We start from the raw sequence: 68995 nt of genomic DNA, 5'->3' as shown, positions 1-68995 counted from the left end.
AATTGTAACCATAGCTGTACGCAACCAAGCAAACATTATGTTCTGATATGTTTGGATAAATTAATACAAATGAAGTTTAGGTATCCATCTATATAATTCAATATCCATTAATGCGAATAAAAGAAACTACTGTTTTTTATTTGAATCGGTACTTTAAGAAGTGAATAGAAGAAAAGGAGAAAAGAAATGAACATTATATATAGGGAATTTAACCCAACCCCTTAGTTTTCGTCTCACATTTCCTTTGGTTGCGGGTATTTGGAGTCGAGTTCGAGCCTAATTACGTATTACTAGATTCATACCGACCCCTAAGTGTTATTGACAATATTAAATAAAGAAATTTAAAGACTGTGTCACATAGAATTCGAACCCAAACCTTTAATCTTATCTTTTTCTTTTTTCTTTTTCTTATCTTTTTCTCATTTTCTTGCTCATTAGTGGGTTTGAGTTTGGAGGATGGATGGTAGTTTGGTTTGGAGAATTGAGGTTTCAATTAGTCAATTGTCTATCCATTATATCTTGGTGGACCCTGATTGTATGAAAAATATACGGGTAAAAGAAATATATCCAAAGGAGGGCATCTCCAATTGTTTAGACTATTACCAACCATTGACAATCTTATCCGCCGGCAGGTGGCAATTCAGGCTCCGAACCTTTGTGTGATCTGCAAGGAGAAGGAAGAGTCCATTGAGCATCTCTTTTTCTCCTGCTCAAAATCTGAAGAAGTCTGGAAGGAGTTGATCCTTTGGATGGGTAAGCAAGTCGTTTTTCATCTTAAGGCGAAGACTCACTTTAATGCCTTTGTTAACCTTGGGAATAAGGAAGATGTCAAGTTCTTAACCGCTGTTTGGAGCTGCGCTGTTTGGTGCATTTGGAAGAAGAGAAACGATTGCATTTTCAATCAAGGTTCTTGGACTAAGGAGAGAATGGTTGCCGAAATCAAGACTAGAATTTGGGGTTGGAGTTTGGCTCTCAATTTGAATCTACCCAACTCAGACTTTTGCAGATGGTTTGCATTTGTTAACCTTCATGGCTAGCCTTGGTCTGTGGCTGTTTTGGCATCCTCGGTTGCTGTTTATCTCGTTCTTGTTGTTTCCTGCGGGTTGGCCCGTGTTCGGTACTTCTTGTACCTTTCCTCTTAATAAATTTACTCTTTCCTTATCAAAAAAAAAAAATTTTAAACTAAGATAAAGAAAATTTCAATTTCATTTATACCAATTAATAATAATAATAATAATAATAATAATAATAATAATAATAATAAATAAATAAATAAATAAATAAAAGTGATATGAATATTGTTACTTTATATATAAGGCAACACTGTTTATTGCACTAAAATTGCACAGCAGAATAGAGCGGGCTTAGAGTGCATATCTGTCTTAAAATAGCGCTCAACGTCAATTTGAAATCTTTATTGAAGAAGATGGTCTAACTAAGGCTCACACAAATAATTACTTTTAATATTATTATATAAGTGTGTACAATCATTACTTAAAGTTTACATTTTGATAGTATAGCATCAATAAACAACATAAATTACATATAAGAGAATTTATTATACTGTAAGAATTTGCATTTGACCATGTAATTAAGAAAGGTTGAAGAATTGCTAAAAAACTACTTCATCCGTCCCTAAAATAACTTCATCTTTGAAGACGGTACGAGTTTTAAGGAAAAGTGGTAAAGTGTATTATAGTGGAAAAGGTGAAAAAATGTTAGTAATTAACATTGAAAGTGTTAAAAAAGTGAAAAGTAAGAATAAATAAAATATTATTAGTGGTGAGATAGTTGTCCAAAAATGGAAAGAAAGAAAGATTAATTTATTTAGAGACGTCCCAAAAAGAAAAAAGATGAACTTGTTTCAGGGACGGAGGGAGTATAATAAAAATAAAAGACAACCGAACTTTAAAAGACTCGAAACATTTGTTGCAACTTGCAAGGTAAACTCTAGAAGATGTTAAGATTTTGCTTAAAAAACAAATTCTTGAATATTGGGATAAAACAAAAAACAACGAGTCTATTTCAAATCAAATTTATAAGAATGATGACATAATAGTAGATTTGAAAATAAGTGAGCATCCTACTTCCGAAACTATTTTATTTTGAAAAAGAACTATTAATTCCTTTTCAACAACATACTTTATACATACATAAAGATAAAAAGGTAAGCATAAGCTCTTAAAAGTCTTGTACTGTAAAAGATAAAGAATGATTCTGTTTAAACTGTTTCACAATAAGCCATTGAAATATTTAGCTTAAAGGAAATTGCTTAAAACTTTGAATATATCGATGACCTTGTGAAGATATGGTCGTATGTGACATAGGAAATTTAATTTAATTTAATTTTTATATTTTTTTTAATTTAAAAGGTCTAAATGGAGCGATCGACTATGAGAAAATGAACGTGGTCTTCGTTTTATAGGTCATTAATTTTGACATATAGATAAAATTATTATATTTTTTATATAATTTGTTAAAAATATATTTTAAAAAAATACTAGAATTTGTATTTTTTAGGGATAATTGCATGTAACTAAATACACCAACTTTGGCCAAAATCCATTTTTGACGTGTTCCTAAAAAAGATCAATAAAATACACGAACTTTATTAGTTGTTCAATTTTGACTCCGATTTTATTTTTCTCAAGTTTAAAATTGACATGATGATTACGTGGCTCACCGAAAATGACATGGCGTTTACGTGTCATCCATGTGACGTCTACATAATGTCTATATATATGTCTACATGGCTCATCGAAATTAAAATTGAATAACTATTAAAGTTCGTGTATTTTATTAAAAAAATTTAAATATGCGGTAAAAATGAATTTTTGCTAAAATTGATGCAATTACGTGCAATTAACTCCTTTTTTTTATTCGCTATGAGTAAATATCAATTTTACTATATTTCAACGCACGTACCATGTCATGACAACAAAATCTTAACAATTTCAAGGAATTATCATCAATTGCTTTATAGATCTCTAGGGGTCTATATAGCTGCAAACTATTTTAATGTTGTATAAAAACCTGACGGTCTAAGCAATTTCAGAAACTTCTCACCGATTTAAATCGTTGTAATTTTACTAATTTCTCGTATTTTGAATTTTTATAATAATAATTTAAAATCGCTGAAGATATTATAATTAAAAGTAATAATAAAATAGTTATATAGTTTTATGATTGAGTGTGTAGAATAAACTCATCGAACAATTAATAACTCATCAAAATATATGATCGGATTAGAATAGATATTAAGGGTTAATTACCCTTAAATCATCAACTTTAATTAAATTTTGATTTTGCATATAAATTTAAAAGATAGGGTGATAATTACTAAACTTTCATCACAATTTAGTTTTGCATACAAACTTTAAAAGATAGTTTGGTAACTATTGAGCTTTGATCAAATTTTAATTTTGCATACAAACTTTAAAAGGTAGCGTGGTAAGTACTGAATTTTCATCAAATTTTAATTTTACGTACAAACTTTAAAATTTAACGTAATAATTACTCAACTATTGATTTAAGTGAATTGCTATCAATTGAGATTTCGATCAAATTTAATGCTGACATGACTAGCTGAATAAGTGATGCAGCATAATCGGGGAGGGGGGGGATTAAACGACGTATGTGATGTCACATCGTAACTACTTTTCGAAATTATGTAAAATCAAATTATTCGCCTCGCCATGTTAGTAGTAAAATTGATCGGAATCTCGATTGGTAATAAAATCAGATTAAATCAATGGTTCAGTAATCACCACACTACATACTTTTCAAAGTTTGTATGCAGAATCAAAATTTGATGAAAGTTTAGTATCTTACAGGTTATTAACTCAAATTATAGTATTTGCACCCTTTCAATGCACGGAGGAAAGTTTTTATGTTCTATATTTATCTAAAAATAATACCAACTCAATTATCATAATTGTAAATATAATAAAAAATTAATTGTAACTAAAAATATATGGGCTGAATGTTGAAAAAATAAAAAAATTAGAAGAATTCTCAATAATACAAATCGACATTATGAAAAAAAAATAGATTTATTAAAAGAAGATGAGAAAAGATAGTGAACTTTTTAAAACTTCAATATTTAAATAAATAAAATTTTTATATATTAACTCAAATATTTACATAAAATATATCAAATTAAACCTCTTGTCGTAATTTTAGTAAGAAATAAAATAAAAAAATAAGATGATAAAGAAAAAAGAAATAAAAAGAAAAAATATAATCTATAAATAAACCTTCAATTTTAAAATCATTTTGAAATTAAATATTGACTTTTTTAATATAGTATAGATATTAATTATGGGGGAAAATTTTAATTAATTAAACATTAAAAAAAATTGAAGTGAGCGAGATGGTCACTGATAGTTTTAGAATTTTGTTTAACTAAATTTATAACTGCAAAGAATTTTGTGGAATGAATTAATTGAAATTGAATATTGGACACAAAAAGTGATGCACCAGTGAAAAACACACACATATACATAGCATATATATAGTCTATAATGAGATTGGGGTGAGGCTGACGTCCGCTTCCCCCAATTGGTTACCTTTCGCCTCTTTTGTCCTCTCCTCAACCCTCTCACCCATTTCTTCAGCCGCACAGAAACTCAAAGCCATCTCCCCATTGCCCTCCATCAACACCACAATCACTCCCAAAACCACCCCTACCCTACTCCTGACCCCCCCCCCCCGCCTACCCCACCCTAGGATCCAGCCTTCGTTTATCTCATTATTTTCTCTTCGATCAGTCTCCGAATTCATCAATCTCACAGCTTTTCACAGCCAAACCATTCTCTTATTCGTTTATTGTGTTTTTTTGCGATGCTTAATTTGTAGACGAGAGTAATTGCGAGGAATGGATGAGAGGAAATCGAAGAGACCGAACGGTTTCAGCAGCCGGAGCTGCGGAGTCAGCAGCAGCGGAAGTAGCAGCGGCGCGTACGACACCGTATGGGAGTGCGTGATCCCGTACGTGCAGGACCCGCGCGACCGGGACGCGGTGTCGCTGGTGTGCAAGCGGTGGTACGAGATCGACGCCATCACGCGCAAGCACGTGACCATGGCGCTCTGCTACACCGCCACGCCGCAGCGGCTGTCGCGCCGGTTCCCCCATCTGGAGTCGCTGAAGCTCAAGGGCAAGCCACGCGCCGCCATGTTCAACCTGATTCAAGAGGACTGGGGCGGATTCGTCACGCCCTGGGTGGAGGAAATTATCAGGTCTTTCGGGAGGATGAAGGTGCTGCACTTCCGGCGGATGATTGTCAAGGATTCAGATCTCGAGCTTCTCGCGACGTCGCTCGGCAAGGTTCTGGAAGTTTTGAGACTGGATAAGTGCTCGGGTTTCTCTACCGATGGGCTTTTGCGTATAGGCAAATTCTGCAGGTAGTAAAACGTGAACACTGCTTTCTGTTAATTATTGTTTTTATGTGATGTGATTTATGAATTGATTTCAGTTTTATGCTTTCATCTGTATTTGGTAATTTCTGTTATTGATATGAATATATGATGACATATTCCGTTTTTTTTCACTTGAATTTTTTGTATACGCTGATCTCTTGGAAGAGTTTTATTCGAGTCATTAATTTTTTGAATTTCTGTTATTTATCATTGTTGTGGTGATGATTGTCAGTATTGCTGGATCTGAATGGTTGAACTCTAAGTAGGTGGCGTATACATGTGGTTTCCCGATGCATAAGTTTGACTTTTCATTTTCAATGAGATTTGGCGACGATTTGGAGTTCGTATGTCCGAATCAGCTCGCTATATTCATTTTCTTTTATCCTGTTTTTTCACCAAATAATAGTTGTTCATTGGTCCAATTGTAAGCTTGCTGATTAGGATGACACAGGCATTGTTTCGATTTTATTTTATTTCAAATTTTCATCATTAGTCGTTACTTCCACTCTACCACTTATATACTCTGCGCACCTCATGCATACCAATGTTTGTGGAATCGAAATACTGAATGACTCGGCAAGGAATTATTTTCTGCAAAATGTTGTAGCTTAATTATGAGATATGACCCAGCAAATAGGACAGTCATAGGAGGCCTTAAAAGTCTTTTTAACTAATCTGATCGAAACATTTCATAGTGAACCGGGAACAGTTTTGTATGGTTAAAAGTTTTTTAACTATTGGTGCTCAGAAAGGTGTTAGGTCAATGAAAACAATAAAGTGGTTACACCATTTTTTTGTATGGTTCTGTAGAAAGGAGCTTAAGAAACTTCAAGTTCTTGTCTGTCTTGACAATTTGTTTGTAAGTCTCGTTTCAAGGGTTTTGGAAGTATAAAAGAACTTCCACCATGTTTTTTAGTGGGCTCCAACATATAAAGAAAGGAAAAAGTAAACAAATATTATAGATATATCAAAATGACTTTCCAATAGGTTCATTAGTTAATATCACCTGAAGAATTCCGAGCACAAGTTGGATAAAGTAAATGGTACTGCTGTAACATCATTTTCTTTTATGCATTGTGGATTGCAAGTGCTAACTCTAGTTTGAGAATATGAAACTCTGTTTGCTAATTCTACACTTTTTTTCTTCTCTGTAGGAATTTGAGAAACTTGCTTTTGGAAGAGAGCTCAATAATTGAGAATGATGGAGAATGGCTGAATGAGCTTGCAATGAACAATACAGTTCTTGAAAGTTTGAATTTCTACATGACTGATCTCATGAAAGTCAGATCTAGAGACCTTGAACTGATAGCAAGAAGATGCCCGTCTTTGGCCTCAATGAAAATTAGTGATTGCGATGTCTCAGACCTTATAGGTTTTTTCCGAGCAGCAGCTTCATTGGAAGAGTTCTGTGGGGGATCGTTTAGTGAGCCCCCTGGACAGGTTGGTGAAGGTGTTTTTAATGAGCAATTGGAAAGGTATGCCAAAGTTGTATTCCCTAGTAGGCTGTGCCGCTTGGGTCTTACTTACCTCGGCAAAGCAGAATTGCCCATTGTATATCCTGTCGCTTCCAGACTTAAAAAATTGGATCTCCTTTATGCTCTGCTGGATACTGAAGGTCATTATCAGTTACTGCAGAGATGCCCTAACCTGGAAATTCTTGAGGTAAATTTTAATGCTTTTGTTTTTCATTTGAGATATCCTTATTGCTAATAAAATGTGCTAGACATGTCTGTTTGAAGTAGTGCCCCATTAGATTATATGCAATTTTTGTTGAAAATGCAGTGCCTATCAGTATTGTCCATGTAATAACTGTCCTTACTGCACTCTTTAGTGGCTTCTAGGTACGTATTATCAGTGGAAACTAGATTAACATTTACCTTTCTCGTCAGTAAACTTTCTGATCACTTGTGCATCTTCGTTCTGGTAAGTAGGTTCTTTACTGATTGAGAAGAAGCTCACGTTGAGCTTTTGCTACCTCATGAGTATAGGATTATTGAGAAAAAAATAAAAATAGAAATGATTGATACGCAGATTGCAATCATGCAGGACTAAGTTCATCATTTTCAACACACAAGTTATGAGTCTATGTCTTGTATGGGCAGGAGTCTTTCATGAGAAAGAAAATAAGTAGGCAAAGAAATCCATGGCTTTTTTTTTGTCTTGCATTGCAAGGTAACTTTCCAGCTCCACTCAGAAGGACAGCTTATGATGGAGGTTCAGGGTTTGCCTTCTTGATTTATTATTCTGGGTGCCCTTTTCTTGCCATTGCTATCCATGGATCTTTTTGTTGCTTCGTTTCACTGCGCACTGTTGTTTGCAATGGATTAATTTTGAATATTCATGGAAGACAGCTTATGACATTTCTCTGTGAATTTCTTCATTTTGTTACTTTTTACTGAACTCAGATTGTGGTCTTTCGACTTTCATGCACCTTTTGTCTGAACTTGGATTGTAGTTGTTTAAGCCTTTTGCTTTTGTAGAGCAAGTGCATGACTTGTGAAGATGGATTCACTGATAAAATCTGTGCTTTCTGTTTCAGCATAACATTTCTGTTTTTCTCAATTCTCCCCGAGTCGGGGACTAGAATATTTTTTTTAGTAAATACAATGTTTTGAAATAGCAATATTGTTATTGTTTTTTCCTAATGCATGTGAAATTGATTTTAATGAGAAATATGGAACAGACAAGAAACGTGATTGGAGATAGAGGATTGGAAATTCTGGGCGAATTCTGCAAGAAAATGAAAAGACTGAGGATAGAGCGTGGAGCTGATGAACAGGAAATGGAAGATGTGGAAGGTGTGGTCTCCCAGAGAGGACTGATGGCTCTGGCACAAGGATGTCTGGAATTGGAATACTTAGCTGTGTACGCATCCGATATCACAAACGCGTCGCTGGAGTGCATGGGAACATACTCGAAAAACCTATGTGACTTTCGGTTGGTCTTACTGGACAGAGAGGAAAGAATTACAGATCTCCCTCTTGACAACGGAGTTCGGTCCCTATTAATGGGGTGCCACAAACTGAGGAGGTTTGCGCTGTATCTACGGCCTGGTGGGCTGAGCGACGTGGGACTGAGCTACATAGGGCAATACAGCAGCAACGTGAGATGGATGCTTCTGGGGTACGTAGGAGAGTCGGATGAAGGGCTGTTGGAGTTCTCAAAGGGGTGCCCGAGCCTGCAGAAGCTGGAAATGAGAGGGTGTTGCTTCAGCGAGCGTGCACTGGCAATGGCGGCCCTGCAGTTGGCGGCCCTGAGGTACTTGTGGGTGCAGGGGTATCGAGCATCTGCAAATGGTCGAGATCTGCTGGCAATGGTGAGGCCGAACTGGAACATAGAGCTGATACCATCGAGACAAGAGCATCCAGCACACATACTCGCCTATTGGTCCCTTGCCGGCCCCAGAACAGATTTTCCATCAACTGTGAGGCCCTTGGCACCTTGAATCTTGTTGCTTGCATATTCACTTCTTTTTTTCTTTTTTCAGTTACCTTGTCCATACATGTCTTGTCTTCTTCTTCTTCTTCCACTTTTCTGAACTTATCTAGAGACTTTTAACTAATAAATTTTGCCTTGTAGAAGCGACTTCAATAATCTTACTTCTGTAGCGCTAAAACAGGATGATGCTGTTGTTGTTCACTTGTTTAAATTGTAAATACCTAATTGTTTGATTTCTTCTACATTCTAATTGCGTTACGTGCTTCGGCATCTTTGTTTTATCCTTGGTAGTATAGACTACCAAGTATAGCGTTACATTTAATTCATAAGAGCATCACCAACGCTGGGTGCGAAGGCCGGATCGAACCTGGCCTATCGCACCCAGCGGCGTTGCTGCACCCGGGTGCGAAGGGAGTGGGGCGATGGAACGCACCAGGCTGCTGTGGGAGCGAAGGAGGGGGCGTGTTTACACGCGCCCCTTTTCAAACCAAAAAAAAAAAGGAAAATTGAAAAAAAAAATTAAATCGGCAATAGCCGTTTTTTTCTATCCGTTTTTTTTGTATCCGTTGGCTTTTTTTCTTTTTTCTTTTTTTTTTTAATTCTTATAGCACCTATATATCAACAAATACCTCAAATATTCATCATTCTCCTCATTTTCTTCTTCATCTTCTACTTATATTATGTTTGTTTTAATTTAAGTAATTTAGGATTTTAATTTCTTGTATTGCAACTTTAATTCAATCAATGTAGGATTTGAATTTGAATTCAATGAAATTTTAATTTATCAATTATTGTAAATTTAAAATGAAAACTAGAATAAAACTATATCAAAAATAAAATAAAATTCATTGCACCCAAGTGAGTGCAATACCATTGCTGGAGTGGGTGCAATAGAAGTGGGACCAAGGGTTGTTGATGCTCTAAGTAGGAGTATATGATATATACTCCCTCAGTCCCGCTTATAACGTTTCAATTTTTTTTTTTGGAGACATCTCATTTATAATGCGTACCAATTCAAAAAAGAAAATAAATTATTTTATATATTTTTTCTCATTTATTTTTTGCCAATATTTACTTTATCTTCATTTTTTAAATTTACGGGTGCTATTTTTTTGGGGACATATATAAGAGGACGGAGGGACTACTATTTACATTTTTCTTCTTTTCTTTTAATTATCTTATCTGTTAGGCGTCTGGAACCTGCAGGGCATCTTATTTTTCACAATGCGGTTCGAATATTTCGATCTTGAAGAAAATGCGACTGAAATCTCGAAGTTTGGTGGGAGTTTTCTTGAAAGTTATCTGTGATCGGAAATTTTAGATTGGGATTTGGGAAATGTGTAACGTGGATTAATTTTTGTAACGCTTTGAACTTAGAAACGCACAGGGCCGTTTCTGATCAAAAATGGGCCCAGGGCGAAACGATAAAAATGGGCCCTATTTAGGTAACACTATAAAAAATACAAAGATAACATTTTTTTAAGTCAAATAATAACATTTCAATAGAAAAAAGGTATTTGTAATTACAAAAATGACTTCTTCTCGCCTTTTGATGACTTGCAAAGTCATCTATAATATCATTTGTTTCAAGACTTTCTAAGATATCTTTCTCAATACATAAAATTGCTAAACCATTTAAAATTTCTAAGAATATTTTCATGCTCCCTCTAAAATTTCTAAGAATATTTTCATGCTCGCTCAAGTTATCTCTATTCTCACAAATATCATCAACTTCAACCGACACACTTGAATTCACATTTTTTTCAGCATTATTCACATGCGAATTTTCAGCTTTATCACTATCATTTTTACTCTTAGCAAAAAATTTATCAATATCACCTTTTTGCGATTTAGTGAGTTCTTCTAATCTTTTTCTTTTTTTTTTCTTTTCTCACTTCCAGAAATGTGTTTAATGTGTTTCTTAGGAATCATGCTTAATACTCAATCGGTCAAACCACAACAATTATATAAAATAAAACTTTGATATAGGCTATAGCTCAAATCATCAAACAAAATCAATGATAAGACAATAATAAAAGAACAATGGCACCTGGATAAATTAATGGTAAATGGTTGAGATATCAAATATCAGATTGACGATTATTGCACTTTGAATTATCCCAATTCCCAAACTATTTGAGATCAAAATCTGAAAAATAATTAATATAATGTTAGATTATATATGCTAACAGATAGTTGGAAATTGGAATTGGATAAGCAAGTTACAAGCATTAACCGATAGTTGGATAAATAATAAAACAAATACATGCATTTACAAAACAATAAACAATAAAACAAAAGAAAGGTTAAAAAGAGACTAACCGAAAGTTGGAATTTTGGACCAACGAATTTCAGCAGATCAGAATTCAGATTCTCAGAAGCCTCTAAGATTTTCTTGTATTTCCTGACTTCTGAGTTCTTCGATTCTTCAAAAGAATCTTACAATTTTGGACCAACGAATTTCAGAATTTAGGTAACTGAGTCTGAGATTGCAAAGCGAAAGCGATTACTTTGGGCAAGGAATTGAAGATTGAAATCTGAAGAACAAGATAAAATTGTAGGATAATACAATCTATAATTTCTCCTATTTATCTTCATGATTCTAACGGTTCAAAAATTATTGGGAAAAGATTTTTGAGAGAACGGCTGGATTCTGGAGAAGAAGATGAAGAATCGCTATGACTGCGGGAGAGATGAAGCGTTGCAGCGGCAGAATTAAAGACGCAATTACGCTAATTTTGCTTTAATTAAAAGATACTTGGGCCACTAGGTAATTTATTTTCGCATATCACATTAAAAGATAGTACTTGGGAATATAATTTTTTGGGCTACAAAATTTATATGGAATGTAAATTTTTAGGGCCTTAAATTTTTTTTTGGCAGATAACAAAAAAAGGGCCTATAATAATATAGTATATATAATAGGATATAAAAAATTTTGGGCCCCCGAAAATCATGGGCCCTGGGCGGTCGCCCATGCTCGCCCGCCCTCAAAGACGGCCCTGGAAACGCATAAGATGAGTGTAAATAAAGAAAAGGATCAATAATACACCGCCAATAACATTTACAAAGACTAATACACCACCATTTTTTTATTTTATATTTTTAAAAAATAAAAATCTAAAAAATTATCACTACATCGTTATCCTATGATAATGTTATTATGATTTAAAGTAAATTGAAGAAAAAATGGGATGTTCGATTTTTTTTCTTTCAATGTTACCTAAACAAATTTATCTACCACACAAAACATATAAAAAAAATTGAAAAATAATAAAAATGTATTTTGTTCATCCTTTAATGCACCTGATTAGAAAAACCTAACATGCTTCGGTATAATGCTTATTTTATAATGTTAAAACTACATCTGGATCATTATGATTGATTCTATATTTCTATGTAACACGTTTCGCGATTCAGGTAAACACAATTTCACTATATTATTTGAAGTTCAGCAATTTCTTTAAAAATTTAAATTTTGGCATTGGATTTTGTAATTTTCCTAAAGAAAACTGCATCCTTCGAATTTCTACTGCTTTATTATTTATTACTAATATTTTACAAAATCGTATGTTGTTTGCTTTATTATTAGAATTAGGGCTTCGCATATGTATATGCTGGTTAATGATAAATGTATAAAATTAAAGGTCTCACGTTCGAATCTATGATGATGTTTAAGAATTCATGCATTCTCAATTTTTTTTCAAAAAAATAGAGTTCCAAGAAATGACATGTTGCGTAATCACTGTGAATACTGATCCGAATTTGGGCTGGGCCCGGCCTGTTTAAGCAGTAAACCCATTAATAAAAAAAGGTAGAGAATTATAAGCATGTTGTTTAGAAGCAAACCTAAATGGACTAGCTTGTTTGGACTGTGAAGGGGGTGGCCGGTAGCCCATTTGTTTTTCTTTTTCGAATATTTTTTTAAGGAGATTCTTTTTCGAAAATTTAAATCTAAAGTTTATAATAGTTGGAAAGTTTCCCCTTTTTGTTGGAAATCAAAGAGACTTTTTGTTACAATTATAAATGCTAATAATATATATTCATATCAAACCATAAAAAAAATATACCCATTAATAATGTATCCAGCTTGATATTGAGAATGTTTGGTCGAACATATAAGCTTCTTAAAATAAACTACTATAAGCTATTTAAACTTTTGACAAATATTTGATAAAATGATTTCTTAAAAAACCTATAAGCTGTTTAAGTTTTTGATAAATGTATATATTAAAATAAATTCATGAACAAAATCATAAAATTAATTAAGCTCCAACAACTTATAAGTTCTCTAAAAAAAAGTCATCAACTTCAATTTAATTATTTTTTCATAATCTTATAAACAACAAATATTTGCAAAAATATGTATATTATGATTTGTTATTTTCATCATATACCCCTTCCAATTTCATTACTCTCTAACTCACAATTCTCTTTTTACCTTATAAGTTCAATTATCTAAATAGGCAAATATTTTGATAGTTTAAAAGTTCTTAAACTATTACATCTTGTAAATTCTAGAAATATCTTATAAGTTTTCTAGAACAAGCTTAGCCAAACGCTCGAAAAATTGACTTTCCTTTAAAAAAAACAAAAATCAACAACAACAATAATAATAATAATAATAATAATAATAATAATAATAATTTATTATAATTATATGGTCCGTATTTATTTTTAATAAACTGCCCACTATTTCATTTTAATCCTCGCAATTAGCTAGTGTGAGTGATCACGTAAAAAGGGGACTTGATCAAAATAATGATCTTAATCGATTGAGTCATAGTGGGAATATATATTGTTTAGTGAGGATGAGTTTTTCTAGTATTTCTGGCGGGAATAATATATCTTCACACTACGTATCTTAAATATACTAATCGAAATTAAAGTAGATTTCCATATATATATAAAAAGAAAAAGAAAAAAATAAAAGGATAAAATAAAAAACGAAAAAGAAAAAGGAAAACGGCAAGAGTAGTACATAAGCTCATAGTCATAGATTGCCAAAAAGGCAAAAAACAAGATACTAATGCCAATTGTTTCCTTCAAAGCTAGATGGTACTTATTCTTATCTAATTATATGTTTGATTAGGACTATTTTAATTTAGATTATTCTAAGTACATGCATAGTAAGATTTTACCAATTATTGTTCACTGTTCACTGTTCAGAATTAATTATAATTTACGGCCCGAGCAATTGTATAGCTATAGTCATAATCATGTTGAAATTACACATTAATAGATTATCAAACGCCACGAAATCAGAATTAATATATTCTATGCTAAAGAACATGTTTAACTGTAGGTAGCTTATATAGGGCTAAGTAAAACCGAACCGAACCAAACCAAACCAAATTGGACGGTTTGGTTCGATTTTTATAGATAAAACGGTGCGGTTCGATTTAAAAATTTTCAAACCGCCAATTTTTTATTTGGGTTCGGTTTGAAAAAAACGGTTTGATTTTTAAACCGAACCCGCCCGAATTAATAATTATTATAATATAGTATATTTTAAAATAATTAATTATTAAATTATTAAACATTAGGGCTTTATTTTAGATTCAAATTCAATATTTAGCATTTTAGAGCCAGGGTTTCTGTTTCTCCCTTTTTATTTAACATTATTGAAGCTAATCCCCCTTTTTATTTAGAGTAAAATTGTTCCATTTTGTGGAAAATAGTTTAGTTTAAAAAATAAAAAAATGAAACGGTTTAAGCTAAAGTTGAGACTATAAATTGAATTCGTGGAAATTCAGGTTATAAACTATACTAATTAACCCTATTATTTATATATAATTGTTTTCAACAATTGTTAATTTGCATGGGAAATGTACGTACTCACGGCTAGGGTTGTAATCGAATCGAATCGAAGCGAATATCACCATATTCGATTCGTATTCGTGAAATGATACTAATATTCGATTCGTGATTCGATTCGATTTCGAATACCAAATTCGATTCGTTATTCGATTCGTTGCTATTTTCGAATTATTCGATTCGATTCGAGTATTCGATTCGTCTTATGAAAGCACCTTAATTTTTTTTTTTGAATATTCGATTCGAATATTCGATTCGAGTATTCGACTTGTATTCTATACTATTCGATTCGAAAATATTCGATTCGAAATTTTGAAGGAAAAAAAAATGTTCAATAATATAGGTATATATTCAACATATTTACCAAATAAACACATAACAATAAAGGGACAATAATAAATACATAAGCTTTGGAACATTTTTTCCTTTTCTTCTTATCAAAAACATTATTCTCCTCCTGCTTGTCCCATCTTTAGCATCTTCTCCATCAATACTATCATCTTTATCTTTCTCTCCATCATCTCCTTCTATTGTATTATCATCTTTATCATCATTTATATCCAAAACTTCTTTCTCCACCTCATTTTCTTCCACCATAATCTCATCATCTTGAGGTGTATTTTCTACGCGGTTCAGGTGCAGGCGGCGCGGTGCAAGCGCAGATCTGCGGCCGGGGTGGGGCGACGAGGTTCAGGTGCAGGCGGGAGCTGTGCGGCGCTGATTTGAGGAATGAGGTTGAGGACTGAAGTGAGGAGGCGCTGAATTAAGTTTTAGTGAATTAGGTTTAGGTTTTGGAGTACTTTTTAGTATATTCAATATGAGTTGTGCGGCGCTGATTTTAGTGAATGAGCTGTGTATAATTACCAACCTGGCTTCAAGATAATTACTCGATAATTGACTTCACCTGTGTATAATATATATATATATATATATATATATATATATATATATAAATCAACTATTTGATTTTAAATTGACTTTTAAAAAATATATAAATATATATTTATATATATATATATCGAATCGAATATCTACGAATATCGAATCGAATATCAATATTTCATTTAAGTATTTGAATAATAATCGAATCGAATCGAATATTTGTTATCGAATACGAATCGAATAATTTCGAATACGAATCAGGCAATTTCGAATCGAATCTCGAATCGAGCAAAATTATTCGATTCATTTACAACCCTACTCACGGCCCTCCAGGTTTTTTTTTTAAAAAGTGTCCTCAACCATTAAATTACATATACCAATGGACATTTACATTTGCAACTTTAGTATTTTTTTTTTGAAACTTGTAAATTTATCTTCGGAAAATTTTAAGAAAGTCTTAAAACCCTTTGATTATAATGATCAAACTACTGTATGCATCTACGGGTCCTTGTTGTTCTTAAAAAAAAATATTAAACCTAAAAATTATCATGAACAAACACATGATATGACTTCACTCATGGAGGCAAACAATGAAATAAAGCAAGTACACTAAAACAATATTACTTTTTTTTTAATGGGCAAAAACAACATTACTCCGTTTTGAACTGTTGTTTATTGGTATTTTTGTTGTAGTGAAACTAAAAGATATAGGGATGCATAAACAACCATATATTTAAGGTTATGAGCTCGATGTGGTCCATTTAATATTGAATTGATTCACTGATGATGATCAATTTGGTGTCTTAGATTATATAAATTAAAAGAAAAAATGTTAAAACCCAATAGTTGGGCGAAAAGTATTATCTTAGTATGTATTTCACTAAAGTTTTTTTATGCATAAATAAAATAAAATAAAAGGTATAGTAGAGCTCAAAAGTTCGAAGAAGTGCTTCCTTATGTAAGAAGAAGAAAAGTTGTCTCCTATAAAAATACCAGAAAGTTGATAGTTTTGTCATGCTTGAGAGAAAAATATTCACAAGTAGTTAATGTTTAGGTAGATTTAAGGTGCGTGACAAGCTTGGGAGAAATCACCTTCTTTAATTATTTTTTATGTACATGCAATTAAATACTATGTGAAATATCAATATGAAGTTAAAGAGTCATTAATAAAGGATGGTGAAAAACATCGAGTTTTCATAACTAACTAGTTGTGAGATGTTCCCTCCGTATTTTTATTAAGTGTTCTATTTTAATATTTTTCTTGTTCTCTAATAAATATCACATTATTTTAAAATTTAAAAGTATAATAATGACATTCTTCGTATTTTAGGTTATGAATACTTAATAAAAAACGAAAAAAAGTATTAGTGATCTTGTCATGAGATTTGAGATTCATGTATTCCCGTTGTGAACAACATGAGTAATAGTTACTGTGAAAAGCCGCCACTTTTTCCCACTTTTGCCTTTCGCTTTCTATTTTCTTTTTTATTTCCATCACTTTCTTTTGTTTCGGAAATTTTTATATAAACAAGTAAATATATACAAGAAATTGCCATGATGAGCAGGATTTATATGTGATCATTGATATTTTGGAAGGATTTTGTGTTGAATGCAACATTAGTAATTTAGCACATGAATATATGATATATAAATTGGGTAATACTCCCTCTGCCCCCTCAAATGAGAACCTATTTGAGAACTACAAGAATTTTAAGAAATTAATAGAAGAGGATCTTACTTTTACTGTAAGTAATTTGTGTGAGGTCCACTTACCAAAAAAAAAAGTATTCATTTGGAGGACATACTAAAAAGGAAATACAAGTACTTATTTAGGAGACGAAAAAGTATATTTGTCACATAGTATGAAATAAAGTTTGATAAGTTGATAGCTTAAGATGTCTAATTTTATAATCTAAGATATCAGTATCATGTTTGATAGAATGTATTAAAATCAAATGTATAAAATTTTAAAACTAAAATGTCATTTTAATTTTGAAAAATAATTTAACCAAGGCAATCGAAGTTAATTTAGTACCCTAATAGTATAAATTAATACTCCTTCTGTCCTGGTCGACTTGACCTATTTCTATTTGGCACGATCATCCAAGAGAGTAAGATTGTAGTGCCAAGTTGCGTGAATCTTTGTAATGTTTCAAAAAGAAAACATGCCATGCAAGACAAGTGGATCTGCGCCTGCCTTTATACAGTTAGATACAAAATTATCTATTTTTGAAACAGGAATTAAAGTGACTACAAGCCAAGTAAAATAGGACGGATATTGAAGTATATATATATAATCATACAAATTTAAGAGATATATATCTTTTATAAAATATCTTGTATTTAAAGAAAATGAAATATTAAAATATTATAAATACATCAAACACCCTTTATCACTTGTAGCAATACGAGTACATATTAGTAAACTATGAAATAATAGATCATGGTGATTATAAAAGCGTCCACTACTACAATTTTGGGTACATGTATTTACATTATAAGAAAATTTTATGCACTCTTTTACCACGTCATGTTTCATCATTAATTAATTACAAAAGAATCGCATATCAAATATGAGTAACTTCGAACTATACATGTTATTTTTTAATTAATTATTCCTGTCCCTCTCTGAAAAACTAAGTTCTACTCCACAGTCCACACAAACCCTTCTTCCCCATCTTCCTTTGGGTACAATAATTTATTTATAGTTATATATATATTTTTCTCTCATTTTAATGTCCCTCCTTTAGCTGGAGTGTCGTCTTCCTTATTTGTGAAAGTAGTTTTCTATCATCTTTTTTCGTGAAAGTTTTTTTCCCCTTTATTGTGTCGGTCATTTTTATTCAATACTATACAACAAGAAACCAATTATATATCCTAGGAAAGTCTAGCAAGTACAATAATTGGTTTAAAGTATAGTTTAGTTTGTAATTGGTTTTATGATTTGATATGATATGATATGATATGTATTTATATTTCAAAAAAAAAAAAAAAAAAAAAAACAACAAAACAAGGGCATTGCTCAGATTTAAATCGTACTAATATTTAGCATAACTATCATTAATTAAAAATGAAAATTCGCACTATGATATCTCATTTCTTACAAAAAGATTTTATTTAGCAGGCTCGTGGTACAAAACTTTTATGGAGTATTAAAGGCCATGCACGTCTTATATCAATCATTGTAAAATCAAGTATCCTATTTTTAGAGTTAATTTCCGAAAACTAGCTAGGTAAAATTAAACTTTTCATTGAATGAGTGGGTTCCAAGGAATTTGTCTTATTTGTTGGCCAATCTGAATTCCTTATTTCGTATATTATTTTAAATACTACTAATGTATGTATGTAACTAAAATATGTTTTTCATATTATTTGTTCTTATAAAATTTGACGTACCTTTCATAATCTTATTTTATATACTTTAAATATATATATATATATACACACACAAATAGAATATTTTATTTTATAAAATAAGTATTTAAAGTTCTAAACTAAAATAGTTATATAGTGAAATCTACAAATATAACTATATAAGAGAGAAAATCTCCGATCATTCATAGAGTATATTTTTTGATATATACACATATATTATTTAAATCCATTTTAAAATCGTAATTTATTATGTGGGGCGCAATTTCACGTAAAATGATAAGTAATCATATTTAGTAAAGCTAGACGCCCCTTCGTGGACAAATGGTGAGAAAAATAATTATTATTCAGGAGCAATTAAAATTTAAAATCATTTCAACGCTTACTAATACTTAGCTTCGGAATGAAAATAAAATAAACAATGATATCTGTGGAGACTTTAATAAGAAGCTGCACACCATGTGGAATATGCCACCATTGACCAATAAATGTGAAAAGAGATTGCAATATCCCTACAAAAATTACAAGATTTCCAATCAACAAAAAGCAATGTGAAAAACAAAAGAAAAAAAAATACTGTAAAACCATTTTTTTTTTTAGGATGATTAAAGCAAAAGATGCTCCATTTCAGTGGAATTCACACTCAGACTAGACAATTTGTGATGTGATCAATCTTAAAGCAATATTGGCCAAATTGAATGCTTTAATTTTTATTCTAACTATTAATTTTAGATGCAATATACATGTGGGATTCACTGCTGCCCAATCAAACTTATAATTCATTATACACCCCTTAAACCGTACATTTAAATCGATGAACTTCATTAAAAACTATGTTATGATGGGTGCATGATATGATATGATATGATATGGCGATAAACACAATTAAATAGAGAGAGAGCGATAGAATTTGAGTAGACAAGCACAATTCATACAGCACAGCACAGCACAGCACAAGACAACATTTGTTGTTGTTGATGATGATGGACATACATACACAGTCATTTTCAGACAGCTACACATTAGTATATCAACGTCGAGGCAAGAAGCGCCACACGAGAGCCGCCGCCGCCGCCTCGTTCTTGTGGCTCCAATCCATCACTATCCTCGGAGTGCTCTCCATAGCCGAAGCTGCAGCAGCTGCATTTGTGGAAACAATATTACGAGCAAATTTATCCAACAGAGGCTCCTGGCCGTGGCCGTCGTTGATAACGGGGTGGTGCACGGTGGTGATGTCGTGGATGCTGGGGCGCCTCTTGTCCTTGGCCCCCGAGAGCTGGCGCAGGTAGTACTTCTGCGCGTGGCTCGCCACCTGCGTCGGCGTTTTCGACACCACGAAGTTCCTCGATATGTTCCTCCAGTCCCCTTTGCCGTGCTTCTCCAGCCCCAGCAGGAACCGCCTGCATTATCATCATCATCATCATCATAGAATTAATCAAATTAATTAGTAGGTCTAGGTCTAGGTCTAGGTCTAGCTCAGCTCACCTGTGTTCTTCCTCAGTCCATGGCACCCCTTTCTTGCGTTCTTGATCGCAGCAATTATTCTTGGGCCTCTTCCTAAATACATCAAAATCGCAATCGGCATGATCTGCCAATGTAAATGAAGAAGCCAAGTAGCCAGGAATGGGGACCAAACCTGCCTCTATATCACTAACATCTGCAACTAACTCTCTGTACTGATTTATTACATCATAAACAGATTTCCCAGGAATCATCTCTGCAACCTTAAACCATCTGTTGGGAGTCTTCTCGTCGAAGATCGCCAGCGCGCTCTCGAACCGCTTGTTCTCTTCTTTAGTCCACGCCTTGCTCTGCCACCGCCACGCCTCCATTCTTCAACCAAAACCCAATCAACTTTTGATCAGTTTTGTGAGTTCTTGATTATGGAGTTGAGGGAGAGGGAGAGGAGATGAATTGATTATGAAGGTGTGGAAAAAGTGGTGTGATCAGTTTTGTTGAGAATGATCATGGCCGTGAATGAATCCAAAAGAGTGTAGGATTAGAAAGAGAAAAGGAGACATGAAAACATGTGTGTGGGATGCTTTAATTAATAAGTTGGGGTTGTGTTAATTAATCAGTGTAGATTAGGAGGGCATATATACAAATGGTTGGTTTGTTATATAATGGGGGTTTGATTGAAGTTTGGTGTGGCTGCTGTCAAGTTTTTCCACTTTTTGTGTCAGCAAACACACACACACACACACACCAAGTTTTAAAGAAGATTTTGCAATATTGTCATGCTACTTTTTAACCATTTTTATATTAATATATGCATATTATATTTATTGTTTGGATATGGTTTAACAAAAAAAAAATGCTTCATATTCATTTTCGTAATTGTATAGCAAGATGACACCCTATTTTCTCTCAGCCGCTACTTTTACAAGTGATACTATCGTCTCTAATTTAAAATTCCATCTTGGATTGTGCTAGATCCTAGTTTTGTTGCGATCGTAGTTTATTATTATTATTATTATTATTCACACATAATAGACAAACTGTCATAGGTTAAGAAAATATTTGTGGATTTTAAATTCATCCATTTTTCTTCCATTTTCTACAAAAGAGAATTTCATCTTTTTCTCTTTCCTCCTCACTTTCAAGGAAACCAAAAATAGAGGAATAATATTAATTATTTTTTGAGTGAAAAAAAGAAATAACAAATGATAAATTATCTTTTGTAGAAAATAAGAGAAAAGAAAATAGACAATTAAAGATTTTTTTTTTATTTTTTTTGTTATCACTCTATTTTTCCTAATAAATTTATCAATAAAATAAAACGCTTGGTGTTAATTTTGAATCTCTCTCTCTCTCTTTGATAAATTACATACTTATACAAGTAAATAAAAATATTTAAAGATTGCACCACTGTGGATTTGAATCCACGAACTCGGGCTTTGGATATTAACCACTTATCGCTAGGTCAACACATGCACACATAATTTTGAATCTCACTTTTCAGTGCATATTGCATAAGATGAGGTTTATGACGATGAAATACAATTTAATTGATAAGACGTTTGGTGTTTGATCCACTTTATTTTTTAAGAAAAAGACTAGCTTTATAATATGTGATAAATTTATTCCATTCTGCCATGATGATCATTTTTTAATCATGAATTGAATTTGGTATGCCTAAGAATATTGCTCACTCGTGCATAACTATATATTCTACCTTAACCAGAAATATCACTGTTGGCATTGCATCAACTGATGGACTCGTTGTCGTTGATGGAGATCTGAATGAAGATACGAATATTAGATATTATATTTTATTTTAAATTTGATATTTTTATCTGTACTTGATATTATTTTTATATTAGGATAATATATTTTGTGAATGAATAATGGTTTCAGAAGGTAGGGAGAGAAAGAATTAATGGTTTGTTTTTCAGTGTCTTGGTTTTTTCAATATTTCAAATTTTCAGACTCAAAGCATCACGGAGCAAAAAAAAAAATTCCACCTAAGTTAAAATACTATTTAAATATGTACGTATTTACACATTATATTCCAGCAATTAGCAATAGTCGACGATTGCAAATTTAAGTTGGTTTGCATTTCTTAAAAAATTGAAAGATTGGGTAAATAATTATTCCCTCCGTCTCACTTCAATAGTCCCATTTTCCTTTTCGAGACGTTCCACTCCAATAGTCCCATTTTTATTTTTGGTATTGATTTTACAATATAAACAATGTGGTCCTACACACCTTTAGTCACTTTTACACTAAAAAATTAAACAAGTTTCTTAATCTCTGTGTCCAAATGAAATGAGATTATTGGACCGGGACGGAGGGAGTACTAAATATTTTAAGATTGTAATATTTTCATTGAAAAGTACAAATGTTAGGACACAAATTGGTGTTTATATTATATGTATTACTTACTTCTATGATTAAAAGAAATGCTATGATTCATCATTCATGAGAACACGATTTGCTCTTTTCATTATTCATATGAATAATATTATGTGAGAATTGACGTTTTTGTTCGATTGCGGAATTTTAGGGTATCTAGTCACCAAGACAAAATGAATGATCTTATTTTGGAAACAATTGGAATAGTCTTATTCTGGAAGTAAATTTCTTAAGAAACAAAAATAATTTTAAAAAAAAAGTAGTGGAGTTTTTGCTCAAACTCAACTAATTTGCTCATCAGTTATCCTGTTTGTGGTATGTGTAGTAAATCACCAATTTTTTTTTTTTTTTTGAAACACATACCATATTACATTTAAGAAATGATGTATATAGAATTGAAAAATATCAATGATGATTAATTTCATTTAACAGAATAGTAATAATGCATGTAGCTGATTTTACAGAAAAGATAAAGTTTCTGCAATAATTAGTCTTCTTGGATTTTTAGTGTAATCAGAGAGGGAGGGAAAAAGAAAAATATCTGAGACAAGTTCTATTGCTCAACAGAAAATGATTTGACTGGCAATATTGAAAACATATTAAAAATAAAATAAGCATTTTCTTCAATTTGGACCTTTGTTTTTATCTTGTTAGAAACTTGGCACATTTTCAAGTGGAAAGAAGCCACATAAAGCAAAGAAAAATGGTGACTTATTTATTTTTTTTAAATGGTGGTGGGCTCTTGTGTGCTTTGGTACATAAAAAAGTTATCAAATCTCAATGATGTACAATTCTTTTTGAAAAGGCAGAATCATGTGTCACTATGTTTAAGTAACAGTTAGGAAGCTTATTTTGAAAAGGTTATTATAAATTTAAATATCATTAATTATTACTCATATAGAAAAATTCTCAGTCGAACACAGTGAAATCGAACATTGCATGTACATCATAAATATCCATTGAAAACACCAATTAAGAGATTAGCTCTCACCATAATCAGAATATCATAAATATCTTCTGGTGTTCATTGTGCTCTCCAAACAAATGAGGACTTCTGGATTTTAATAAAAACATTATGGTGTAAAACTGAATTATTCAAAATATATTGAGCTGATTAAAAAGTTTAATAGAAGTTACTTGTTTAATTAACTAACATTTGTACCATACTTAGCTCATGTAGGCCACTCAATGCCCAACAAAATCTGTCCAATTCTTTATCAAACTCATAAAAGAAGCCCATTTTATTATCTCTTATATTCCCTAAAGCCCAATCATCTAAATAAATTAATCAAGAGCCCACAAGGAACAATAGCTCAAGTTTAATTGAATGTGTTATAATACATGAAATGATGAAAAACACAGCTTGGGACGATTATTTTTTTCGGGTAAATTTTCTCTCTTCTTCTTTCAACTAGTGTACCTCCCGCGCTATGCGCGGTGAATATGATTTTAGACTTGCGCAAAATGTGCATATATATGTTTTATAATATTAATATAAACTAATGAAATTAAATATTGATATCAAATTTATTTTTTGCAAAGTGATCTAATATTTTAATATAACCAATGTAATTTAAATAAAAAAATAACATATATATATATATATATATATATATTATCTAAGATGAAACCACAAAAAAAAATAAGACATGTTTTGTGTAAATAATAAAGAAAACAAATTAAAATTACACAATCCAGTTATTTTTCAAATATATATATATACACACACACACACACAATTTAAAAAATTAAAATATTATAATTTAAAAAAATGAATTTTAAGAAGCACAAAACTTAAATAACATCCAAAAAATGGATAGAAATAAATTTTTCTTTCAAATAAATTTAAAAAATCAGTTTCTTTTTTAATATTTTCGGTAGTTGGTGTTACTGTATTAGACAATTAGAGTAGTGGTATTTTTTTTCAAAATTTTCATTTATATCTTTGAAATTGATATTTATTCAGATTGAATTAGTTCAGTAAAAATTCATTTACTATTAATTAGTTCAATTTGTTTTGAGAGGTAGTAATTGACAACACTTTAAAAGTTCAATTATTTAATATTATTGTTTAAAAGAGTCAATTATATTAATATTGGCAATATTAAATTTGTTGAGTTTGTTTAAAGATATACTCCCTCCGTCACACTAGACTTGACACACTTGCCTTTTTTGTTTGTCCCACTAGAATTGGCACTTTCCTAAAATAGCATGTGGTCCCTACTTTCTCTACTCACATAAAATAAGTGGACCCTACCAACTTTACACTCTCCTCCCTTTATTCTTAATCTCGGTGCCCAACTCAAAAGTGCCAAGTCTAGTGGGACGGAGGGAGTACTAATCAATTTTGTTATTAAAAAAATGTAACTGGCGACCCTAAAAATACAAGTTGATTAATTAACAAACTTATATTTTAATTAAATAAAAATAATAAGTTATGCTTATATCATTTGAAAAGCAAAAGATAAATAGTAATGCCGTTTTATTGGGAAATGGAATCAGCGGTTAAAATTGGTTTTAATTTTTGTCACTCAATTCCAATTATATCCTTGCAATTAAAATTATTTACATTTACTTTGCTCTTTATATATATAAAGATTATTTTTTCGAACTTTCTTTCTCCTGACTATTAATTGTATCATACATGTTTATCTCTCTTCTCTTTTAAATTTTTATCTATACTTCTACCAATCTTCTCTCTTTTTTTAGATACTTTTCTAAAAATTGTCAAATTAGATTTATAAAAATATCCAAAGATAAATGTAAACTAGGAGAACGATTGTTTTAGTCTAATTAGGGTGTTTGGTTGCCGAGATTAAATTAGCCTGAGATTGAGTTGACCCGAGATTAATTTTATCACAGGGGATAAGCCAAAACTCATAAGTCAAGACTATTCTTATGTGACATTGTTCCAAAACTGAATCACATGCCGTACTATCAACCCAACCGAACAAGATATTATAAAATTAATCTAATCCAATTCTATCTGATCTTTCACACCGAACGACCCTAACTAGTTATGTTTGGGCTTCTCAAATTTAAAGGACTCAAAAGTGAAAATAAAATAAAGCCAACAAATTTTTTACTCAAAGTCCAGCAACTATAATTTTGAAGATTTCCCAAATCTTGAATTCAAAGTTACTCTTTAAACTCCCCCCTTAATTAAAGTTATTCTTTAACAAGTTGATTCAAATAAAGTTATGGTAAATAATTTTGAATAACGTATTCTGCACATTATAGAAAAAGAAAAGAAAAGGTGTTGTTGATACATGTCCCCTTTTCTTTTGGGTTGTAAAGATGTCCAATTGAGGTCAATATTTTTAGGTCAATATTGTTTCCAGCTAGTATACGAATTAACCAAAAAGAAAAATATACGAATTAACCAAAAATGTCCAATTGAGGTCAATATTTTTAGCTAGCATTCGAGGGGGTTCAATATGCAGGTCATCCTTAAATTTGTACGGTGGTTTAATTTCGTATTTTTTTTTATTACTATGACTTACTCAAAACTAATTGGTTGTGATTATTGCTATAAATTTATCATAATTAAACAAAGCTTTATTTTGTAAAAATTTATTTGCATATTATATTATTTATATCCTTATTATATGAAAGTGGTTGTTGCACCAATGGATATCGTCAAAAAATGTTTAGAAGATAATACCAAGAACACAATAGGAGCATAAATGTTATAAAACGAACACCAGAGATATATATTTTTTTTCTTTTATAATTTATAAAGTATAACTTGTGAATGCCTCGGGGCCAAATAATCCACTATTGGGATGTAAATTACAAAAATATATTACCATGAATCCTAATATCACAAAGATATGAAAAATCGATTGAGAAAAATAATATGAAAAATCACATTCTCACAAATATCTTAAAACTAAACTAAACTAAACCAATTAAGGGTAGCAATGCACGAATAATAGTAGTAAGGTCTCTATGTTTTATTTACTTACCATTCTGATTGCTAACTGACTAAAATAACACTGTTTAATCACGGTATTTTTTGCTATAAATTAATGATCAATATTCACTAGAAACAAACAATAGCGTGGCATAATATATTATAATTATGAGAAATTCACCAAAATTATTAGGATTTTAATTTAACTATTTCATAGTTATATAATGAGTAGTTGACTAATATTTTTTCCTCCACAAAAATTTTCTCTTTAAATATGAAATAGTTAAATTATGAGACCACAGCCGTTTCCTATTTACTCCTAAAATTTAACTTTAGAATTTTAAACAAAATTCTGTCTCCGTGATGTATAGGAATTAGGAAACGGCTGTGGTGACTCAAAAATTTGATTTTGAGTCGAAAAAATTCGTGTACAAAGGTGCTGCCAACTTTCTCTCTCATTCTCTCTCTCTCAGTCTCTTGCCGCGCAGCCGCGCTAGGGGAGTACGTGTGATCATTGGTGGGTTTGGACTCTCTTTTGGTGCTTCACTTCACATCCTTTCAACTCTCTCTCTCTCTCTCTCTCTCACACACACACACATCAGTCATTACCGTTTCAAATATATTCAGAATTTGGGCCCATACTTTTTCGTCTTCTCTTGGACTGCAATCCTTCCTTCCTCTCGAAGTTTTGACTCTTCAGTTACATAAGTAATAGTCTGTTGTGGGGTCTATTCAGTGCGCCCGCCCGAACATTTTTCCGATCAAGTTTTTGCCTGTCTAGGTATGAAAAATTATTGATTCTGGGTTTGTTTCTTTTTCATCGACATTCTTGATATTCGGTGATATTGTGTTTGATGAGAGTGGGGGTTTAATGGGTTTGTTGTTTGTGTTTTGGGTGAATGCTTCTTTATGGCATGCCTTGTTTTCGAACTAAATGCTGCTGTCATGTTCTGTAAATGTGTTCTTCATCACTTCTTTGGCTGTTTGATGAATTGGGTGTGGCCCATTTAGTTATTTAAAATGTCACTATTTGGATTCATCTACACGAGTTTCATGAGTGATTGCTGGCTTTAGTGGAATATGTAAAATGATACATTTTGGAATCTTGGTTGACAATGTTTATGCTTTCTGTTCACCTGCTTGGCTGTGACTGAAATTGTATAATTTTTGGTGATTTACACTCATTATTGCAACTCTTGTGTTATATAGTAAAGAAGGAAAATAAAGGTCTATTGTGGGTATTTGCAGGTTTCAGTTTCATCCGAGGGAGGAGGAAGAGTGGGTTTGGCGCTAGCTTGATTCTTATTCTGTTTTATCTCTACCGCGTAAGCTACTCCTTTCAGGGACAGGATTTCATCCAAAGGTCTTCTGCCCTCGGGTGAACAAGTCTCCAAGAGAGCTCTTCCTGCGCCTGTTGAAATCCGCGGTACCTAACGGAATAGGTAACAAAGCCACTTTTTCAATTATTCAACCATTTAATTTTACTGAGTTCATCAAGACTCAGGTAAGGTTTACTGATTTGATGCACTGGAATTTTTTGGTTTCAGAGAGAGATAGAGAGAAAGAACGAGGATATCAATATGATTATGGATGAAGGAAACCAAAAACTTATGGCAGATCCTCTCTCATTCGCCAGGAGGTAATTGATCTATCCTGCTGTATTCTCAGCGTACAACCTTTGATGCAGAAGCTACAAGAGAGAAGAATGTTTTATTGTTATAAAGGCATTTTATGCACATTTATGCATGTATACACTAACATATCTATGTGCGTACATACGTTGGCGAGACATGAGTTTAGTACTCACCGAATCACAATTGTAGCAGTTTGGTGACATAGTCTGCCTCATTGGAAAAGTTTCTTTACTAGTTTAAGTGCTAACAAAGAGTCAAAAGAAACTCAAATTTAAGTTTAAGATACTTCTGCCTTCCGTTTATATAGTTCTTTATTTTGTTTGCAGTTATCAGTTGGAAGCACTAGAGATGGCTCTCAAAGATAATACAATTGTTTTCTTTGAGACGGGCACTGGGAAGACCCTAATTGCAATAATGCTTCTTCGCAGCTATTCTCACCTTCTGAGAAAGCCGGCACCTTATATTGCTGTGTTTTTGGTCCCTACTGTTGTCCTAGTTACTCAAGTATGTAGTGTTTTAGTTTGGATTCTTGTTTTAATTAGATATGCTGATATTCTAGTTATTTGCTTTTCTTTAGAGGTTGGTTATATCTTAAGGTGGTAGCATTGGTAGCTTTTTTCATTGTTTAAGGAGTTGGGAGTTGGGTTTGTACCATTGCAAACAAGTTTAGGTGTCAAAAAAACATAAACCCAACTTCCAAATTGAGGAACCAGGTTCATCACATTGAACGAGAGAGAGAGAGTGCAACAATTTCTCTTTCTTGCCTTTTCACTTCTTGCTTTTTCTTTTTTTTTTCCTAGAATAACGAAAAATAGACAATAATAAAAAATTTAATATACATATCAAATTAAAGAGTTTAGGAGTTTCTCTCTCCTCTTGTAAAATACATTTCTCTCTTCTCTTTCCACCTTTTAAAGGTAGCCCCCCGGGGGTCAAATTCCTTTTGTAAAGAGTTTAAAGGTAGACACCCAGGGGTTTATTGATGTTACTATTTAGAGCAGAAATTCAGTTAAGTTACTATTTAGAGCGGAAATTCAGTTAAGTTACTATTTAGAGCGGAAATTCAGTTAAATTGGTAGGACCCACAATGAAGTTGCTTTTGTAGGTTTATTGTTGCAGAGATAGATTTATAAAAGTTGGTAGGTTCAAACTTTTGATGTGGCGTTGATGTGGAGCTGTTAAAGTTACTTTTGTGGGTTTATTGTTGCTACCACCCTTAGGTTGCTTAAGTTGTTCAGAGATACATTTTATTTTTATTTTATTTTTCACACTTTCTTGCGTCCATGGTTTCATTTTGTATATCACAAAGGGCCCTTAATATTATCAGGCATCTGTATGGCCTTCCCGTTATCAACTTGTATTATTACATGGTGCTGTCTTGATCTTGAAGTTAGTCATTTCTATGATTATCAGCAATCTGAAGTTGTGGCCCTACATACGGACCTTAAAGTGGGAAAGTATTATGGGGAGATGGGTGTTGACTTCTGGGACGAGGCAACATGGAAGCGGGAGGTGAATAAATATGAGGTTTGTTTTATGTATTATATTACCATGTATTATAAATCTTACTTGTAGTTGGTTATTTAGTTACACTTTCCATGTTGGTTAATATCGTCTTATGGATTTTAGAAGTTTTAACACATGGTGATACTTCTTAGTTACAGAGTTTTACGGAGATTTTATAGTTATTCTTTGGCTGTTAGCCAGAGAATACAAAGGTTACTGGATAACAACATCTTATGACAGAGTGAAATGATGTTTCATAAGATCCACACCAAGTTTTTGAGGTTTGAATTGAATTAGATAGCCGAGCTTTTTGCACTACAGAGTGCATATATGTAGTCCTAATTGATAAAACATAAGTTCTGTTGTTCTAATGTATGATTTGTCAATTAAGTTTTTGCAAATGTCTCTACAACAGTAAAATGAATATTAGAGTTTTTGAAATTCCTCTAGTTAAATTGCATGCTTAAAACTGAAGATATGACATCACATTACTTGCAAAAATGTGAATTTTGAAGAGAAGTTAAACTAGTGTGTTACTTTATTTACTTATGAAAGAATTATCTTCTTGTGACCTAAAATAATACATATCATTTTCCAGGTGCTTGTAATGACGCCACAAATCTTGCTTGATGCATTGAGGCACACATTTTTGAGGTTGGACCAAATTAAGGTTCTAATATTCGATGAATGCCATAATGCGAGAGGCAAGCATCAATATGCTTGCATTATGACGGTACAATGAAAATAACTTTTTTTCTATTCTATATAAATATGCGTATATACTCAATAAAGTCGTATGCTTTATTTTAAGAGTTATGTGGCCATCTCTAGATCATGTATATCCTGAACTACTGAGGAAAAAAGAATGCACATCTAACCAATACTGGTTTCTATCATTAGAATAAGTACTTGTAATTATAAAAAAATATGCTTTAGATTGTTACCAGCCTCTCTTTGGTATATATAAGGTGCATTTTTTATATTTAAATGTATATTAATGTTAGAGAATACACAAATTTGCAGGAGTTCTATCACAGGGAGTTAGCCTCAAAGAGTAGGCAGCTTCCTAGAGTATTTGGGATGACTGCTTCCCCTATAAAGGCTAAAGGTTAGTCCAATGGAACAATATACGATAGTTTTAGTGGAGTTGGCTGTTATTTTAATAACTCTGTGTCCCTCCCTTTTCTTTTTGCGTACAGCATCATCTTCAGCAGAAGCCTACTGGAAACAGATAAATGAGCTCGAAAACCTCATGCATTCAAAGGTTGTAAGATGATATCTTGGATTTATATGCTAAAAATGAATGTAGACGGTATGTAAGTAATGTTGAACCATCTGTTTACCACATAATTAATGCTGGCAGATCTGGTAGCCAATAAAGTTTGTCACAGTTTCAGTAATGAGATTGATTGCCCAGTATTTACCATTTATGCTATCAGTATATTTGCACAGAGAGTTGAAATATACTTTATGGCAAATGGGGGTGGGATGGTTGCCTTTGTGTTACGATAGGACTGGCTAAGTTACTAACTGTGTTTTAGTTTGTGTTCTCTTATTTCTAACTAATAATTTGATAAAATCTTCATTTGGCATGTTATGCTTATACCATGGTAACTGATTGTCATGTTCTTATGTGAAGGTTTTCACATGTGAATCGGATGCTATTTTAGCTCGGTATATTCCATTTTCAACTCCAAAATTGAAGGAGTACAGTGAAAAGGATAATCCCATGATTCTCGAAACCCTGGAAGAAGATTTGCAGAAATTGGCAGATAAGGTACTTGTAGCTGAAATCTCCTGTTGTAAGTAAATATTGTGATTTTGATGTGCTCAATTGGATGTTAACCTAATTATAGACTCTCATTCGTTCTAGTATGTGTGCTTTTACGATGGATGTGGTATCTTCGCTCTATATTCTAACTTGAAGGAACTTAAGTGCATGCACACGTGTGTATTTTCAGTTTCACACGGCGTCGTTTCTAATTTGAGCAAAGCTAACATGTCCTTTGAGTTTGCATTCTAATGTCATTCCACTGAGTCACTGACTATATCTTACTTGTCATCAGCATGTATCTGCCCTAAGCAGGTCGAATATTTCAGACTCTGTGAAAGAATCTGCGAAGGACAAACTAAAGAAGGTTTTGTCCACAATTACGTTTTGTTTGACTGACCTGGGGATTTGGTTAGCTGTGAAGGTATATTTATTTGATGTACGTGCAGAAATCTAAAACTATGCCGGTTGGCTGAATTTTTATGTTATGAAATAGGCAGCAGAAGTTTACTCTCGTGACAATGGGACCATCTTTATGTGGGCTGAGATGGATACATGTGGAGAGAGAGTTGTGAAGGCTTTCAGTTCTGATGCATTACAATTCTTGTGTGCACGCATTCCAACTGGTACATCTCTATTTCAGCAATTGAGCTGAACTTTTTGTTTCTTTTCTGGCTCACCTCTGAAGGCCTTGTTGTATTGTTCGTGATTATTCTCTTGGCATGTTTTTAGGTCCTAAGTGGTCGATACCTAATGATCTAAGAGCAAACGTGACGAGTGGGTATCTTACGTCAAAAATCACATGTCTTGTTGAGACCCTTCTGGAGTACAGGTTTTGATAACTATTGCACATACTGAAATTTTAGATCTGCCATGTTCAGATTGTTTCTAATTGTGAATCATCAACTATGTTGGTGATACAATTATTCATGTATTTCAGGTTCTGTTTTTATTATTATATATGGATATGGATTATTTTTTGAGAGTTTTTTGTTAACGGGTGCAGAGAACTGAAGGATTTGAGGTGTATAGTATTTGTTGAGAGGATTGTCACTGCAATTGTTATTCGCAGTCTGTTGAATGAATTGTTTCCAGAAGTAACTGGGTGGAGGACAGAATACACGGCTGGGCATGCTTCGCGATTTCAGTCTCAGAGTAGGAGAGATCAACAAAAAATTGTTGATGAATTCCGAAAGGGAACTGTATGATTTGAAATTTCGTTTGTGATTTATCATTGCAATTTGGAATTTTAGTGGCCATATTGGCTTTCACTATTAGGTTGGCATCTTGAGTGTTGATGCTGTCCTTTGCATGACATGATTTCAGGTAAATATAATCATTGCCACCTCTATGCTTGAAGAGGGTTTAGACGTCCAGACATGCAACCTGGTCATTAGATTTGACCCTTCTGCCACCATATGCAGTTTTATCCAATCCCGTGGCCGTGCACGAATGCAGAACTCAGATTTCGTGCTAATGGTGAAAAGGTTAGCTGCTTCTTTTAAGACACAAAGAAAAATCCTTATTGCTGTTTGTTTTTCTCCTTTTTCTTCTTTGCTCATATAAATTGACTTTTCTCTATCTTTGTGGTCTCATAAACTAACGAAAGATAGGAGAATTGTTAATGTGAAAATGGTGCCTGATTTTTATATTAATAAATGGTCTTTTTGCTGCAAGCTGCAGTGATGATCTTTCAGCCATTGCTCGTGTAAAAAACTATTTGGCTAGTGGAAGTATGATGCGGCAGGAGTGTTTGAGCCATGCCGGTCATCCATGTGAACCACTGGGTAAAGAAATGTATGGTGAGCCGTGGTATCAAGTTAAGAGTACAGGAGCGCTTGTTACTTTGAGTTCAAGTGTGGCGTTGCTTTACTTTTATTGTTCTCGGCTGCCCTCAGACAGGTTTGCTCTTGCCAATTTTATTAATCATTTTGTAAATCTTTGAGTAATTTTATTAATCATTTTGTAAATCTTTGACATTTTGTAAATCTCTGAGTTTATGCCAAGTGAAATTCCTTCAGAATCTCATGTGGATGTGGCACATGGACCACATGGTTCAATTATTTACGAATAGGAAACACAATGAAGCGTATTTGATTCTTTGCTTTCTTGTTCTCAACTTACACAGGTATTATAAACCATATCCTCTCTGTAATGTTGATAAAGTGCTGGGAAGTTGTACACTTCAACTTCCTCATGGCTGCCCAGTTCGAACTATTACAGTCTCTGGGACAAAATCACTGAAGCAACTCGCATGCCTCGAAGCTTGCAAAGAGCTTCATCGAGTCCGTGCTCTGACAGACAACCTTGTCCCCGATATGGTGGAGGAAGAGAAGGAGCCTCAAGAATTTGGTACTTTTCACAATCATTAAGTTGGATTCCATTTGAAATCCCTTTTGTTATGCCATGTATACTGATGACTAAAGAAAATGGTTGGCATCTTTAGTTTTACACTTTCACTGAGTAATCGAAACTGAATGTACAGGCTATGAATATTTGGATGAGCGGGCAAGATATTTTCCTGAAGAGTTGATTGGCTCTCACAATAATAAGTCTAGTATGGTTTATTTCTGTTATTTGATTGAGTTAGAGCAAATATTTCACTATGATGTGAAGCCTCAGAACATTGTACTGGCTGTCCATAAGATGCTACATCAAGATCTCGGAGATTTTAACTTCGATTTGAACGCTGATAGGGGAAAGCTGATTGTGCATGTGAAGCTTGTTGGACACTTTACACTGACTCCGGACGAGGTACACCTGAATTTCTTGGGGTTATATTGTATTGTTCAGTTCAATAGCTGAGAATATGATTTTGCTATCATTCAATTGTTTTGCAAAACTTTGCTTGTAGGTTGCCCTCTGTCAGCAGTTTCAAATAAAACTTTTCAATCTTCTCCTGAAATGCAACTTAGACAAGCTTTGTGAAGACGACCAACATTCTAGAAGAGATGATTCAGCTATATTTAATTATCTTCTTATCCCTGCTCTGGGCTCGCGTCACAATCTATCTATTGATTGGAGATGCATTAATTCCGTTCTTTACTACAAAAATGCTTCCTTGATTAATCATGAAAAATGTTCTTCAAGTGGAGTGACTCGAGTCCACACGAAGAATGGCTTGGTATGCCCTTGTGTGCTACAGAATTCCTTAGTATGTACACCCCATAATGGTGCCCTGTATTGCATAAGAGGCACTTTGGATGGTGTGCGTGGAAATACATATTTTACTCCCAAAGACAAGGAATGTATTACATATAAACAGTATTATAAGGAGAGGTTTGTATTTTACATTTTTAAATAAAAAACTAATGTTTTCTTTATGAGCCGAAGGTATTTTGGATTGATGAAATACTTCTTGCAGGCATGGCATAAGTTTGCAATATGAACGGGAGAGTCTTCTTAATGGGAAACACATATTCACTGTGCATAGTTGCCTTCAGCGATGTCGAACTCCAAACAAAAAAGGTTTATTGACTATAGATACGATCTCTGTATTTCAATTTTTCTGCTCATTTATTGTTTTAACTATTACGCGGCAATTGGGTTGGGCAGTAGAGGAGAGTCGGATATGAGTCAAACCAAGTAAAGCTTGAGAAATTGATACAAATGTCATATTGTTGATTGAAAATGCGTTAGGCGGCTTAGTAAGATTCTTGGATTTTCAGTAAAGCTTTTACTTTTTAATATCAAGATTGTGAATCTGTGAATTGAGTGTAGGTGTCCTCCTTTGCTAAACACTCTCTTTTGTTTTGGTGCAGAACTGAGTTATAGCTCATGCGAATTACCACCTGAGCTTTGCATGATCGTCATGTCACCTATCTCAATTTCTACAATTTACTCTTTCTCATTTCTTCCATCTGTTATGCATCGGGTAGAATCCTTGCTTATAGCTGCCAACTTGAAAAGTATTCCTGGGGGTGGCATGCGAAATGTTGAAATTCCAGCAATTAAGGTATGTTCTGGCAGAAAGTGCCATCAAGATGTTGATATTTTGATGGATTGAATTGGTTATTTCAGTTTTATCGTTATCTGATTTTCTTGTTACTCTGATTGCAAATAACGCGGTTACTTTAGTCTATGCATGACATTCTCTTTTTGCCTGTTTTTTAGTATTCTTGCAAAATGATATTTTTGATGAATGCACCTTAACCACTTTCATGCTTCTTTTGCTGTCTGCATGTTTGGTTTCTTGATGTTTTTTAATGATGAGTTCATCCGAAGGGGGTGTTACTATATGCGAATTTAGTTTTGCAGAGAGCTCGTTGGTCGTCTTTTTCCTACAAAAATATTTGCGCTGCAAGCAACTTATGCTAATTTGTTTACTGTCCATCAGGTTTTGGAAGCCATAACTACAAAGAAATGCCAAGAGGAACTTCATTTAGAATCTTTGGAGACTCTTGGAGATTCATTTCTCAAATATGCTGCTACTCAACAGCTCTTCAAAACACATCAAAGTCGGCACGAGGGGCTTCTTAGTCTTAAAAGGCAGCGAATAATTTGCAATGCTGCGTTGTGCAAACTTGGATGTGACCGCAATATTCCGGTAAATAAAGATTCAATTCTACATTTCGGGGCTCAATATGAAACGAACCATTAGATCTCAAGATTTGTTCTTGTTCTTTTGTTCTCTTTTCTTTAATTTATGAGAGTTTTCCAGCTAAACGTTTCATGGCTTCATCCGAAACGAACCATTTGATATGAAGAGATGTGTTTGTTCTTATAAATGTGTTTCTTTCCATAAGTTTGGGAGAGTTGTTTCTTAACGAGCTCTGTTCTACATTTTAGGGCTTCATCCGAACTGAACCATTTGACCTGAAGACATGGACGATACCCGGCATAGCTTGTGGTTATGGCGTATTAAAAGAAGAGCAATTATCCACGACTAGAAAAGTCTACACTAGAGGGAGCAGGCAAATAAAAGGTAAAACCGTAGCAGATGTCGTTGAAGCCTTAATCGGTGCATATCTAAGCGCCGCAGGGGAAGTAGCGGCGCTATCCTTCATGGTGTGGCTGGGTATCGAAGTTAACTTTGAGACCATACCTTACACGAGGATGTTTGTAACAAACCCGGAGATGCATGTAAATATTGGATACTTAGAGTCCCTTCTGGGATACAATTTTCAAGACGCTTCCCTTCTGGTTGAGGCGCTGACGCATGGTTCGTACATGCGGCCCGAGATCCCTGGCTGCTATCAGGTACGTGTACTGTTTTCGACTGCTAGTTACCTGCATTTTGAAGTCTGTTCATCATCTGATGAAGCTCTTATTGTTGTTTAGCGGCTGGAGTTTCTCGGGGACGCAGTTCTCGATTATCTGATAACAGTGCATCTCTATCACAACTATCCCGGCCTGTCGCCGGGGCTGCTTACTGATTTAAGGTCTGCATCTGTGAATAATGATTGTTATGCCCTATCAGCCATTAAGGCAGGATTGCATAAGCAAATCCTGCATCTCTCGCCTGATCTTCACCGGCATATAGCCGAGACTATGGGCAAGGATTTACAATCAGTCGAGACTTACGGTTGGGAATCGGAGATGACTCTTCCAAAGGTTATCTCTTGAGAATATTGAGGGGATGTTTTGTCTTACTTTTCAGTTTCTGTAGGCATTTAGGATGTTTTCACCATTCCTTGTGTTTATGATGAATGTAGGTGCTTGGCGATGTCATCGAATCTCTAGCAGGCGCTATCTATGTAGACTCCGGGCACGACAAGGAGACTGTTTTCCGGTGCATGAAGCCTCTGCTCGATCCGTTGGTCACCCTGGAGACGCTACGCCTCCACCCCAAAAGGGAACTGAACCAACTGTGCCAGAAAGAGAACTATACGATGCAGAAGCCCGTAACTTCTAGGCACGACGGGTTGGCATATGCAACGGTAGAGGTTGAAGCTCGTGGCGTTGTGCACAAGGAAACACGGTCTGCTAAAGACAAGAAGCTGGCCGAGAGACTTGCCTGCAAAGCTGTTCTCAAAAGTCTCAAGGAAAGCGTGATCCAATCTTAACTTCAATGTATTTTTTATGTTGATGAAAATTGATGTATAGTTATATATCATTTTTGAAGTGTAGGTATAGATATAGTATCTTTTTTGAAGTGTAGAGTTAAGTCTGTAAACAATAGCAAGGTCAAGTTCAAATTTACAAGATTTTGCAGTGATGTATATTGATTTGGGTTTATAAAAAATATGTTTATGAGCTACTCGCAACCGTTGCATATTAATGCATTCTAACTATAAAACATTAGCAAGATTAAAGTATAAAAGTGATAAAGTAGGAGAGAGAATGTAATAAAAGAGATAAAGTAGGAAAAAGAATGTAATAATTATTACCTTATTTGAAAATGTGTCAAGATTTATAGGATGACCCAAAAAAGAAAATATGTCAAGATTCGTGGGATGGATGAAGTACTTGTTTAATTAACTTACATTTGTACCATACTTAGCTCATGTAGGCTACTCAATACCCAACAAAATCTGACCAATTCTTATCAAACTCATAAAAAAAGCCCATTTTACTATCTTTAATATTCCCTAAAGCCCAATCATCTAAATAAATTAATTAAGAGCCCACAAGGAATAATAGCTCAAGTTGAATTGAATGTGTTATAATACATGAAATGATGAAACACACACAGTTTGGGACGATTATTTTTTTCGGGCAAATTTTCTCTCTTCTTCTTTCAATTATTTTTTCCAACTTTCTTTCTCCTGACTATTAATTGTATCATACATGTTTATCTCTCTTCTCTTTTAAATTTTTATCTATACTTCTACGGTTCTACCAATCTTCTCTCTCTTTTTTTAGATACTTTTCTAAAAATTGTCAAATTAGATTTATAAAAATATCCAAAGATAAATGTAAACTAGGAGAACGATTGTTTTAGTCTAATTAGGGTGTTCGATTGTCGAGATTAAATTAGCTTGAGATTGGGTTGATCCCAAATTAATTTTATCAAAAGGGATAAGCTAAAACTCATAAGCCAAGACTATTCTTATATGACATTGTTCCAAAACTGAATCATGCACGAATTAATTTAATCCAATTCTATCTGATCTTTCACACCGAACGACCCTAACTATTTATGTTTGGTCTTCTCAAATCTAAAGGACTCAAAAGCGAAAATAAAATAAAGCCAACAATTTTTTTACTCAAAGTCCAGCAACTATAATTTGGCTCAAACTTATTTTTTTTTTGAAGATTTCCCAAATCTTGAATTCAAAGTTACTCTTTAAACTCCCCCCTTAAAGTTATTCTTTAACAAGTTGATTCAAATAAAGTTATGATAAATAATTTTGAATAACATATTCTGCAGATTATAGAAAAAGAAAAGAAAAGGTGTTGTTGATACATGTCCCCTTTTGGTTGTAAAGATGTCCAATTGAGGTCAATATGGTTTCCAGCTATTATACGAATTAACCAAAAAGAAAAATATACGAATTAACCAAAAACGTCCAATTGAGGTCAATATTTTTAGCTAGTATTCGAGGGGTTCAATATGCAGGTCATCCTTAAATTTGTATTGTGGTTTAATTTCGTAATTTTTTTTTATTACTATGACTTACTCAAAACTAGTTGGTTATGATTATTGCTATAAATTTATCATATTTAAACAAAGCTTTATTTGTAAAAAATTATTTGCATATTATATTATTTATATCCTTATTATATGAAAGTAGTTGTTGCACCAATGGATATCGTCAAAAAATGTTTAGAAGACAATACCAAGAACACAATAGGAGCATAAATGTTAAAACGAACACCAGAGATATATATTTTTTTTCTTTTATAATTTATAAAGTATAACTTGTGAATGCTTCATGGCCAAAAAAATCCACTATTGGGATGTAAATTACAAAAATATATATTACCATGAATCCTAATATCACAAAGAAATGAAAAATCGATTGAGAAAAATAATATGAAAAAATCACATTCTCACAAATATCTTAAAACTAAACTAAACCAATTAAGGGTAGCAATGCAGGAATAATAGTAGTAAGGTCTCTATGTTTTATTTACTTACCATTCTGATTGCTAACTGACTAAAATAACACTGTTTAATCACAGTATTTTTTGCTATAAATTAATGATCAATATTCACTAGAAACAAACAATAGCGTGGCACAATATATTATAATTATGAGAAATTCACCAAAATTATTAGGATTTTAATTTAACTATTTCATAGTTATATAATGATTAATGAGTAGTTGACTAATATTTTTTCCTTCACAAAAATTTTCTTTATAAATACTCCCTCCGTCCGCGATATCGTTTCCACATTTGCCATTTCGGTCCGTCCGCGATATCGTTTCCACATCCATTTATAGAAGTAGGGTCCACAAACTTCCACTCACAACAATAGTGGGATCCAAACTCCACTCACTACATATCCACTACTATCCACCACTTTTCTTAAAACCCGTGCCATCCACAATGTGGAAACAATATCGCGGACGGAGGGAGTATGAAATAGTTAAATTATGAGACCACAGCCGTTTCCTATTTACTCCTAAATTTAACTTTAGAATTTTAAACAAAATTCTGTCTCCGTGATGTATAGGAAACGGCTGTGGTGACTCAAAAATTTGATTTTGCTGTGCCAACTCTCTCTCTCATTCTCTCTCTCTCTCTCTCTCTCTCTCTCTCAGTCTCTTGCCGCGCGAGGGGAGTACGTGTGATCATTGGTGGGTTTGGACTCTCTTTTGGTGCTTCACTTCACATTCCTTCAACTCTCTCTCTCTCTCACACACACACACAACAGTCATTATCGTTTCAAATATATAGTCAGAATTTGGGCCCATACTTTTTCATCTTCTTTTGGACTGCAATCCTTCCTTCCTCTCGAAGTTTTGACTCTTCAGTTACATAAGTAATAGTCTGTTGTGGGGTTTATTTAGTGCGCCCGCCCGAACATTTTTCCGATCAAGTTTTTGCCTGTCTAGGTATGAAAAATTATTGATTCTGGGTTTGTTTCTTTTTCATCGACATTCTTGATATTCGGTGATATTGTGTTTGATGAGAGTGGGGGTTTAATGGGTTTGTTGTTTGTGTTTTGGGTGAACGCTTCTTTATGGCATGCCTTGTTTTCGAACTAAATGCTGCTGTCATGTACTATAAATGTGTTCTTCATCACTTCTTTGGCTGTTTGATGAATTGGGTGTGGCCCATTTAGTTATTTAAAATGTCACTATTTGGATTCATCTACACGAGTTTCATGAGTGATTGCTGGCTTTAGTGGAATATGTAAAATGATACATTTTGGAATCTTGGTTGACAATGTTTATGCTTTCTGTTCACCTGCTTGGCTGTGACTGAAATTGTAAATTTTTGGTGATTTACACTCATTATTGCAACTCTTGTGTTATATAGTAAAGAAGGAAAATAAAGGTCTATTGTGGGTATTTGCAGGTTTCAGTTTCATCCGAGGGAGGAGGAAGAGTGGGTTTGGCGCTAGCTTGATTCTTATTCTGTTATATAGTAAAGAAGGAACAGGATTTCATCCAAAAGTCTTCTGCCCTCGGGTGAACAAGTCTCCAAGAGAGCTCTTCCTGCGCCTGTTGAAATCCGCGGTACCTAACGGAATAGGCAACAAAGCAACTTTTTCAATTATTCAACCATTTAATTTTACTGAGTTCATCAAGACTCAGGTAAGGTTTACTGATTTGATGCACTGGAATTTTTTGGTTTCAGAGAGAGATAGAGAGAAAGAACGAGGATATCAATATGATTATGGATGAAGGAGACCAAAAACTTATGGCAGATCCTCTCTCATTTGCCAGGAGGTAATTGATCTATCCTGCTGTATTCTCAGCGTGCAACCTTTGATGCAAAAGCTACAAGAGAGAAGAATGTTTTATTGTTATAAAGGCATTTTATGCACATTTATGTATGTATACACTAACATATCTATGTGCGTACATTCGTTGGCGAGACATGAGTTTAGTACTCACTGAATCACAATTGTAGCAGTTTGGTGACAGAGTCTGCCTAATTGGAAAAGTTTCTTTACTAGTTTAAGTGCTAACAAAGAGTCGAAAGAAACTCAAATTTAAGTTTAAGATACTTCTGCCTTCCGTTTATATAGTTCTTTATTTTGTTTGCAGTTATCAGTTGGAAGCACTAGAGATGGCTCTCAAAGATAATACAATTGTTTTCTTTGAGACGGGCACTGGGAAGACCCTAATTGCAATAATGCTTCTTCGCAGCTATTCTCACCTTCTGAGAAAGCCGGCACCTTATATTGCTGTGTTTTTGGTCCCTAAAGTTATCCTAGTTACTCAAGTATGTAGTGTTTTAGTTTGGATTCTTGTTTTAATTAGATATGCTGATATTCTAGTTATTTGCTTTTCTTTAGAGGTTGGTTATATCTTAAGGTGGTAGCATTGGTAGCTTTTTTCATTGTTTAAGGAGTTGGGAGTTGGGTTTGTACCATTGCAAACAAGTTTAGGTGTCAAAAAAACATAAACCCAACTTCCAAATTGAGGAACCAGGTTCAACACATTGAACGAGAGAGAGAGAGTGCAATAATTTCTCTTTCTTGCCTTTTCACTTCTTGCTTTTTCTTTTTTCGTTTTTTCTTTTTTTTCCTAGAATAACGAAAAATAGACAATAATAAAAAATTTAATATACATATCAAATTAAAGAGTTTAAGAGTTTCTCTCTCCTCTTGTAAAATACATTTCTCTCTTCTCTTTCCACCTTTTAAAGGTAGACCCCTGGGGGTCAAATTCCTGTTGTAAAGAGTTTAAAGGTAGACACCCAGGGGTTTATTGTTGTTACTATTTAGAGCGGAAATTCAGTTAAGTTACTATTTAGAGCGGAAATTCAGTTAAATTGGTAAGGCCCACAATGAAGTTGCTTTTGTAGGTTTATTGTTGCAGAGATAGATTTATAAAAGTTGGTAGGTTCAAAGTTTTGATGTGGCGTTGATGTGGAGCTGTTAAAGTTACTTTTGTGGGTTTATTGTTGCTACCACCCTTAGGTTGCTTAAGTTGTTCAGAGATACATTTTATTTTTATTTTATTTTTCACACTTTCTTGCGTCCATGGTTTCATTTTGTATATCACAAAGTGCCCTTAATATTATCAGGCATCTGTATGGCCTTCCCGTTATCAACTTGTATTATTACATGGTGCTGTCTTGATCTTGAAGTTAGTCATTTCTATGATTATCAGCAATCTGAAGTTGTGGCCCTACATACGGACCTCAAAGTGGGAAAGTATTATGGGGAGATGGGTGTTAACTTCTGGGACGAGGCAACATGGAAGCGGGAGGTGAATAAATATGAGGTTTGTTTGACTCACTCTTTTTATATTATAACTGTTTATGTATTATATTACCATGTATTATAAATCTTACTTGTAGTTGGTTATTTAGTTACACTTTCCATGTTGGTTAATATCGTCTTATGGATTTTAGAAGTTTTAACACATGGTGATACTTCTTAGTTACAGAGTTTTACGGAGATTTTATAGTTATTCTTTGGATGTTAGCCAGAGAATACAAAGGTTACTGGATAACAACATCTTACGAGTAAAATGATGTTTCATAAGATCCACACCAAGTTTTTGAGGTTTGAATTGAATTAGATAGCCGAGCTTTTTGCACTACAGAGTGCATATATGTAGTCCTAATTGATAAAACATAAGTTCTGTTGTTCTAATGTATGATTTGTCAATTAAGTTGTTGCAAATGTCTCTACAACAGTAAAATGAATATTAGAGTTTTTGAAATTCCTCTAGTTAAATTGCATACTTAAAACTGAAGATATGACATCACATTACTTGCAAAAATGTGAATTTTGAAGAGAAGTTAAACTAGTGTGTTGCTTTATTTACTTACGAAAGAATTATCTTCTTGTGACCTAAAATAATACATACCATTTTCCAGGTGCTTGTAATGACACCACAAATCTTGCTTGATGCATTGACGCGCACATTTTTGAGGTTGGACCAAATTAAGGTTCTAATATTCGATGAATGCCATAATGCGAGAGGCAAGCATCAATATGCTTGCATTATGACGGTACAATGAAAATAACTTTTTTTCTATTCTATATAAATATGCGTATATACTCAATAAAGTGGTATGCTTTATTTTAAGAGTTATGTGGCCATCTCTAGATCATGTATATCCTGAACTACTGAGTAAAAAAGAATGCACATCTAACCAATACTGGTTTCTATCATTAGAATAAGTACTTGTAATTATAAAAAAATATGCTTTAGATTGTTACCAGCCTCTCTTTGGTATATATAAGGTGCATTTTTATATTTAAATGTATATTAATGTATGAGAATACACAAATTTGCAGGAGTTCTATCACAGGGAGTTAGCCTCAAAGAGTAGGCAGCTTCCCAGAGTATTTGGGATGACTGCTTCCCCTATAAAGGCTAAAGGTTAGTCCAATGGAACAATATACGATAGTTTTAGTGGAGTTGGCTGTCATTTTAATAATTCTGTGTCCCTCCCTTTTCTTTTTGCGTACAGCATCATCTTCAGCAGAAGCCTACTGGAAACAGATAAATGAGCTCGAAAACCTCATGCATTCAAAGGTTGTAAGATGATATCTTGGATTTATATGCTAAAAATGAATGTAGACGGTATGTAAGTAATGTTGAACCATCTGTTTACCATATAATGTAGCCAATAAAGTTTGTCACAGTTTCAATAATGAGAATGATTGCCCAGTATTTACCATTTATGCTATCAGAATATTTGCATAGAGTGTTGAAATATACTTTTATGGCAAATAGGGGTGGGATGGTTGCCTTTGTGTTACGATAGGACTGGCTAAGTTACTAACTGTGTTTTAGTTTGTGTTCTCTTATTTCTAACTAATAATTTGATAAAATCTTCATTTGGCATGTTATGCTTATACCATGGTAACTGATTGTCATGTTCTTATGTGAAGGTTTTCACATGTGAATCGGATGCTATTTTAGCTCGGTATATTCCATTTTCAACTCCAAAATTGAAGGAGTACAGTGAAAAGGATAATCCCATGATTCTCGAAACCCTGGAAGAAGATTTGCAGAAATTGGCAGATAAGGTACTTGTAGCTCAAATCTCCTGTTGTAAGTAAATATTGTGATTTTGATGTGCTCAATTGGATGTTAATATTGTGGCATCTTCGCTCTATATTCTAACTTGAAGGATAGACTCTCATTCGTTCTAGTATGTGTGCTTTTGCGATGGATGTGGTATCTTCGCTCTATATTCTAACTTGAAGGAACTTAAGTGCATGCACACGTGTGTATTTTCAGTGTCACACGGCGTCGTTTCTGATTTGATCAAAGCTAACATGTCCTTTGAGTTTGCATTCTAATGTCATTCCACTGACTATATCTTGTCATCAGCATGTATCTGCCCTAAGCAGGTCGAGAATTTCAGACTCTGTCGCAGAATCTGCGAAGGACAAACTAAAGAAGGTTTTGTCCACAATAACGTTTTGTTTGACTGACCTGGGGATTTGGTTAGCTGCGAAGGTATATTTATTTGATGTATGTGCAGAAATCTAAAACTATGCCGGTTGGCTGAATTTTTATGTTATGAAATAGGCAGCAGAAGTTTACTCTCGTGACAATGGGACCATCTTTATGTGGGCTGAGATGGATACATGTGGTGAGAGAGTTGTGAAGGCTTTCAGTTCTGATGCATTACAATTCTTGTGTGCACGCATTCCAACTGGTACATCTCTATTTCAGCAATTGAGCTGAACTTTTTGTTTGTTTTCTGGCTCACCTCTTAAGGCCTTGTTGTATTGTTCATGATTATTCTCTTGGCATGTTTTTAGGTCCTAAGTGGTTGATACCTAATGATCTAAGAGCAAACTTGACGAGTGGGTATCTTACGTCGAAAATCATATGTCTTGTTGAGACCCTTCTGGAGTACAGGTTTTGATAACTATTTCACATACTGAAATTTTAGATCTGCCATGTTCAGATTATTTCTAATTGTGAATCATCAACTATGATTGGTGATACAATTATTCAAGTATTTCAGGTTCTGTTTTTATTATTATATATGGATATGGATGACTTTTTGAGAGTTTGTTATTAACGGGTGCAGAGAACTGAAGGATTTGAGGTGTATAGTATTTGTTGAGAGGATTGTCACTGCAATTGTTATTCGCAGTCTGTTGAATGAATTGCTTCCAGAAGTAACTGGGTGGAGGACAGAATACACGGCTGGGCATGCTTCGCGATTTCAGTCTCAGAGTAGGAGAGATCAACAAAAAATTGTTGATGACTTCCGAAAGGGAACTGTATGATTTGAAATTTCGTTTGTGATTTATCATTGCAATTTGGAATTTTATTGGCCATATTGGCTTTCACTATTAGGTTGGCATCTTGAGTGTTGATGCTGTCCTTTGCATGACATGATTTCAGGTAAATATAATCATTGCCACCTCTATGCTTGAAGAGGGTTTAGACGTCCAGACATGCAACCTGGTCATTAGATTTGACCCTTCTGCCACCATATGCAGTTTTATCCAATCCCGTGGCCGTGCACGAATGCAGAACTCAGATTTCGTGCTAATGGTGAAAAGGTTAGCTGCTTCTTTTAAGACACAAAGAAAATCCTTATTGCTGTTTGTTTTTCTCCGTTTTCTTCTTTGCTCATATAAATTGACTTTTCTCTTTCTTTGTGGTCTGGTCTCATAAACTAACGAAAGATAGGAGAATTGTTAATGTGAAAATGGTGGCTGATTTTTATATTAATAAATGGTCTTTTTACTGCAAGCTGCAGTGATGATCTTTCAGCCATTGCTCGTGTGAATAACTATTTGGCTAGTGGAAGTATGATGCGGCAGGAGTGTTTGAGCCATGCCGATCATCCATGTGAACCACTGGGTAAAGAAATGCATGGCGAGCCATGGTATGAAGTTGAGAGTACAGGAGCAATTGTTACTTTGAGTTCAAGTGTGGCGTTGCTTTACTTTTATTGTTCACGGCTGCCCTCAGACAGGTTTGCTCTTGCCAATTTTATTAATCATTTTGTAAATCTTTGAGTAATTTTATTAATCATTTTGTAAATCTTCGACATTTTGTAAATCTCTGAGTTTATGCCAAGTGAAATTCCTTCAGAATCTCATGTGGATGTGGCACATGGTTCAATTATCTACGAATAGGAAACACAATGAAGCGTATTTGATTCTTTGCTTTCTTGTTCTTGATTTACACAGGTACTTCAAGCCATATCCTCTCTGTAATGTTGATAAAGTGCTGGGAAGTTGTACACTTCAACTTCCTCATGGCTGCCCAGTTCGAACTATTACAGTCTCTGGGACAAAATCACTGAAGCAACTCGCATGCCTCGAAGCTTGCAAAGAGCTTCATCGAGTCCGTGCTCTGACAGACAACCTTGTCCCTGATATGGTGGAGGAAGAGAAGGAGCCTCAAGAATTTGGTACTTTTCACAATCATTAAGTTGGATTCCATTTGAAATCCCTTTTGTTATGCCATGTATACTATGACCAAAGAAAATGGTTGGCATCTTTAGTTTTACACACTGAGTAATCGAAACTGAATGTACAGGCTATGAATATTTGGATGAGCGGGCAAGATATTTTCCTGAAGAGTTGATTGGCTCCCACAATAATAAGTCTAGTATGGTTTATTTCTGTTATTTGATTGAGTTAGAGCAAAAATTTCACTATGATGTGAAGCCTCAGAACATTGTACTGGCTGTCCATAAGATGCTACATCAAGATCTCGAAGATTTTGACTTCGATTTGAACGCTGATAGGGGAAAGCTGATTGTGCATGTGAAGCTTGTTGGACACTTTACACTGACTCCGGACGAGGTACACCTGAATTTCTTGGGGTTATGTTGTATTGTTCAGTTCAATAGCTGAGAATATGATTTTGCTATCATTCAATTGTTTTACAAAACTTTGCTTGTAGGTTGCCCTCTGTCAGCAGTTTGAAATAAAACTTTTCAATCTTCTCCTGAAATGCAACTTAGACAAGCTGTGTGAAGACGACCAACATTCTAGAAGAGATGGTTCAGCTATATTTAATTATCTTCTTATCCCTGCTCTGGGCTCGCGTCACAATCTATCTATTGATTGGGGATGCATTAATTCTGTTCTTTACTACAAAAATGCTTCCTTGATTAATCATGAAAAATGTTCTTCAAGTGGAGTGACTGGAGTCCACACGAAGAATGGCTTGGTATGCCCTTGTGTGCTACAGAATTCCTTAGTATGTACACCCCATAATGGTGCCCTGTATTGTGTAAGAGGCACTTTGGATGGTGTGTGTGGAAATACCTATTTTACTATCAAAGACAAGGAACGTATTACATATAAACAGTATTATAAGGAGAGGTTTGTATTTTACATTTTTAAATAAAAAACTAATGTTTTCTTTATGAGCTGAAGGTATTTTGGATTGATGAAATACTTCTTGCAGGCATGGCATAAGTTTGCAATATGAACGGGAGAGTCTTCTTAACGGGAAACACATATTCACTGTGCATAGTTGCCTTCAGCGATGTCGAACTCCAAACAAAAAAGGTTTATTGACTATAGATACGATCTCTGTATTTCAATTTTTCTGCTCATTTATTGTTTTAACTATTACGTGACAAATTGGGTTGGGCTGTAGTGGAGAGTAGGAGATGAGTCAAACCAAGTAAAGCTTGAGAAATTGATACAAATGTCATATTGTTGATTGAAAATGCGTTAGGGCTTATATTTTATTGTGAGGCTAATAAGATGAGGCGGCTTAGTAAGATTCTTGGATTTTCAGTAAAGCTTTTACTATTTAATATCAAGATTGTGAATCTGTGAATTGAGTGTAGGTGTCCTCTTTTGCTAAACACTCTCTTTTGTTTTGGTGCAGAACTGAGTTATAGCTCATGCGAATTACCACCTGAGCTTTGCATGATCGTCATGTCACCTATCTCAATTTCTACAATTTACTCTTTCTCATTTCTTCCATCTGTTATGCATCGGGTAGAATCCTTGCTTATAGCTGCCAACTTGAAAAGTATTCCTGTGGGTGGCATGCGAAATGTTGAAATTCCAGCAATTAAGGTATGTTCTGGCAGAAAGTGCCATCAAGATGTTGATATTTTGATGGATTGAATTGGTTATTTTAGTTTTATCGTTATCTGATTTTCTTGTTACTCTGATGGCAAATAACGCGATTACTTTAGTCTTACGCCTATGCATGACATTCTCTTTCCCTGTTTTTTAGTCTTCTTGCAAAATGATATTTTTGATGAATGCACCTTAACCACTTTCATGCTTCTTTTTCTGTCTGCATGTTTGGTTTCTTGATGTTGTTTAATGATGAGACCATCCGAAGGGGGTGTTACTATATGCGAATTTATTTTTGCAGAGAGCTCGTTGGTCGTCTTTTTCCTACAAAAATATTTGCGCTGCAAGCAACTTATGCTAATTTGTTACTGTCCATCAGGTTTTGGAAGCCATCACTACAAAGAAATGCCAAGAGGAACTTCATTTAGAATCTTTGGAGACTCTTGGAGATTCATTTCTCAAATACGCTGCTACTCAACAGCTCTTCAAAACATATCAAAGTCGGCACGAGGGGCTTCTTAGTCTTAAAAGGCAGCGAATAATTTGCAATGCTGCGTTGTGCAAACTTGGATGTGACCGCAATATTCCGGTAAATAAAGATTCAATTCTACATTTCGGGGCTCAATATGAAACGAACCATTAGATCACAAGATCTGTTCTTGTTCTTTTGTTCTCTTTTCTTTAATTTATGAGAGTTTTCCATCTATACGTTTCATGGCTTCATCCGAAACGAACCATTTGATATCAAGAGATGTGTTTGTTCTTATAAATGTGTTTCTTTCCATAAGTTTGGGAGAGTTGTTTCTTAACGAGCTGTGTTCTACATTTTAGGGCTTCATCCGAACTGAACCATTTGACCTCAAGACATGGACGATACCCGGCATAGCTTGTGGTTATGGCGTATTAAAAGAAGAGCAGTTATCCACGACTAGAAAAGTCTACACTAGAGGGAGCAGACAAATAAAAGGTAAAACCGTAGCAGATGTCGTTGAAGCCTTAATCGGTGCATATCTAAGCGCCGCAGGGGAAGTAGCGGCATTATCCTTCATGGTGTGGCTGGGTATCGAAGTTAACTTCGAGAACGTACCTTACACGAGGACGTTTGTCACAAACCCTGAGATGCATGTAAATATTGGATACTTAGAGTCCCTTCTGGGATACAATTTTCAAGACGCTTCCCTTCTGGTTGAGGCGCTGACGCATGGTTCGTACATGCGGCCCGAGATCCCTGGCTGCTATCAGGTACGTGTACTGTTTTCGACTGCTAGTTACCTGCATTTTGAAGTCTGTTCATCATCTGATGAAGCTCTTATTGTTGTTTAGCGGCTGGAGTTTCTCGGGGACGCAGTTCTCGATTATCTGATAACAGTGCATCTCTATCACAACTATCCCGGCCTGTCCCCGGGGATGCTTACTGATTTAAGGTCTGCATCTGTGAATAATGATTGTTATGCCCTATCAGCCATTAAGGCAGGATTGCATAAGCAAATCCTGCATCTCTCGCCTGATCTTCACCGGCATATAGCCGAGACTATGGGCAAGGATTTACAATCAGTCGAGACTTACGGTTGGGAATCAGAGATGACTCTTCCAAAGGTAATCTCTTGAGAATATTGAGGGGATGTTTTGTTTTACTTTTTAGTTTCTGTTCTGTTTGGATTTGGGATGTTTTCACCTTTCTTTGCGTCTATGATGAATGTAGGTGCTTGGAGATGTCATCGAATCTCTAGCAGGCGCTATCTATGTAGACTCCGGGCACGACAAGGAGACTGTTTTCCGGTGCATGAAGCCTCTGCTCGATCCGTTGGTCACCCTGGAGACGCTACGCCTCCACCCCAAAAGGGAACTGAACCAACTGTGCCAGAAAGAGAACTATACGATGCAGAAGCCCGTAACTTCTAGGCACGACGGGTTGGCATATGCAACGGTAGAGGTTGAAGCTCGTGGCGTTGTGCACAAGGAAACACGGTCTGCTAAAGACAAGAAGCTGGCCGAGAGACTAGCCTGCAAAGCTGTTCTCAAAAGTCTCAAGGAAAGCGTGGCTGCAGGTTCTTGATCCAATCCTAACTTCAATGTATTTTTTATGTTGATGAGAATTTGTGTATAGTTATATATCATTTTTGAAGTGTGGGTATAGATATAGTATCTTTTTTGAAGTGTAGAGTTAAGTCTGTAAACAACAGCAAGGTCGAGTTCAAATTTACAAGATTTTGCAGTGATGTATATTGATTTGGGTTTATAAAAAATTTGTTTATGAGCTACTCGCAACCGTTGCATATTAATGCATTCTAACTATAAAATATTAGCAAGATTAAAGAACCTATATATTTGAAATTGGCTATTTAGCCTATTTACCTCAACAAATGCATCATTCAACCTTCAATAATATGAGTTACCAAATCTTGGCTTCTTCATCATCATTCTGTCACCCAAAAAATCTCAAAGTTTTACACAATCAACTACATTTCAAGACTGCTAACTATTTCTTTCAAGCCCTTAAGACTGCAACAAGGCGCCTTTCGAATTCCCCTCTCTTTCATGGTTTCCTTAGTCGTAGCAACATGTTCCCACTTTCCTGCTGCAGCATAAACGTTAACCAGCAGATTGTAATGGGAGAAGTTGTGAGGATCTTGTTCGATCAAGTCTTTCGCTATTCGCTCTCCCAACATCACGTCCCCTTCAAAACGACACGAACCAAACAGCCCCGCCCACAGTGAAGACATCCCCTCATCAATCGGAATGTTCTTCAATATGCTCACTGCCTCCTGCATTAGACCTACATTAGCCATCAGATTAGCCAAGCACCAGTAGTGACCAAAATTCGGTTTGATGCCCAACTCGTCCCTCATCTCGGAGAAGTGATTTCTCCCCTCTTCCAACAACCCAAGGCGCGCACAAGCGCACAAAACTCCAACGAAGGTAAGTTCATCGGGGAGAATCCACTTCCCTTCCTCTGCTGCGCCTAAACTATCCTTTCGCCTAAGCATTTCTTCGTATAGACTAAGCCCCTCGACTGGATTGCCGTGAATGCAGTGTCCCAAAATCATTGCATTCCAAGAAACAGAGTTCTTCCTCGGCATCCTCCCAAAAATCAACTGAGCTACATCCACCCTACCACATTTGCTATACATATCAATCATAGCAGTATCTATAATCAAACTCAATCTCAAAAACGACCTAATGAGAAACCCGTGAACAGATCTTCCTTCCTTCAATCTATTAGACCTCCCACAAGCTGTGATCACTTGCACCATGGTAGTATCATTGCTCTCACAGCATTGCCCCATCATTTCTCTGAACAACTTCAACGCATTCCCCGGATTTCGGAAATTCAAATACCCGGTGATCACGACATTCCACGAGACCACATTCTTTTCAGGCATTTCGTCGAACAGCTTATGCGCTAATCCCATTTCACCAGCCTTGGCAAAACCATCCACCATCGTGTTCCACGAGACCAAGTCTCTCACAAGCATTTCGACAAACACTTTATGAGCAACATCCATAACCCCACAGCAAGCATAGAAATGAAGCAACGAATTCTGCACCGGTAAAACACTGTCCACTCCCAACTTCACTGCGTGGCCATGGCACATCCGCCCCGAGCTCAAACAACCCAATTTAGCGCAAGCACTAATCAATGGCGGAAACGTGAACGAATTGGGGTAAAACACACCGCCTCTCAGCATCTCGACGTAGAAGACCACGGCTTCTGCATGATAGCTGCTGCAAGAATATTTCTTGATGACAGTGTTGACACAGAACGCATCAGGAGATTCAACGCGCTTGAAAATCAACAACGTGTAGCAAAAATCGTTGATCAAAGCCGACGACAGCTTCAAGAGGCGGCCGGCGAAAGAGGGGTCTCGGAAGAGCCCGGAAGTTATCAAGTGGGATTGGAGTTGGAATAGATGGAATGAGGTTTTGCAGCATTGGAGCAAGTAAAGAGCTCTGCTTGTGATGGCGGCGGACAAATTGTGGTTCCCGTTTGTGCAATGAGAAGCGTTGATTTCTGAATAGGGAGAGAAGGATGCATAGGAGAATGGCTTGGAGGGGTGAGAGAGGAGAAGGTTTCTGAAACGGAGAAGTTTTGCCATTCATTGAATGCGGATGGATTGAGGTGGATCGGCTTCTGCTTCGTTTCCGCCATTAACAGCGTTCATTTGGAGCTCGTTTCATAAGGAAAATGGGGAAATTAGGTCTAACGTTACGTTTTGACTAAAATAAATAAAATAAAAATAGACCTAATTTTTAAATAGTCGTTGCAAAGTCGTGTATGGAGCAGTAGCAACTTCAGTTGAGATAGAGAGACGATAAAAGCAGCAGCTCTCTATCTTGTTTTTCTCTGATGCTGGAACAATGGAGGGCGTTGCTTCTGCACTGCGCTGCACCTCCACACCCCCATTTTGCATTCCCAAATCCTTAAATTCAACAATCTCGCTCGCAGCAATCAGAGTTTCCGGCCCACCTCCGTTCTCTTTATCAACTCATCGCTGCTGTTATGCTTCTTCTCAAATATCACCCTCTCACTTCTCGAAACTTTCTTCTACAAATAGTGAGCTCCTTCCTCTTTCTTTTTCTCTATGTATTCAGAGCTCGTTTTGTGGTTTTCTAGCAAAAATTGATCCTGGGTTTGCGATATTTGAGGATGATAGTGTAAAAAGTTCAATTTTTTTTATTGGTTTTGTTTACTTTTCATGGAGTGGATTAATATTCATATAAGCAGAAGTTGTGATGTGGGTTTATTGTGGTAATGAGTAATGAGATTGTGTACTCCACTTCACCAACTAGTTTGCCCCAACAAGCATTAGCATCCTACTAAATAGTTGTGTGATTCTTCTATATTTTACACATCTTGGCCTGTTTTTGATGTATTACATAGTGTGTGGAGCACGAATTTGGTTAAGTTTTGGAGCCTTAGGTAAAAGATTATCAGACTATCTTATTATGTTATCTTCTTGAATTGGCTGCAGAAGGTGACAGAATTGTTTTAGCAACGCCTGAGGCGGGAGTAAGTACAGAAACAAGTGAATGGGCTATGCAAGGTAAGGTACTAATGCTTTAAGTTTGTATATCCGACACTGTCGGTGAGAGTGATTTGCTTATGCATTTGTTCATGTGAAGATAATCGGTTTTATGAAGTGTATGATTATGTTGAGTAGCAGATGGCAGTGCACGCATTTGTTCATCTTATTCGCTTCATGTTAAAATATTGCACTCTTGAAGAGCTCATGTAATGGAACTTAGAAAATGTTGGATTCAATGTGCACTTGAATTGCAGAATTCAAGCTAACTAGGTTGATGATTTAGATTGCTACAAACTGTGGCATATGCATCTCGTGCTTATGTTATGTATGTGAACCACAAAATCACAAAAGATGTAATACTATTGGCAGATTTCTATACGTTGAGGAAAGAAGTAGAGACTGTCTTGGAGCGTGTTGAAGAGATCAGGGCCGGTGCTGGTCTGAAACAGCTGGAGAAAAACCTTGCCGATTTGGAAGAAGCCTCAGGTGATAGCTCTCTATGGGATGATCGTGCCAAAGCCCAGCAGACGCTTCAGGCTTTGACTGACGTTAAAGAAAAAATAAAACTTCTCAATGACTTCAAAGCACAGGTTTTTCAATTCTATCAATTCAAACTCTTATGCATCGAATCAAGGACAGAATTCATTTATGCTCGCGTCTAAACATAGCCAACATATCATATGCTGCAGGCTGAAGAAGCAGAAACCATAGTTAATCTCACAGAGGAGATGGACTCAGTCGATACAGGGCTCCTTGAAGAAGCAGTTGGAATCATTAAAGAATTGAGGAAGGCGTTGGACCTATTTGAATTAACGCAGCTTCTTGCTGGCCCTTACGATAAAGAAGGTGCTGTAATCAGCATCACGGCTGGTGCAGGGGGTACTGATGCACAGGTAACTCCAGTTCCAGTAATGTTAAAAGTAAATATCTCAAGTTATGCATTGCTATTTGTGGGGAGGGAAATAAGATGAAAGTTTATATTTAAGTGATTCTTTAAATTGTTTTGATATCTTCCAGTGCAGGATTGGGCTGACATGCTTCTGAGGATGTATGTAAGGTGGGGGGAAAAGCAGAGGTTCAAGACGAAAGTAGTGGAGAAGTCGATGGGAGAAGAGGCTGGTATCAAATCAGCTACTATCGAAGTGGAAGGCCGATATGTCTATGGTTACATCTCCGGTGAGAAAGGAACCCACCGTATTGTCCGACAGTCCCCCTTCAACTCCAAAGGTCTTCGCCAGGTAACATTTTCACATCTTCGCCCCAATCCAATTTGTCCACTCATCCTTGTGCTGATTTCCTGCAGACTAGTTTCTCCGGTGTTGAAGTCATGCCTCTTCTTCCTGAGGACTCGTTGAACGTAGAAATACCGGAAGAAGACTTGGAGTTCAGCTTCTCTAGAGCAGGAGGGAAAGGTGGCCAAAACGTTAATAAAGTCGAATCTGCTGTACGGATTACTCACATACCTACCGGAGTGACAGTTCGTTGCACAGGTTAGTTAGCCTCGTCTGAATATCCGTTACTCGTACGACTACTTTTGGCAAGTTCGAATCCGATGTTTAACTAGTGACCACCATAATATTTTTGGCAAGTAATTTTCTTTGCTTTCTTTGCTTCTTAGATCATGTAGATAGATTGCTTCCTATTTAGATTATGTTTTCTTTTTTCTTCACAATTTCAGAGGAGAGAAGTCAGCTGGCAAATAAGATCAAAGGTATGAGCAGACTGAAAGCGAAACTACTAGTGATAGCAGAGGAGCAAAGGGCGTCGGAGATCAAGCAAATCAAAGGCGACGCTGTCAAGGCCGAGTGGGGGCAGCAGATACGGAACTACGTGTTCCATCCGTACAAGTTGGTGAAAGACGTGCGTACAGGGCACGAGACATCAGACGTCGCCTCAGTAATGGATGGCGAGTTAGAGCCCTTCATCAAAGCATATCTCAAGTACAAGTACACCGCAAGGATAGAAGAGCAGTCGTGATTCCAACGATGATTTCTAACTCGATCCTTCAGTCACGAACGCACGCAGGTTGTGTGTAGACGACGTCGTCCTACTGTAAAAATCTTGAGGGTTTGGTAGCCGTGGCTGAAATATGATCTCATCTTTTGTAGCCATTGAAGTTTCAAGTTTGAAGAGGTGAAAAATTTTCACTGTTTCTTGGTAGATTTTCAGTTGTAAATTTGTAACTCATGTTCACATACTCTGTAAATTTGTTACTCTATTCCAGGCAAGGAATGAGTTTCATAAATGGATGTTTTCTTTATATAAAATGTACATTTAAATCCTTATACTTTCACTTTTTTTTGAAGGGATCATAGATGATACTATAGGAAATTAGTTTTTGCAAATGAAATTCAGAGATCCAATTCAAAACATAAAACATAAAAAATAATATAGAATCAAAGAAAAAGTGAAATTATAGAGACTCAGTATTTACAAAGAAATTTGAGGACTACATCAAAAAGATTTGAAAGAAGCAGACCTATCCAAATAAGTGTTGTATTCGAAAACAGAATTTGATAGAAAATGATGGAGCAGAAGATATCATGAATCATGATTGTTCTTCCCTGCTAGCAGCAACAACCATTGTTCCAGCTTCACTACCTTGTTCATCATCTTTAGTTTTCTGCATTTTCCAACCCCAATCATGTCAAAATTAGTAGCTGAGATCTGGTGTAATCAAACATTATATTACTAAAAAAAGAAGAAAGATTTTCTCAATCAAATTCAGTTCCATAACCCTAAATACACAATGCAGAACTTCTGAAAGGAAGCAAGAAGCATACCTTCTCTTGAGCAGTCATAAACTCATAATACTTGCGCATTAACATTTCTTCCTCTACCTACAGTTTCAACACAATTGATAGCATGAATACCTAGATGATCACACACCAAATAATTTCAAATCACAAACAGAGTACCTGGATTCTGTGCAATTCATGAGACATTGATCTGTATGCATCCATCAAAAGCTCCTTTTGCTTCTCCAAATGCCTGCCAATCATTACAAAGGGTGAAAATATTCAGATTTTCACCAATAGCATTGATAACAAGAAATTAATGGGCAAAGAAGATATACTTGAGAACGTTTCCTGAGTGCTTAGGATCCATGTCGAGATTCAAACACAAGCTCCTGAAGAAAGCTCACGTTTAAATTTACATGTGTAAGGATCATGCTGTACAATTATATATCAAGATGAAACAAGAAATCTCAAAAGGGGCTGGCTGTACGAACCAACAAATTTCGCGAGCGCTGGCAATTCGGAAGCAATAGGCAGGGCAAGCGGCAAGACGAGAGAGAGAGGGAGGGGCGGGGCTCCGATTGGATCAGCGGCGAGGAATTAGGGCGCGGGATTCTGATTTCTGAATTTTGGGGGTTAGGGCGAGACGAGAGATCGAATTATGTAGGGTTTCACTCTTGTCTTTCTCTTTTAATTAGAAGGGTTATCCCTTCCCATTAGTGCAAAAATACAAACAGCGCAACAAACCTTACACGCCGCCTCGCTCCCAAACTCACACGGCTGAGCTTCTGCCTCTCCGCCGCCGTTCAATAGTCCACCGTTGCGATTAGGTAAGTCAAGAACAAGCTCTCTGTTGCTAAATTGTTGCGTGTAATCGTGGGTTTAGATGTTGCTGTTGTGAAGCATGAAACCAATTTAGCGTTGTTGATTACAATCTTGTGTTATGTATCAAACTTGGTTTTAGTAATTGGGTTTATTCATCCAATTACTAAATGGATTGTAGTCACACTATATTAATTCACCTAGTTTTCATGAAAACTAGTGCAGACTTTATGCTGTCTCATACAATATTCCAAAAACAAGACTCTAATCAACTTAATAATGCATGCCTGTATCTAGTAAAAGTCCATTGTTTTACTTGTTTACTTATCAATTTTGGGGTGTTTGCCTAAACTTATATTATAGAACTAATAAGTGTTTCAAGAGTTTATAAGTTATTCCCTCTTTTCCACTAAAAATAACTTGTAATTCATTTTGGGTCGTCCCATTATAAGTGGTATATTTTTATAAATGAAAAAGTTTAACTTTTAAAAAAATATAGGCTCTATCACTTTTAACCAACTAGCAAAAAAAGAACGTACGTTGTTTACAATTAATGTTATTTTATTTGATAATTTATTATTTTAAAAAATCTATTAATTTATTACTTTTATTAGATATATAATTTATTGGATGAATATATTTATTTATAAGCCTTATCAATAGCTATAGATATATAACATATGCATTTAGTGTAATATCTAATGAATAATATATTCTTATAAATATATAATATACATTAAAATAAAATATGTAATAGGGGTAAAATAGGCAATTCACATGTTGTATATAAGGCTCTTTTTATAGGATCAATTCATAAATTCAAAATTAAATAGAATTCTAATGCAATTAAAAATCTACTCTTATCATATTTATAATTTGATGTAAATATGTTTTAGTTTGAATTATTAAAATGTCTATGTTTTAGTTTGGATTATTATAAAGTATTAGATCTGATATATGTAAAATTAAATAGAATTCTAATGCGATAAGAAATCTACTCTTATCAAGTTTGAATTATTAAAATGCCTATGTTTTAGTTTGGATTATTATAAAGTATTAGATTTATTTTATAAATATATAATAGGGGTAAAATAGGCAATCCACAAGTTGTCCCATAGAATGCTTAGGCTCTTGTCCCATAGATTTACACATTCTCCTTAATTCTTGTGTCGAAAAATTTTGAGCCACTTATAGTGGGATGGATGGAGTAAAATCTATTTCGACGAGTTTATAAGCTCAAACCAAACACTCTTTCAGTGTGGAATCCTGGTTTTATTTTTAATTACTATCATTGCATTTTTCCGTCTTATGTGTCTTCATCAAGTTACCAAAAGCTTTTGATAGAAAAACTAAAAGTAAAAAAATAATAGTGTAGACAACTCATACCTACATATTGTGCCATTATGGTTTATAACTAATTTAGTCATTGGTCTATTAGATTCATGATTAAAGAAATGGTCGCCTTGAATTAATATACTGAAAGTTTTGATACTGTTAAGCTGTAATGGTGGAATGTGTTATCCCATTAAAAACTACTGGTTTCTTCTAGCTTAAATATTTACATTTTTTTTTTTTGAGGAAATAAATATTTACATTTTATTAACACTATTTTCAATTTTCAATTTTCGTTGATTTATGGTTTCTTTGGTGTAAGAGCTGATGTAATCAATAGAGTGAGATGGGCTACTTCTCATTTAACAATGAATAAAAGATTCTTGTGTTGTTTGTTCTTCTACTTGACCTGTTTAACAAATAAAAGATTTTATTTTGTAAAAACTGCAGAATTTGGAAACGGATCTGAATTTAGTGGAAAACATATATGTTCACGTGCTGAAGAGCATCTTTGGATATTCTTTCTGACAATCTCAAACGACATTTTTATCACTCCCAATTAATTAAGTATATCATAACCGATTAATTAATCATATGTGGAGATTTTGTCCACTTCAAAATTTCACTTCTTTTGGCTGCATTGCTGATCATATGATATTAATAATACTCCATTTTGCTTTCGATTTGAAATAAATCTCGACTGCAGATTCATATCAATGGGAAAAATATGATATCCATAGATTTTATTTTCCAAGTTATCCTAGATTGAAAACAACATTTGGAATCCAAATCTTTTAAGTTTGTCCATGTCTTTCACTCTCTTTGATAAGTACAATTATGTATAAATCGATTTAGAATTGAAAGGCATGATGACTAGAAAATATTTTTAGGAAAAAAGAAAAAAAAATCATTTATCTGTGATTGACATTTTAAACATATCTAGTGTTTTGAAGTTATAGATTTCACTGGGCATCTTTAAAATTTCATGGGCATTTCAGGTTTCAGATTTCTTAAATGTCGCATTGCAAAGCTAGTGTTTAATCAATTTTGGAATATACTTTTTTTGGGCAAAACATATTTTCTCTTCATCCCTCTAAATATGATTAACTTCTTTTAAGCAAAAAATGAAGAAAAATGTGCAAATTGGATAAAAATAGTAGGATCCACAACTTGTATTTATTAAGCCCATTGTCCCAATAAAAATGATATTACTATTTGAATTCTTCCATTATAAGTGGTTTGTTTTTATAAAAGACAAAATTTAATTGTTAAAAACTTATAGACTCTACAGCTTTTAATTAATTTACACATTCTTCCTAATTTACATGTTCAAAAGCTTTACGTCATTTAGTGGGATGAGGGAGTATTTAAGTACTTGTAGTTGTACAAATTACATTTTGTTTTGATAGGTTCGTGTACATTATTTTGGTTCAATATATCCCTTTATTTATTTATTTTTAATTAATCTCTTAAAGTCCCTTAATGATAGATTTATTTAACCATAATTAAAATCAGTGTTAGAATTTACATGTAGAAAACAAAATTAACGACAAACAAGATTACTGTTTACTTACCACAAAATTTTCTGTACATCCGGGTATACCGTACATCCAGATTGATCTGTACCCAAATCCTGACCCGCATACTAATTCAAACCCGCATCCTGACCCAAAGCGTGTAAATGACACTATTAAGTTATACAAATGACACTGCTTATAATTAACACTATTAAATTATATAAATAACACTGTAATATTTTAAAATGTTATAGTGTCATTTTCAATCTTGTAGTGTTATTTAAAATATTATAGTGTCATTTACAATCTTATAGTGTCAATTATAGGAAGTGTCATTTATATTTCTGAATAGTGTCAATTATATACAGTGTCATTTACAATGTTATAGTGTCATTTATACGCAATGTCATTTATATAACAGAATAGTGTCAATTACAGGCAATGTCATTTGTAGAATCGAATAATATCATTTACACGATTTGAGTTAGAATGCGGATTTGGATCAAAATGCGGATCAGGATCTGAGTACGGGTCTATCCGAGTCGAGTGTACCCAAGACCTCCTCTTTAATTACCTCTATTTGATTGTCAAACGTCGTTGAATGACGTTGTTTGAGGTAATCGGAAAGTCTCGTACATGTGGAAACATTCTTAAAATCATCTAAATTTTAAATTTAGTTAATTTTATTATTTTCTTTGTATTGGCGTTTTTTCTATAATTTTTTAATTTTTATAATTTCTTTAAGTGTAAAAATTATAAAAAAAAATACAAATTAAAAAGAATATTTAAAAACTACAATATAGAGAAAATAATAATACTAACTAAATTCTTTTAAATCTGAACCAAAAAAATTAAATTAATCAAAATTTTTAAATATTTAACATTTTTTGTCAGACATATTTCTTTCAAATACCACTACAAAAAAAATTCTCTCTCTAAATTAATTAATCCAAAAAAATAAGAGTAAAATAAAAATAATAAAATAAGCCGACAAATACTCGTGACCGGTATCATTATTAGTGCAGAGACCATAGTAATTGTAGAATTTATTTCGCGAGTATAAATCATTAAATTGCACAGATCTTCTGATTACAAATGGTAACTAAAATTTGGCACAGGTGAATTAAGCAGTGTCAGACTTTGTTTTGTTATTTATTTATTTAAACATTTTTAGGAGGCGAAATGATCTGAATTTTAAATCTTCCGTTATACGGAATATTAAAAAAGTTAACGCACAATGAGTCAATGACATCAAACCATTCATTATTAGGACATTTTATTATCTATAATTGCATCATAGATTATCGGCAAAATATATTTAGAGATCCTTTTAATTTAGTCTTTTATTTCTATAGGTCCTTATATAATTTTTTGGTTTTATTAGATTTTTCTAATTTTATAATTAATATTATTGGATAATTTTTAAACAATTTTATCAAATTTATTAATTTTTCTGTTAACTATCTCGCACATCATTAATTTATTATTAAAATAAAATCTATGTAATAGAATCGGGGGAGAATTGGACGGTGAATAGCTGATTCTTAGTATGAATTCGACATATAAATTCAACCCCTCGAAACAAATTTCAAAGATTTAAAACAAAAACATAAGCTTTAAGCTTTGAAGTTTTGTACAACAAACAACAAGCAAATCTTCTCATATTAATTCAAGAAAGCAAGAAAGAAAGTAACAAGAACAACAAACTCCAAGGAATCAAAGCAATTAAGTTTGATTTTGTGTATTAAAAAAAACAAATACTACAATTAATTAAGTGTTAATAATACCTACCCGTACTATTTAGTTAAAAGAAGAAATTTACGTTGATTTAAATGGCGAGGTATGATTTGGATAAATTGTATACTCCTTCCCTTTCATCCAGGAAAAATATAACACTTTTGTCATTTTTGATATCCACAAAAAATATGATATTTTCTTTTTTAAGACATGATTTCACATTTTTTTATATATTTTATCTTTACAAATACCACTTATTTATAAAAAAATAATAATAATAATTTAATCTCAATCACTCATTTCATACAATGGTGGAACTATTTTCACTTACATAAGAATCACCACTAATTTTATTAAAAAATTTACCCAGCAAAAGTCTCATACTTTTGATGGACGGTGAGAGATGGAGTACTATATTACTCCTTTTTTTTCACTAAACATAACTCACTTCTTTTCAGCACGAAGAATGTTAGAGGAAGCTTTTCGATATGGGCGACTAAGGTAATGAGTTGTAGAGCTATGAGCTAATTTTCCATCATCCAATCCACAACAAATCAAATGGCTCGCTTCGTGTAAATTGAATAAAAGTGATAGAGCCCACATCTTTTCAAGAGTTAAATATTACTTCCTATGTCCTCATAAAAAGTATTTAATTTGTCATTTTCGTTCGTCCTCATAAAATGTATTCAATCTATTTTTAGTAAGTTTTTCACTCACATGAAAGTGAGACCCTTACTCCACTCACAACATATTCAATCAATTTATTAAAATCCCGTGTCATTTAAAACGGGATACATTTTATAAGGACATATGGAGTACTTTCTATGTAGTTAGTAATGTCCACGGATCGAGAACCGCTTGTTTTGGGCCTGAATCGTTGGTTCACGGTTTAACCAGGAAGGTGAACTGTAATCGGCCTGTGAAGAGGTAGAGACGGGCCGGTTACAGGCCTTGAACCGATAGCGTCGGGCCAGGCCTAAAACTGCCGGTTCAAGGACCGACCGACGGTCTAAGGGTTGAACCGACATTTTTACGACTTCGATCGTCTTTGAAGTCGAGGTTGATAGACTTGCCACGATTATCACGAGACATGATGATAATATAAGAAATGTAATAGTAGGATAAATAGAGATTAATTTAGCAAGAGCAAGAGCAAGAGAATAATTTAACAAGAACTTTCGAATTAAAAAAAATAAAATAAAAACTCGAAAAACCACCGATTTTGATCAATTAACCGAGGATTTTCGGCCTAAACAGCGGTTTTCCGAATTCGGGCTCAGTGGTTAACTGTCAATTTTGAATTTCAAAAATTCGGGCTCGTATCCGAATTAGGTGTTTGTCGATTTTAGTTCCGACTCGTGATTAACGGTTTCAGGTTTGGATCGTTGACCAAATGTCGGTTCATCCGGTTCGAATTAATCCGGACATCATTATTTTTATGAAAATGAGTCATCTTTAATGAGACGTTTTTAAATGAAAAATAGTCATGTTTAATGATGCAGAGGGAGCAAAAGATTCTAAATTGAATTTATAGCCAAAATTTTAAATTAATGAAAAAAAATCGAAATAGCTCCAAAAAATGATATGTTGGGTTGTGTTTAAGTTGCGACACCCAACTCGTAACTCCACGTGACCTCCATTGATGATCCAAAATCCGAGCAGCAAATTTATTTTACTGTAATCAAATAGATTATCATATTTCTTTTCACATAAAAAAACATGGATGATGAAGTTGGATGCCATTATTATCAAAGTACGAGAGATAAAAGATGGCGGGTCGTTTTCTGTTCCAAAAGAAAATATACTAAAAACATTTGACTAAACTCCAAAACAGAAAAAAGAAAAAAGAAAAGTAAAAAAGTATGAATGTGATGAATGGGGGCAACAACAGTGTCAGTTTGGCGTGCCTAACACTGTGCACTTTATATATTTCTTTATTCATTGAAAAAGATTGAACTGCCATTCATCCAAAATCCAAATAGTATATACATTACACTATACTAATTTACAACTTTGAAATTCAAGAACCTCACTTTACTGATGATTTATTAGTGAATGAAAAGAAAAGGGAAGTGGAAAAGGGAGAAGCTGATTTTTCAAAGGTAAAAAAAAAAAATATTGATAATTTTTGCATAAATATGTGGGAAAGGCGAATGGGAAAAGTTATAATGTGGGGAGGAGAGAAAGAGGCAGCAGTGGTGGGGGCGGTGGTGCTGATTCTCAAGGGATAGATGAGTGTGGGAACATTCTGAGCTTGGCTTTTTGCGAGAACATTATGTTGCTATGGTGGCTGGCAAAGATTAGCAACTACTCTTCTTCTTCTTTTCATTTTTTCATTTCTTGTTGGCCTCTTTCTCTGTTCTTGTTTTTCTTCCTCTAAAACTCTTGTACCAATCTTGCTTGCACACTGTTTTGAGCATTGATTCAACCATTCTTGATTAGGTGAGTGTGAAGTTTTGCTTTTCCTTTTACTACTTTCTATTGCAATGATTCTTGCTTGAATTTGTTGTGCTATTTGTGATGTGGCAATGGTAAAAGTGTGATCTTGATTTTGAGTATACTTATTGGTTTTGATGTATTTTTGCTTTGGGAATTTTGATGTAGGGATGGGAACAAATATGTTGGTTGGAGTGATTTAGGTGGATATGTTTCCATTACCCTCCAAATCTAGTTGATGCTTGTTGTCTGTGATTTAGGTGATGCTCCACGCTCATACCAAGATTCCTGCTGGCTTTGACTGGTGTTTCAAACTTCATTGATTGTACAAAATCTTTGTTTGGGGGAATGTGGATCTTTGGGTTTGACTTTTTCATTGAAGTAGTTGTAAATTTATAAGTTTGAGATATGAAAAGAAATACTATTAGGTATTCTCTGTTATTGAGCTTCACTTTGAGGGCTTTAGTGTCTAGACTTTTGAGAGCTTTATCTTCTTCCACTTCTTGCTCTTGCTTACTTCCTTTAGAGTAGTCGAGTGATAAGTTGTTTCGGTTTTAAAGAACCTGCAGCAGGCGATAGACGATGAAGTTTATGAAGCTCGGATCCAAGCCTGATCAGTTTCAGAATGATGGAGACAATATCAGGTTAACTATTAACCTTTCTTGATCTCTCTGTTTATGCTTTAGTTGTAGTTCGAGCTGCATTTTTTCATTGCATATTGTTATGTTCTTAAATAGTAGCTTTTTCACCATATTTACTATGGCTTGTATTGTCACCTAAAGATACTCATTTCATGGAAATCTCCGAGTTTTTAGTATGGATTTGTGTTGGTATTCAAATGGAATACTCAAATAGTTTTGATGTTTCTCCAAAGTTGGTAAAATGGATATTCTATCCTCCTGAGGTGACTTGGTACATTTTGTCATGCATTTTTAGTTCAATTATCCCACTTTATCTTCTCCTATCTACTTAAGTGCTATGCAATTATTTTGTAACACAAAAACCATCCTTTTAGTAGCATGTCTCGCAACGTTAGAACATTTGATGATAAATGGAAATGTCGTACATCTCATGAGACGATGAGACGATAACGTTTGCTGGTTTGCTCATAGTGTTGCACTTGCTCCTTTTCTGTATCAAATGTTCAATATATAAAGTTGCAGAAATATAAAGAGTTTACTAAAAATGGGACTGCTCGAAAATTTTGTTTCAGATATGTAGCAACAGAGCTGGCGACTGATCTGATAATTAATGTTGGTGATATCAAGTTTTATCTCCACAAGGTACATCCATTTTCTTGCTTAACATATTGCTAATACAATTGTTTAACCTAATCCATCATCAATATTTGTTGTTAATTTTTTGACTAGTATTAGTTGCTTTTGTTCTTGCATAGTTTTATGCTTCTATGTTAGATAGTAGTTGGAAATAAGATGAGTGTTTTTCTTCTACTAAAGCAGCACTTCTTCTTCTGCAGTTTCCTCTTCTCTCGAAGAGTTCTCACCTTCAGAAGCTCGTCGGCAGCAGTACTGCAAACGACGAAAATGATGAGATTCGCATAGACGACATTCCCGGGGGAGCTACTGCATTCGAAGTGTGTGCCAAGTTCTGCTATGGCATGGTCGCGACGCTCAACGCTTATAACGTGGTGGCAGCGCGCTGTGCATCGGAGTATCTGGAAATGTACGAGACCGTCGAGAAAGGAAATCTTATATACAAGATCGACGTCTTCCTCAGCTCTAGCATTTTCCGGAGCTGGAAAGACTCGATCATTGTTCTTCAGACTACAAGGTCTCATCTTCCCTGGTCCGAGGAACTGAAGATCGTCAGCCACTGCCTCGATTCCATAGCTTCCAAGGCTTCCATCGAGCCTTCGAAGGTTGACTGGTCGTATACCTACAACCGGAAGAAGCTCCTGTCCGAGAAGGGACACGATCCACTCTGGAATGGCGTGAGGAAACAGCAAACGGTGCCTAAAGACTGGTGGGCGGAGGAGCTTTGTGAGCTTCAGATTGATTTATACAAACGGGTGATTTCAACGGTACGAGCTAAAGGGAGGATTTCTGCTGATGTAATCGGAGAGTCGTTGCAAGCTTATCTCTCGAGAAGGCTCCCCGGCTTCAGCAAAGGCACGATACGAGGTGGTGATACGCTCAAGTACCGGTACTTGGTTGAAACCATCACGGAGTTGCTGCCCACTGAGGTGAACTCCGTGCCGTGTAGTTTCCTGCTCAAATTACTGCAAGCATCGTTCGTGTTGGAATGTGGAGAGTCGGGGAGAAGGGAGCTGATGCAGAAAATCGCGCAGCAGCTCGGGGAGGCAACGGTGGCTGATTTTCTGATACGTTCGCCTAATGGTGAGACGGCCCTCTATAACATAGACATAGTGTATGACTTGGTTGAGCAGTTTGTGATGCAAGAGCATACCGACTGCTCCCTCGATCCCGAGTTCCATGACGTGTACGGAGGATTCTCCTCGGATGCTTCCAAGGCTAACGTGGCCACGTTGGTCGATAGTTATCTGGCTGAAGCTGCTCGAGACTCCTCGTTGCCCCTGTCCAGATTTCTTGATCTAGCGGCTATGGTCTCGAGCTTTCCAAGGCAGACGCACGATAGAATCTATCGTGCTATCGACATGTATCTCAAGGTCCGTCTCCTATATACCCGAGTTGTGTCTTCTATTCGTTTCGTTGTATGCTAAAACGAGGCGTGCTCGTATTGCAGGAGCACCCGGAGATGACTAAGAGCGAGAAGAAGAAGATGTGCCGGTTGATGGATTGTAGGAAGCTATCGGGTGAGGCGTGTGCGCATGTTGTGCAGAACGAGAGGCTCCCGTTGCGGGTTGTTATGCAGGTTCTCTTCTTCGAGCACAGCCGAGCAGCAGCAGGGGGAGGAGGGGGTGATCACACGATGCCGGAGCTACCCGGGTCTATTAGGGCTTTGCTCCCCGGAGGGTCGTACGGGAGCTCGAGGTCTGCTACTACCAACACAGACGACGACTGGGATGGTGAGCAGACGGCCGAGGAGCTCAAGTCGTTGAAGGCGGAGCTGGCTTCTCTGAGGCTGAGAAACAACGGAGGCGGGGGCGGGAAGAAGCTGTCGAAGCTATGGTCGAACGAGAACAGCAGCTCGGACACGTCCGGCAGCCTCGAGGAGAGTAGATCGACGCCTTCAAGAAGTAGGAGACGTGCATTGTCGTAGAATTGGTGAATCAAACTTGTAAGAATGCATCTTGGATCATTCCCCTTTTGACTTGTTAGAATTGCAAAGCCAGATATCAGAATTTTTGGACACTAAAAGAGTGTGATTGATGATATAGCAAGTCTTGCTTTGCTCTCTATTGTGTTTTTCAATTTTGCCTTTGCACCATGGGAAAAATCACTTACAAGGATATTATTGAATTCGAGTTTTTCAGTGACAACACACTCACTTTATCAATTAGGCCAGTCTCGAGCAACACTAGAGTTTAGATTGTTACCTATAAACTTGAATTATTTTCATAAATTATGATTTTTTTTTTTACATTTAGTGTATAAAGTAATTGACGTTAACTCGTATACATAAGTTACTAGTATATGTTGCCAACAAAAACTAATCTTATTTTGATCGAACATAATAAGTTGGTTATGCGTGTGTGTTGGCCTAGTGATAGAAGGTTAATGTCCAATACCTGAGGTTCTGAATTCGAGTCTTTCATTGCACAGCCTTTAAAATTTATTTATTTACTTTATATATATATATATATATGTATATTAAAGAAAAGGGAATACTATATGTAAATTATCATATATGATTGAGATTTGGGAAAGTGAAATTGGATATATGAGGTTAGTTATCCAAAATATGCATCAACAAGTCCAAACAAGCATTGAGACTTCAAATATATTTGATTATGATACACTTATGGCTATATCCTTGATAATATGTGCGAATTTCAACATAGAGAGTATAAAGTCCAATCAGATCTCTTATATTCATGTCCCTTACTTTCCTAGCCACGTGTTAAATTGATATTAATTTGAGTTTATTTTTTTAATTGGGAGATTGAAATTTGTTATTTAACCTCACACTCATAAATGAGAAGAATATTAGTAGTAGACTACGAGGAGACCTATGCAGTTATTAGACCTCACCTTGTTTCAGATTTACTCATAATGTGGAACTAAGCCCACTCATAAATGAGGATTATCAGATTAATCATTAATCCATTGGGCCCTCACTGTCTAAGCCCCAATAATATTGGACCTCAGAGATAAAAAGCCCAAGTTTGTCTTACCTTGACATCCTTGAGGACCTAGACGAATCCTATAATTTTTATATACTCCATCTGTCCACCAAAAATAGTTCTAAAAGTGGACGACACGAGTTTTAATAAAAATAGTTATTGTATTGTGAGTGAAGAAAGATGTCCACTTAAAAGTAGTATTTATAATGATAATTAATTGTATTGTGAGTAGAGAATGTAGCCCACCATGTGATAGAAACAGACTATTTTTTGTGGACGGATGGAGTATTATGGATGCGTTTGGTTTTAGTGATAATACATGATTGATAAAATAATTCACTTTTATCAAGCGTTTGATTCGCATGATTGAGTGTGTGATTGATAACTCGACCCGCATCTAATCACCCAAATGAGTGATTGTTTATCACTCCAAAGTTGGATGAATTATTTAATCACTCCTCAAATCTTATCAATCATATCTATTTAATCCACCAAACCG

The 68995-nt window shown here is 34.7% G+C and overlaps 8 protein-coding genes across 16 annotated transcripts; 5 read left to right on the top strand and 3 right to left on the bottom strand.

Annotated features, from left to right (window-relative positions):
• Positions 1-4516: 4516 nt before the first annotated feature.
• Positions 4517-9094, top strand: LOC131005674 (coronatine-insensitive protein 1). The gene is made up of 3 exons (XM_057932705.1): positions 4517-5403; positions 6573-7080; positions 8102-9094. The coding sequence occupies exons 1-3, from the start codon at positions 4877-4879 to the stop codon at positions 8861-8863; spliced, it is 1797 nt and encodes a 598-aa protein (XP_057788688.1). The 5' UTR covers positions 4517-4876; the 3' UTR covers positions 8864-9094.
• Positions 9095-19836: 10742 nt separating this feature from the next.
• Positions 19837-21140, bottom strand: LOC131005673 (transcription factor DIVARICATA-like). The gene is made up of 2 exons (XM_057932703.1): positions 20413-21140; positions 19837-20327 (listed from the first exon to the last, which is right to left on the bottom strand). Exons 1-2 carry the CDS (start codon positions 20757-20759, stop codon positions 19958-19960), a joined length of 717 nt encoding a protein of 238 aa, XP_057788686.1. The 5' UTR covers positions 20760-21140; the 3' UTR covers positions 19837-19957.
• A 6117-nt stretch (positions 21141-27257) lies between these two features.
• LOC131005671 (endoribonuclease Dicer homolog 2-like) lies at positions 27258-37808 on the top strand. Of its 4 annotated transcripts, XR_009095333.1 has the most exons (25): positions 27258-27479; positions 27947-28140; positions 28246-28337; positions 28659-28836; positions 29746-29859; positions 30437-30571; positions 30862-30946; positions 31038-31102; positions 31478-31615; positions 31905-32033; positions 32106-32235; positions 32342-32441; positions 32616-32811; positions 32936-33096; positions 33293-33511; positions 33738-33961; positions 34095-34363; positions 34464-34888; positions 34974-35077; positions 35371-35564; positions 35946-36155; positions 36398-36808; positions 36890-37162; positions 37264-37678; positions 37710-37808. XR_009095333.1 is itself a non-coding variant. In XM_057932700.1 (24 exons), the coding sequence occupies exons 3-24, from the start codon at positions 28279-28281 to the stop codon at positions 37612-37614; spliced, it is 4170 nt and encodes a 1389-aa protein (XP_057788683.1). In that variant the 5' UTR covers positions 27258-27479; positions 27947-28140; positions 28246-28278; the 3' UTR covers positions 37615-37808. The 4 variants fall into 4 exon arrangements, 3 of the variants coding, with proteins under 3 accessions (XP_057788683.1, XP_057788684.1, XP_057788685.1); XM_057932700.1 differs by having other exon boundaries at positions 37264-37808; XM_057932701.1 differs by lacking the exon at positions 27258-27479 and having other exon boundaries at positions 27497-28140; positions 37264-37808.
• A 2395-nt stretch (positions 37809-40203) lies between these two features.
• On the top strand, positions 40204-50923 carry LOC131005667 (endoribonuclease Dicer homolog 2-like). Of its 4 annotated transcripts, none has more exons than XM_057932694.1 (24): positions 40204-40296; positions 41021-41181; positions 41303-41394; positions 41716-41893; positions 42787-42900; positions 43502-43636; positions 43926-44010; positions 44102-44166; positions 44526-44663; positions 44971-45099; positions 45172-45301; positions 45408-45507; positions 45683-45878; positions 46003-46163; positions 46364-46582; positions 46800-47023; positions 47152-47420; positions 47521-47945; positions 48031-48134; positions 48463-48656; positions 49042-49251; positions 49494-49904; positions 49986-50258; positions 50365-50923. In XM_057932694.1, exons 3-24 carry the CDS (start codon positions 41336-41338, stop codon positions 50716-50718), a joined length of 4173 nt encoding a protein of 1390 aa, XP_057788677.1. In that variant the 5' UTR covers positions 40204-40296; positions 41021-41181; positions 41303-41335; the 3' UTR covers positions 50719-50923. The 4 variants fall into 4 exon arrangements, with proteins under 4 accessions (XP_057788677.1, XP_057788676.1, XP_057788678.1 ...); XM_057932693.1 differs by lacking the exon at positions 40204-40296 and adding an exon at positions 40326-40554; XM_057932695.1 differs by lacking the exon at positions 40204-40296 and having other exon boundaries at positions 41037-41197.
• Positions 50924-51033: 110 nt separating this feature from the next.
• On the bottom strand, positions 51034-52885 carry LOC131005668 (pentatricopeptide repeat-containing protein At3g51320-like). Its single transcript, XM_057932697.1, has one exon. The coding sequence runs from the start codon at positions 52757-52759 to the stop codon at positions 51122-51124; it is 1638 nt and encodes a 545-aa protein (XP_057788680.1). The 5' UTR covers positions 52760-52885; the 3' UTR covers positions 51034-51121.
• A 44-nt stretch (positions 52886-52929) lies between these two features.
• On the top strand, positions 52930-55956 carry LOC131005669 (peptide chain release factor PrfB1, chloroplastic). The gene is made up of 7 exons (XM_057932698.1): positions 52930-53217; positions 53636-53707; positions 54059-54279; positions 54379-54582; positions 54712-54927; positions 54993-55179; positions 55368-55956. The coding sequence occupies exons 1-7, from the start codon at positions 53022-53024 to the stop codon at positions 55664-55666; spliced, it is 1395 nt and encodes a 464-aa protein (XP_057788681.1). The 5' UTR covers positions 52930-53021; the 3' UTR covers positions 55667-55956.
• A 124-nt stretch (positions 55957-56080) lies between these two features.
• On the bottom strand, positions 56081-57575 carry LOC131005670 (uncharacterized). Its single transcript, XM_057932699.1, has 5 exons — positions 56922-57575; positions 56766-56819; positions 56608-56680; positions 56473-56529; positions 56081-56312 (listed from the first exon to the last, which is right to left on the bottom strand). The coding sequence occupies exons 2-5, from the start codon at positions 56795-56797 to the stop codon at positions 56238-56240; spliced, it is 237 nt and encodes a 78-aa protein (XP_057788682.1). The 5' UTR covers positions 56798-56819; positions 56922-57575; the 3' UTR covers positions 56081-56237.
• Positions 57576-63793: 6218 nt separating this feature from the next.
• On the top strand, positions 63794-67609 carry LOC131005666 (BTB/POZ domain-containing protein NPY5-like). 3 transcript variants are annotated; one of them, XM_057932691.1, is made up of 5 exons: positions 63794-63937; positions 64832-64915; positions 65485-65554; positions 65749-66918; positions 66996-67609. In XM_057932691.1, exons 2-5 carry the CDS (start codon positions 64854-64856, stop codon positions 67470-67472), a joined length of 1779 nt encoding a protein of 592 aa, XP_057788674.1. In that variant the 5' UTR covers positions 63794-63937; positions 64832-64853; the 3' UTR covers positions 67473-67609. The 3 variants fall into 3 exon arrangements, with proteins under 3 accessions (XP_057788674.1, XP_057788672.1, XP_057788673.1); XM_057932689.1 differs by having other exon boundaries at positions 63794-64277; XM_057932690.1 differs by having other exon boundaries at positions 63856-64277; positions 64532-64915.
• The last annotated feature ends 1386 nt before the right edge of the window (positions 67610-68995 follow it).

This window comes from Salvia miltiorrhiza, chromosome 1, assembly GCF_028751815.1.
Source record: "Salvia miltiorrhiza cultivar Shanhuang (shh) chromosome 1, IMPLAD_Smil_shh, whole genome shotgun sequence".
NCBI lineage: Eukaryota > Viridiplantae > Streptophyta > Magnoliopsida > Lamiales > Lamiaceae > Salvia > Salvia miltiorrhiza.
This window is presented reverse-complemented; position numbering and strand designations above follow the sequence as displayed.

Excerpts from the sequence above, each read along its gene's own strand:
- LOC131005674 (XM_057932705.1), top strand. The coding sequence starts at position 4,877 with ATGGATGAGAGGAAATCGAAGAGACCGAACGGTTTCAGCAGCCGGAGC. Across the intron at positions 5,404-6,572 it reads CGTATAGGCAAATTCTGCAG|GAATTTGAGAAACTTGCTTT; the intron begins GTAGTAAAACGT and ends TCTTCTCTGTAG. Across the intron at positions 7,081-8,101 it reads CTAACCTGGAAATTCTTGAG|ACAAGAAACGTGATTGGAGA; the intron begins GTAAATTTTAAT and ends AATATGGAACAG.
- LOC131005673 (XM_057932703.1), bottom strand. The coding sequence starts at position 20,759 with ATGGAGGCGTGGCGGTGGCAGAGCAAGGCGTGGACTAAAGAAGAGAAC. Across the intron at positions 20,328-20,412 it reads TGGACTGAGGAAGAACACAG|GCGGTTCCTGCTGGGGCTGG; the intron begins GTGAGCTGAGCT and ends ATGATAATGCAG.
- LOC131005671 (XM_057932700.1), top strand. The coding sequence starts at position 28,279 with ATGATTATGGATGAAGGAAACCAAAAACTTATGGCAGATCCTCTCTCA. Across the intron at positions 34,889-34,973 it reads AAACAGTATTATAAGGAGAG|GCATGGCATAAGTTTGCAAT; the intron begins GTTTGTATTTTA and ends TACTTCTTGCAG. Across the intron at positions 35,078-35,370 it reads TCGAACTCCAAACAAAAAAG|AACTGAGTTATAGCTCATGC; the intron begins GTTTATTGACTA and ends GTTTTGGTGCAG.
- LOC131005667 (XM_057932694.1), top strand. The coding sequence starts at position 41,336 with ATGATTATGGATGAAGGAGACCAAAAACTTATGGCAGATCCTCTCTCA. Across the intron at positions 45,879-46,002 it reads ATGACTTCCGAAAGGGAACT|GTAAATATAATCATTGCCAC; the intron begins GTATGATTTGAA and ends ACATGATTTCAG. Across the intron at positions 46,583-46,799 it reads TCACGGCTGCCCTCAGACAG|GTACTTCAAGCCATATCCTC; the intron begins GTTTGCTCTTGC and ends TGATTTACACAG.
- LOC131005668 (XM_057932697.1), bottom strand. The coding sequence starts at position 52,759 with ATGGCAAAACTTCTCCGTTTCAGAAACCTTCTCCTCTCTCACCCCTCC.
- LOC131005669 (XM_057932698.1), top strand. The coding sequence starts at position 53,022 with ATGGAGGGCGTTGCTTCTGCACTGCGCTGCACCTCCACACCCCCATTT. Across the intron at positions 53,708-54,058 it reads AAGTGAATGGGCTATGCAAG|ATTTCTATACGTTGAGGAAA; the intron begins GTAAGGTACTAA and ends TACTATTGGCAG. Across the intron at positions 55,180-55,367 it reads AGTGACAGTTCGTTGCACAG|AGGAGAGAAGTCAGCTGGCA; the intron begins GTTAGTTAGCCT and ends TCACAATTTCAG.
- LOC131005670 (XM_057932699.1), bottom strand. The coding sequence starts at position 56,797 with ATGGATCCTAAGCACTCAGGAAACGTTCTCAA. Across the intron at positions 56,681-56,765 it reads CACTCAGGAAACGTTCTCAA|GCATTTGGAGAAGCAAAAGG; the intron begins GTATATCTTCTT and ends AATGATTGGCAG. Across the intron at positions 56,530-56,607 it reads ATGAATTGCACAGAATCCAG|GTAGAGGAAGAAATGTTAAT; the intron begins GTACTCTGTTTG and ends TTGAAACTGTAG.
- LOC131005666 (XM_057932691.1), top strand. The coding sequence starts at position 64,854 with ATGAAGTTTATGAAGCTCGGATCCAAGCCTGATCAGTTTCAGAATGAT. Across the intron at positions 64,916-65,484 it reads AATGATGGAGACAATATCAG|ATATGTAGCAACAGAGCTGG; the intron begins GTTAACTATTAA and ends ATTTTGTTTCAG. Across the intron at positions 66,919-66,995 it reads CTATCGACATGTATCTCAAG|GAGCACCCGGAGATGACTAA; the intron begins GTCCGTCTCCTA and ends CTCGTATTGCAG.